Consider the following 72,089-nt stretch of genomic DNA (forward strand, 5'->3'; position numbering starts at 1 on the left):
TTTCTAAAATAAGTAAATTTTAACAAAAAATGTCGTCATTTTTGTCAAATTGTAAACTAATTTTGGTTTTGGTGCGTTAGAAATTCTTTAACCAAAACTTGCTGATTCAGTTTTAAGAAAACTATCATTTGTTTATGATTATGTATACACTAAGATTTATTTTACGCGGTTTGATTTTGCTCAGTTTTCCTAACACGGCTTCTTTTTACCCGATTTTTAGCCATGGGCACGATTCTTCTACTTAACAGACTGTAAGAAAGGCTACAATCCACTGTTTGGTCATCAGTTTTAACAAGGTTTGTTGCAATGTTCTGATTGATTTTTCATTGCAAAAATAACTATTTTTCAAGTGTGTATTCATTGTTCGATCACACTTTTAAAAATCATTTTAGCAGCTTTGTACTGCCCAAATTTGCTACCCACATATAAAATTTCAACAAATGCACGGGAAAATCAACCGGAAGTACTCCTAGCACATCAACAGCAAATTCCATCATCATGGTCAATTATGATGGTGAATAGAGAACATTCGACCCATAACGGTTTCCTCCCCTACTTTTTTTTTTGATCCATCTCCCTGTTGGTTCCTTAGCTTTTCTCGTCGGCCGCTGGTGGCGGCGGCGTCAATGAACAAGTTCGTAAAGGCTAACGGCATCGTTGAAAATTACTTTATTCAATTTCCGGAAATTGGAATTATTTGGCCCGTGCCTAGCAATTTCTGGTGATTTCCTGGGTGCTTTGAAAAGTTGCTTCCGCGAGAATCAAGCGATCGATGCGAGCCGCCTTTCTACAGTCTATAGTCGAGTCGAGGTAGAGAAGTAAAAATCTCGCCTGAATGGCCATCATTGAAGCTTGGATGTTTTTCCCGGATTTCCATCAGGTGTGCGGTGGCTGCTGCCGAAATCCGGTACCGGGAATAAATCGGCCAATATGGCAGGAAATCGGATGAAACCGTTGTACAAACTGTTTTGGGAAGATTCCCCTAGTGGTCAATATCTAATTACGCCAGCTGGGGATTAAGTGAGGGCGAGGGCTCTACGAGTCGAAAACAAAGCGATGCAAATTTCCACTGAGCTGTGCAATAAACTGGTTGGGAACTTTGCTGGGCTGGAAATCTGTGGGAGGCTTTGGATTAAAAATACCTGAGAGTTTGGAAATCCAAATTCAGCGAAATTATGCTTATTATTCAAACTCACTTCTCCTGTGTATGTGGAACAGAAATCTTAATCTAATGCTGCAGTGGGTTTACAGATATTTCTTTGCAGGAATGTTGTTATTCATCCTACGCTTTTGATAGACAACATTTTTTGGTTGCTCAATGAAAACCTTCCTGAATTCGCTCGAAAACGAACTTCCTTCGGCTCGACGGCTTCCCATCTGGCTTGATAACCTTCCCTTGTTCAAACTCTGTGGTCTTCCAAAGGCTAGTTGTTGCTTGATGACCTTTCCTTGAAACTTGAATGATTTTCTACGACAATGGTCTACCGTCCTTCCATGATACCGATCAAACAATCTATCATGGCTCCCGGTCCGACGACCTCCAGTTTGTTCCGGTACAACGACCTCTCGATGGCCCCGGCTCGGCGACCTTCCATAGCTCATCGGGCCGAAGACCAATCAGTGGCACCGGCTCGGCGAATTTCTCTAACATCGATACGACTTTTAAGGTAAAACAAAAAAATTTCAATGGCTCCGGTTCGAACACCTCCTAGTGGCTACAACCCGTTGACCTTCCCTGGCTTAAGCCCAACGACACTCCAGTCCCTTCGACGCAACGACCTTCCCAGTGCCTATGTCTCCTGGATCCTTAACCTTCCTTCGCTTCGGGTCACCCGTCGCCAATTTATCGGCTGACTCAAGATCCGGTCTTCTGCCCATCGTGTCCAGGACTTTACTTCATGACTTAGAGGACAAAGACGCCATTCACTGTTTAAAATGACTTTCGCTATGTCGAGAGCCACTTAACTCCGAGGGCATCCCTCGTGAAATACTTCTTCATCTACGATACCCACTGCGTTACAGTACTCCTCGGATACTTCTCGGCGATGGAGCTGTTCGACAAATTCACGCGGGTTCTCACGGTTTCTACAAGGCCGTAGATCTTGCATGAACTTTGTAGCTCCAACACCTGCCGATGCAGCGATGTGGTCAGTCTACTTCAAATGTGGTCCGGTCTTCCTTCTTTTGCTATTGTCCTATACTGACGCAAGTGGATAGTCCGGTGTCGAGAGCTTCTCTAATTTGGAAGTATCCTCCGAAAATACCTATACCTACGAAGTTCGCTGTCTTGCCTTATACCCGCAATTTACCGGTAGAAAACGTCACTACTGGGATATTTCTTGAACGTGGAGTTATCCTACCGCAAGAATGACGTATCCAAAGAATTCACCACAAATCCAGGGCTTTTAATTTTTTTGAGCTTCTACTCTTAGAACGCACTATACTTCGTTTTTGAAATACGGATACCGTTTGTGGTCAGCTGACACAATGAGTACACCTTTCTCTCTCATTACTTTCCCACAAATGTTGCCAGTAGGTCATCTAAGCTTCTTTTGCGTATTTCCTTACTTCTACCTGGTCCTGATTGCTGTAGCTAATAACGACCCCCACAACTACGCCGCCCGCCTCCGAAAGGACAGGTCGATATCCGCTGGTTCATCAGTCGTTGCCGTGATTCCGCTGGTTACACTGCCTGTCCAGAGGTCCATCACCGCATCGAGCTTTTCAGATACCGTAAGACTTTCCAACGTCGATATGTTGCCTTTTTTAACACATTCCAATTGCCACTCTGATATGAAATATGTTATAACATCTCAGTCTTCTAAGTATCCTACCAATTAAAATAACCCTTTTTGTTGAACCCAGGATTGGGCAATTCGCGTTTTAACGATCGTTGGTGGAACTAGCTATCGCTAGTGAAGAGTGTAGCTATGAAACAACTTTATTGAAATAGTGAGTAAACAATGAACTCTATTCCACTGTGAAACCTGCGTTGAATTCTAATTTTCAATATGTTATGAGCCCAGACACGTATGGAAGTGAAAGAAGGTTAAGATCTAGCAAGGTATTCTCTAGAACTTGCAGTAAGCAAGTGTATCAGCTACCAGCGCAGAGGAGTTCACCAGCTCGTGGATCCAAAGAGCGCAGAAACGAGACAAGAAGGTACTGAAGATCCCGGCCGGGAAGGCGGGTTAAAGAAAGGTTTAAGAGTGAGTTTATTCCCGACGGCTCTGTGGAGTGTTTCCGAGATCCGAAACCAGTATTGATCAGCTGTTGGATTTTCCAGGAATGGAGCTTGTATGCACTATGTGCTAGTTACTTGTGTGGTTACTTACTGAGTGCAAGTTTGCTTCGCGATTTTCGTAATTCGAGTTCGTTCTTCCCGAAATTTATCCTAGTGCAATCCGAACCAACGATTATTAGTCCACGGAGTCGTGATCAGTGGAGGATCTCCCGGAAAATGTTCTTCCGTCCTGGTAACACCCGCCAAAGTTTCGGTGCGTCGACCGCATTGTTTTTTTGTTTTGTTATGTTTCTGTTTTGTTTTGCTACGCGCGGTTCCCAGAAGCGGTGAACATTGGACCAGTTTAATCTATTCGCTGTCGTCTAACGTAGAAACAGTACTGGACAATATAAATATTGTGGAGAGTGCCAATTAGCGATCAATGACCTCGAGCCGCTAGGTTGCGGATTCTGTGGAAATTTCTTTCACATCAGCCAGCAATGTTGCGGATTCATCATTCGGCTCAACAGGGAGCTGTTTACACAGGGTAAGGTTATGTTTATCTGTACCCCCTGTCGTACGGAGTTAAACGGCCGAAGTATTCGCTGCTATGTAGATGATTTGATCGACCGCACCGCTCCAAAAACGGATTACCCAGATATTGCTTTGGACAAGCTAACGCATCAGCTCAACCTTTTGTCGAAAAAAGTCGATGATATGGCTTCGAAGCAGTACCCACCGATGGCAGCTTCTTTGTTTCCACCTTTGAAAGGGACTCCACAAGCATATCCGACACCAAATATCAAGCGTCGCCGTGGTAATGATGGACTATCGCTAGTCTCTTCAATAATGACTGGGACTAAGTCTATCGATCTTAGTGATCTTTCAGTCCCGTTTATTGTTCCTTCATCTCCGGCACCTAAGTTCTGGCTGTATCTAGCTGGACTTCAACCGCAAATAACCGATGAAGGTGTCAACAAAATAGTCTCTCGAAAGGTGTAGATGGCTCCACTAGAAGATTTGTTTCTTTTAAAATCGGATTGGATCCTTTGCTCAAAGATGCCGCGCTGAACACAACGACTTGGCCCTCGGGGATGCAGTTCCGTGAATTTGTGGATCAGCCAAAAAACTTCAATCGTCGGCCTCAGACTCCTGCCCCATCGGTACAACTCTTCCAGTCAACTGTCGAAGCTACCACACCGATAGTTTTTGGAACGGGTCGGCCAACAACCGAACCAGTGTCCTTGAGGTAGACCCTCTTAGAGGTTTGAAGGTTGATGGTTGATCACATGGTTCTCATTCCAACTGACAACGATGACGGGACACTAGCTCTCTGCTGTTTATCTCTTGACCGTTTCCTGCTGTGGGAGGATCAGCCAACGCTTCTGGGGTTTCTCCACCGGGACGCAACGAACTTGGCACTTGGGAGGTCTCAAAGCCCCTCGACTCAGCCGCGCTGTTTCCAGCCAGCGTCTTCAGCCGTCCCAGCCCTGAGTTGGAATGCGGCGATGAGGTCCTCCAGCCTACTCATCCAGGCAAGTATTCATTTTTCCCCGGAACATGCTCGTTGTGTGATGAATTTTCACCTACGTCTACCAACACATCTCGTCTACAAGTGCCCCAATTGCTTTTCGGGTTTCGACACCAGGACGCATCGTTCTGAGCCCTCGGGAGACCCCTGAGCCCCTGCTTCCGCCTTCCGACAGATGCATCCAGCTAAACACTCCAGACCTCGGAAATCCGGCGTTTCTTACTGGGCCTCCGGACGCAACGAATTAGGAACCACGGAGACCCCGGAGCCCTTCGACTCATTTTCGTGATCTATTTTAATGATGTACTCTCGCTCCTCGGTGGCAAAAAGCTCGCTTATGCCGATGACCTGAAACTTTTTCACACCATAAACGGCCAAGACGACATCAACTTACTCCAACAGCAATTCACCGGTTTTGCTGACTGGTGCGATATCAATTGCTTGCCCTTGAACCGCAGTAAATGCTCGGTAATATCGTTTACCCGTAAGCGACATCCTCTTCATGCAGAGTACATCCTCGGAGACCAAACCATCATCCGCGTGGACCATATCAACGATCTGGGCGTTATTCTTGACCGACGGCTGGAGTTCAAGACTAATACGAACTATGTTGTTGACAAAGCTTCTCGAAGCCTTGGATTCTTGTTTCGTATAGCCAAAGATTTAAAAGACGTATATTGCCTGAAAAGTCTTTATTGTTGCATAGTTAGTTCTATTCTCGAGTACGCTTTAGCTGTTTGGTGCCTTTTCTACCAGAACGGAGCCGAAAGAATCGAGGCTATCCAGCGGCGTTTCTTGCGGTACGCTCTACGACACTTAAACTGGCAAGATCCGTTTCGTTTACCAAGCTATGAAAACAGCTGCCGTCTCATAGGCTTAGATACGCTTCAAGTACGCCGAAATGCTACACGTGCCCTAGTTGCAGCGGACCTTCTCACATCTAGAATCGACGGCCCCGAACTGTTGGAGGCCATACCACTTAGCGTACGACCCCGAGGATTACGAAACCAGAACCTGCAGCTCTACGTTCCGATTCGCCTGAACAATTACGGGGCTAACAGCGCTTTCATTGGCATTCTAAAAACTTTTAATCGGTTTTCCGAACATTTCGACTTCGACGTCTCAAGGAACGTATTCCGAAGAAAAATTTTAAGTGTATCAAGTATTGTGTAGTTTTATGTTGATATTAATTTTAATTTGTTAGTTAGTTATCATTAGGATCAACATGTGATCCGTTGATGTTTTTAAACAACAATAAACATCACCGAGAGGATTACTTTCGTTGTTTTTGAGACGATTGGTTGCCAACCTTACCTCATTTTCGAGTCCAGAGCTATTGATTTTCGATGGTTCGAAGAAGTTTTGTAATGCAGGGGGAAGCTCCACATTCGGCAGTGCAAATTGATGGGAGGTGTTGAAACCCATGATTTGGCAATTCATGTTTTATCAATTGTTGGTGAAACTAGCAATCGCTAAAGTAAAGTGTAGTGGAATAGTGAATAAATAATCGACTCTATTTCGCTATGAAACCTGCATTGAATACAGAATTTCAATAATTTATAACCTGAAATATATTTTTTGAGAGTGCTAGCTGTGCAAGCTGATGCAAAATTTGTGGAACTCGAACGGACGTATCGGTATACCGACTCAGTCTCTCAGAGTTTGAGCTTCTGCCACAGACATGACGCATCAGTTGGCTAGATGAGGCGCGGCGTTTATTCAGTGACAGAGTATAGTGTGGTGGGTGATATGATCTACGGTTAAAGGCATCCCGAGCAGATTTTTATGGCAAAATTATAGCAAATTTTGCTATCACGCCCTGAGAGCCAAATTTGCTTTCATTTTGCTTGACATAAGGTGGTACACAGCAAAAATGAGAGCACAAATTTTCATACTTGGTTAGCAAAGTGATGCCTAATTTTGCTAAAACTGAGACCCTAACTACAGCTCATTTTTCGAGAGCTTGGAGAGCACAATGATGCCATATCAAGGCATCAACAGAATTTCCTTGACAGCTAAATTTGGCATCAATATGCTCTCGAAACATACGTTTTACTGTGTACCACCTTAATTCAAGCAAAATTAAAGCAAATTTAACGGTCAAAGCGTGATAGCAAAATTTACTGTAACATTGCCATATAGTTATTTTTCTCAGAAACATTTCATAAGGTCAAATAAAATCAAAATTTATTTTGGTTTTGGCTTTATGCCAAAAGGCTTTTATGTCAAATGACCTTTATTCCATATGACCTTTATGCCAAATGTCATACTTCCGAATGCTGATAGATGCTGTTATCCACAAGGCGATGGCATTTTTTTCACCGTAATTTATCTACAAATTAGATTTAAAAAATAAACATTAAAACAAAAATGTAGCGTACTAGCTAGCGGATCTTTGGGGATTAATAAACCTATCTGTTTAAAATCCCAATAAAAAAAATCAAGCTTCCTTTGAAACAAAAAGTCGACATTGCTTAAGTATTCGTGTATGCGCACCGAGAGCAACATTGAATCACCATAATTCGGGAAAGTTATCCCGAATTTTGCAAGCAAAGCAGCATAGCATGTTTCGGTACCTATACATATTTTAACCGTAAAGTATCGTCTAACACATAGAAAAGAATGAAGAAATACCACCCATAACTATGCAACTGCAAATGAAGGCAATTTTATGACACTCTTCAGTGTTAATTCAAATCGCCTACACTTATTCAAAAGTTGCTACATCGGCATATCACGGGCTTTGTTACACTGTTATATGTGCCCAATTTAACTGACTATTCAATGCTTTAATGTAGTAAATGGTTCAAAGGTCGCTAATTATGGACCAGTTATTTTTTTATAAAATTTTTAAAAAAATATCGAAAAGAATAAAAAAATATTTGACGCCCTCAGAGCCAAAGGGGTTTAAGTGCAAAAAAAACGAAATTTTGAGTTAATAATGACAAATGATTCTTCATGTTTCAAACTATATTTTAGGATTTTTGAATTTTTTTCACATATCTACTTTTACGAAATAAAAATACATTTTTTTTAAAAATATAGTGGAAATTGCCAATCACTACAAATTAAAAGCGTGTTTTCTCGAATATAGCTATAAGGCACTTTAACCTCTTTGGCTCAGAAGGCATCAATTATAAAGTGAATGATTAAACGGTGTGATAATAAAATAGAAACTTACAAAATTTAAAAAAAACCTGACTTACCGGTTTTGTGGTACGTCATCCAGCAGCTCGTGCTTTCTTCCAGATTCTTCTTAGGCACCTTCACTAGCTGAAGTCATCATCAGACCGTCATTAGTCATTAGACCACAGGTACTATGGATCGATTGACGAGTTCAATGACTGTGATGGTATCACTTATTGAAAATAGCTGTAAGGAAAATTAATTTGTTTTTAGAATTTGATTAGAATAGTGTTAACTAGATTGAACAGGAGAGATGCGCTTAGAATATTGATTGTGATAAACTTACTTCACACGGTTTCGGTACATTAATTGCCTCAACGAGTCTCCTATTTTTACGAAATTAACGCGAAACATTTTATTTCTTAAACTCTACTACGCGCTAAAATTAGGTTTTGTAAAACATTGGAATCTATGGCTACTGGTATAAAGATAAAATTCCAACCGTACATGTCTAAAATCTCTTAAAACTGTTTGAATTCCGGTTATCCTGCATGACAAAATTTTCGAGGGAAAATCAAATGAATCGAAATGAAACCAATTTTCAGAGTAAAGAAGACGAATAGATATTATACAACGAATCTATTGGAATTTTACATTTCAATCATTCCCCTTCGACTAATCTGTATTAAAAAACCAAATATTGTTATTGATGAAACAAATTCTGCCCTGTTAATTTTCACGCGAGCTATATTTTTTTCCTATTTTGCGAGCCTGTTAACGTCACTATAAATAAAAAAAAACAAATTAACAATTTTTCAAACTGCAACTAAGTAACATGTATGAAGGTCTTGTCGGATTTAGATAAACCCCCTAGATTCTAAAAAGGCCAAAAAATCTACAAACAACACTTCCGGATTCAACGGAGGCAAGCCGAGATATTTGGGCACATTTCAAGATAAAAACATGAACAATTGACATACCTGTGAAAAATAGCTGCTTTCCTCCGGAAGTTTCCACTCGGCTCTGCGGTTAGATTAAACTTTAGTCCTAAACCTAAATCAGTCAACTGGAGCTCCTCGTTCGGACATTGCCAGCGGCCGAATCGAGTCGTTTCGGTGCTCTTTCACAGATCGGTTTACACGGGCTAACTTGTCGAATCGGTTCGCGTTGCGTTCGGTCCGAGCCAGATGGATGGTAAGCAGTCGGAGCGTTTTCGCCGTTTGGGTGCTTGGGATGTGTATGCTGCGTTGTGAAATAGTTCGCATCCCTGGTCATCCGGCCGGTGCCGTGCGATTGGCTCGACCGACCAGTCACTGGCAAAGCAAGTGGAATTTTGCTCCAGATTGGGTCCCGTTGGCAAGCCTTGATTGATCGAAGAAATTGTACACAAAATCAAATCAATTTCAAATGTTTACTAAAATGCTACACTTAACTCACCTCTGGAAACGAAGAAATTCATTTTGACTACCGGGAAACAAAATTTAATGATTCTGGAAAAAATCACTGCAGTCTTGAAAACGGTAAAAACACAACAACAGGTTTGTTTACTTTTTGTCTCTTTTTGCTTGGTTGGACCAGTGGCATTGTATGTATGTCCAACTCATCTTTTTGTATGCGCAATGCGATTGTTCTGTTGTTATGGAAAAAATACATAATAGAGTTGTTTTTGACATTTCTCACGCACATTAACTGGCGTTCCACTGGCGTGTACGGACGAGAACGGGACAATTAACCTCCAAAAATTCCAGTGCAAAAATTGAGCAGCCGGCCTACGAACACGGTCGTTTTTGAGGTTAATGTTCCCAAAACGAAGAAGTGTTAGTGAAACGCCCTGAATTATAACACGAATACTACTAGCAGCAAATAGGACTATACACGATGGATTGATTGTTATAAGTAAAATTACAAGTGTTTATAAATTTTTAGAATTTTTGGTGACAGAAAATCAAATGTTCTGTGCTTTCAATATAAATGACATAAAATCGTATTTTTTCGATGATCAGTTTCCTGAGTTAGATCAATAACTCCTATCACCAAAGTGTCTGCACCTGGACTACATCGGTAAGCACAAATAATATTTGTTTTTATAAGTTCATAAATAATTAGTACATTTGTTATTGCATAAATACTGATCTCAATTTAAAATGAGTTCAGTATTTAAGCAATTACATATTATTTGTGCTTACTGATGTAGTCCAGGTGATAGGAGTAATTGATCTAACTCAGGAAACTGATCATCGAAAAAATACGATTTTATGTCATTTATATTGAAAGCACAGAACATTTGATTTTCTGTTACCAAAAATTCTAAAAATTTATAAACTTCTGTAATTTCAGTTATAACAATCAATCCATCGTGTATTATGTATTTTTTCCCTAACAACAGAACAATCGCGTACTATAAACGCCCTGAATGATCACCAGAAGCTTATAAAAAAAACTATTTGAAACTCAGAAATCCTAACCTTACGTTATGATTTTTTTTAAGTCAGAAACACAGCCACAAATGTCAATAATTATCAATAATTATTCTATTTTTTTTTAAATATTTCAATTAATGATGTTTATACTCATGTGCGTATTGTTGAACAATTTACAAACATGAACTTCTTTCTAATTTAAGATAACTGTTAGAACAATTGCAACAACAAAAATTGAGTTTTTCACTGGTTTTAATTTTCTCACTACTTTCGTACTAGCTTGGTATTTTGTGAAATTCAAATATGTAAAAGAATTTTTATCCCTTTAATGCATGACTTTTTTTAAATGGAAAAGCAATTATTAATTCTGTGAAATAATAACATTTTAATTTGAATAACACAACTGAACAGTTTTGAAGCAATAACTTTGAGTCTTATGAGAGTTCGGGATACATTTAAAAAAATTGTGATTAGGTGAGGACGTAAGAACTCTTAAATTTAAAGTTGACCATAAGTTTGTAAAAATACGTTGGTATAAACATCAAAACATTGTGATGTCACTGCTTTTCTTTCAAAATGAAAGATACTTTGATTTTTTTTTTTTTCAAAATTAAGTGTTCCTCAATTATGTTAGTTGTACAGCAAATTATGCTGTAATTTTGGTCTCAGGTTTTTATTCATGAAAATATATGAATAGCTTAATTATGCCTAATTTTGCTATCGTATAAAAGTCTACACCAAATTGTGCTCATTGTTTGCTGTTGATACCTAAATGTGGTCTCGATTTGCTGTCAAATAAAATTATATGAAACCTTAATTATGCCTAATTTTGCTCTCGTACAAAATTTTACAGCAAAAAATGCTATCATTTTGCTTTTGACACCTAATTATGATCTCAGTTTGCTATCAATTCGGGCATCAAAGTCTGCTCGGGATATTATAGAGGAGTTAGCAGTTAAGCAGAATTATTCTTATGTGGGTACATATTTAATTGCAAAGAAACTTGCACAGAGATCACCCACCATAGGTAGAAACAAAACAAAATGTTCTAAAACAGAACAGTGGTGATGGTATTAAACGCTGTGAGTGATATAATAGGAAAAGAAAATTTAAATAAATTTTGAAAGGTGCATCGAGAGGACACTCTAGTAATTTCGAGTTGGGATGACAGCGTAGTTTATGCGAGTTGGGAGGTGCAAATAAGAACAGCTTGCAAGAGGAGAGCTGTATAAGTTTTTTTTTGAGTTGATAGTACCGTAAAAAAGACAGCATGTTGAGAGGACAGGTGTCCCAGGAAAAAAGAAAAGTTGAGTGGATAACTAAGTGAGGAGCGGAAATAAAAACAGAGTATTGAGAGCCTTACAATTGTGAGTTGGGAGAGACTGCAGATGAGAATAGCTTGGTGAGAGAAGTTGAGAGGAGTTGAGAGGAAAGCCTCATAATTACGAGTTGAGAGAACCGCAAAGCCAAAAATAGCGTGTAAAGTGACAGTTGTTTCAGGGAAAAAGGCTAATTGAGAGAACAGCCTATAAATGCTAGTTGGGAGGACCACAAATTAGAAGAGCTCGTTGAGAGAAGAGCTGTATTAGGAAAATTCGAGTTGTTCGGACCGCAAAAAGACAGCGTGTTGAGAGGACAGGTGTCTCAGGAAAAATGAAAACTTGAGACGAAAGCTCAGATGATGGTGTGAGGAGCGTAAATAAGAACTGAGTATTGAGAGCCTTATAATTGTGAGCTGGGAGGACTGCACATGTGAACAGCTTGTTAAGAGGACATCTGCATAAGAGAAAAAGGCGAGTTGAGAGGAAAGATTCATAATTGCGAGCTGAGAGGACCGCAAAACAAAAAATAGCATGCTGAGAGGACAGTTGTTACAGGGAAAAGGGCAAGTTGAGAAGAAAGCCTAGTGGATGCGAGTTGGGAGGACCACAAATTAGATCAGCCACCTGTATAAGAAAAAAAGACCTGCTGGGAGGACAGACTTCTAATTACGAGTTAAGAAGACCGCAATAAAAAAGAAAGCTTATGGAGAGGACATCTGTATAAGAAAAAAAAAGCGAATTTAGAGGACAGCGTCATTAACGCTTGTTGGGAGAACCGAAAATAAGAACAGCTCGTTAAGAGGAGAGCTGTATTAGGAAAAATTCAATTTGATCAGACCGCAAAAAAGACAGCGTGTTGAGAGGACAGCTGTCTCAGGAAAAATGAAAGCTTGAAACGACAGCTTAGACGGTACAAGTTATGAGGAGCGCAAATAAGAACAGAGTATGAGAGCCTTGTAATTGTGAGTTGGGAGGACTGCACATGGGAACAGCTTGTTGAGAGAACAATCTGCATAAGAGAAAAGGGCAAGTTGAGAGGAAAGCCTAATAATTACGAGTTTTGAGGACCGCAAATTAGAAAAAAACCATCTTTTTGAGAGGACGGTGGTTACATGGAGAAGGTCGAGTTGAGGGGACAGACTATGGAATGCCAGTTGGGGGGACCACAAATAAGAACAGCCGCTTGTATAAGAAAAAGGCTTGCTGAGAGGAAAAACTTCGATTTGTGAGTTAAGAGGACCACCATAAAAAGAGCGTATTGAGAGGACGTATAAGAAAAAATGCGAGTTGAGAGGACAGCGTTGCTAACGCTTGTTGGAAGAAGAACAGCTTGTTGAGAGGAGAGCAGTATTAGAAATGTTTTGAGTTGATCGGACTGCAAAAACGACAGCGTGTTGAGAGGATAGCTGTCTTTAGAAAAATGAAAACTTGAGAGGAGAGAATATATGATGTACACTGTAAGGAATGCCAATAAGAATAAAGTATTAAGTGCCTTGAAATTGTTTGTTGGGAGGACTGCACATGAGAACAGAGGACATCTGTAAAAAACAAAAAGGCGAGTTGAGAGGAAAGCATCAACATTGCGAGTTGAGAGTACCGCTGATAAGAAAAACAGGGTGTTAATAAGACAGTGATCACATGGAGAAAGTCGAGTTGAGAGAAAAGCCTCTTAATTGCGAGCTAAAAACACCGCAAAACAAAAAAAAAAACAGCGTGATGAGAAGACAGTGGTTACATGAAGCAAAAAAGGCAAGTTAAGAGGACAGCCTTATAAATGCGAGTTGGGAGGACCACCAAGGAAAAAAGACAGCTTATCGAGAGGAAATATGTATAAAAAAGCAAATTGAGAGTACAGCGTAGTTAATGCGAGTTGGAAGACCGCAAATAAAACCAGCTTATTGAGAGCCTTGTAATTGTGAGTTGGGAGGACCACAGCTGTAGGATGCATGTTATGAAAAATAAAGCGATTAAAAGGATAGCCTCATAATTGCGAGTTGGGAGGATCGCAAAAGTATAAAAAGTGTGTTCATAGGACAGTAGTTACAGACAAAAAGCGAGTTGAGAGCAAGGTTGCCGAAATCACAGAAAAATCTTTAATTTCACAGAATTTTGAGCCAAATTTTATCACAGAACACCGAATTTTAAGAAATATTCACAGATTTCAAAGAGTTTTAAAATTTTGTAAGTTTTTTTTTTCGAAATTCAATTTTTTATTTCAATATAAATTTTGGATATTTATCTTTGAATTGAAAAAAATATGATAAAATTGGTAATAATAATTGATTTTTCTTAAGTAAAATGTAAAAAATGACGCAATTTGGCTTGACTTTTGAATTAAGTTAATGGGAAAAGCGTCACAGAAAACCGTCACAGAATTTTTGGGTAAAGTCACAGAAAGTCAGAAATTTTTTCGCCAAAACAAAGATTTTTTTTCAGCAACCTTGGTTGAGAAGACAGTTTAGTGGATAAATGCTAGTCGGGAGGACCATAAATTAGATCAGCCACTTGTGTCAGAAAAAGGTGAGTTGAGAGGACAGCCTTTTAGTTGCGAGTTGGGAGAACCACCAAAAATCACATCGTTCTAAAGGGACAGTTTTAACAGAAAAATGATTCCAATTGAAAGAATAGCTAAGTGAATGAGTTTTGGGAAAACCGCAAGAAAAAAAATGTTGAGAAGGCAGGTTTAATTGTAAAAGACTGAGAGTACAGCCTGGTGATGGCGAGTTTAGAGAACTGCAAAAATGGTAGTACAGTGCTTCTGAAGGACATCCATTAAAAGACAAATGTCGAGTACAGAGAACTGGAAGGTTTAATTTTTTATTTTATTTAATCAGAACATGTTGAGTTTCGCCATCATTGATAAAATAACCACGTAGGAAAAGTGTAATGGGAAATGTCGACATTCTAGGTGTCAGAAACAAAAACGTCGCTTAGTGAAGTTCGTTTGAGCTTTTTGAAAAAAATCCAAGGCATCAATCATTTCCCTTCGATTAGCTTCACTTGTTGGTAGTGTTTTTTTTGCTCAAAATCAATAAACCGATCCTGCTGCATGTTTTCTTTTTTATTTCTGGAAGCGCCAAGTCATACGCGGTACCGGTGCATTGCGTTTCTTGGCATTTCTTGCTGGAGAACTTACTGGACCGGAAAATGGTTGGCCCTGCAACTAAATTGTGTTTGGATTTTTTTCCAGTTCCAAAAACTACTTCCGAAGTAACAGTCGATGGATGCTGAAGCATATAGATGTCTGCGTGTACGTATAGGGAAAATGAATTTTAGATGGGTGGAATTCAACTAGGGTGGATGCACCGAGAAATCGGAAAACGTGTTATTTTAAATTGGAGGCGGCATGGCGAGTTTGCAGATCCGCAGCCAAAATATATGCCTTGACAACTGGCAACCGACTCAGAGCAGGTGCCTTTACTCTTTTTCCAGTCCGTCAAAGCAACTTCAAAAGTCACAGCACTTGTGTTTAATTTCCAGTGTAAAAAAGCGATATAACAGTGCGCGTCATGTAAACTGATGTGATGGGGTAGGGGTTTATTTTTTTTTTGGTAACTTATTCTAAACGGGTGCCAAACCGGATGCAAGGGCCCAGGATGAATGGCGCAAGAGCTTTTCGGCTTTCATTGTTGGCAGCCGAAAGTAACTCTAAACCGGTTCGTTGCATTTCTCTTTTACTTCCCGCTCACCCTCCCGGATCTGTCGGATTGCTTTGAATTATTTAGTGACGCAAATTGGAACGTTCTCACTTTCGTCCCTACATATGTAGAGTGTGTTTGTGTGTGTCTGTATCCTGTGTGTGAATGTTTGTCTTTTATGGGACCATGCGATATGGTGCAGCACATTTTGCACTTGGCGGGGCTAATGAAGTCAGTTTTGGAACGAAGTGGAAATTGTTCTCCCGTGACTGCACACGCTTTGTGCAAGTTCACTGTTCAGGATAACTTTAATATTAAAGCCACACTTTCGTTCCGATTGTTGCTTTTGTTAAACTTTTTCACTCTTAAGCTTTTGGAAATGATTTTTGTTTTAAAAGAGTTTATCTATACACAAAGGGGAAATAAAGTGTGTATACCGAGAAGAAAATCATTATCTTCGCTACTATTTATATGAATCAAATCTATGAAAATGTACTTTTCTTTAGTGGAAACGTCCGAAAAATCACTTGGACATAGTTTGAGACGCCGCACGAGAAGCTAATTTTTGCGTTGCTGCCATAGCGTGTATTTCTCGTTTCCAGTGAAAGCCAGTCACGGTTTCGCAGAGCTCTTTCTGGCGCATAAATATTACAGCGGGAGAGTATCCAAGAACAGTCGATTTCGTTTCTGAGAATTTTCGTCACGAATAGTGATTGACCGATGGAATGGCGATCCGACAGCGTGTGAAGGCCAAGCAGAGCGCAACGTTGTGCATAAGGTGGCAGGTTTCGAGGATTATCCCACGGTAGATCACGTAGAGCATAACGAACGAACTTCCGTTGAACCGCTTCAAAACGCGCTTCCCATGTAGCTTCAAATGGCCATCACACAAGATTTGCTGATTCTAGTATTAAACGGACCAGGCAGCAATACGGAGCTCGTAGGCAAACAGGATCTGTAAATTCATTACTCGGACGTATGACAAATCCCAGCATTCGGTTAGCCTTTTCAAGTGCCGCTTAAATGTCATATGACTATCCAAAACAACGCCAAGGTCCTTTATTTGATCAACACGATGTAGAAATTCGCCCTGGATATTGTAGTCGTTTAAAAATGGAAGTTTCTTGCGTCTAAATGTTATGATACAGCACTTAGAGACGCTTAAGGCCAGTAGGTTAACAGCACACCAATTTACAACCTTATCGAGGAATCGCTGTAATATCTGACAATCTGCCAAGCTGTTAACGACCAAACAAAATTTTCAAATCGTCCGCATACATGAGTACTCCGCATCCAACAAGCAACATGTTAATATCATTACAGAACAGGGTGAACAATAAAGGACCCAAATTACTTCCTTGTGGTACCCCTGAAGTCGGAATGAAATCTGGAGATTCAGAAGATCCAATTTTTACAGCAAGACGACGATCAGTTAAGTAGCTTCTGATCCAGGCGCATAATCGCATAATTATATCATAGCGCGCCTAGTTGTCAGATTTGGAATGTTTTGACAGTACTTTGTTTTGGAATGTTTCCTCTCAGTGCTGAAAATTTCATTACGTATCGTTTTGTTTCGAAATAGTTATACGTGAGAAGGAAAATTTATTTTGGACACCCACGTCAAAAACCCGACGTGGTCGGGTTCAAAAATCGCGAAATTGTTAGAAATAGTCGAATCGACCGTGTGCAGCATTCTCAGACGTTTCCGTGAGATTCATACTATCGGTCGGCAGGTTTATAACTTGTCTTATAGTGGAACTAAGGATCAAAAACTACATTCGAAAGTGTTGAGAACGATCAAGGCAAACCCTGGGCAGTCGGACTATGGCATCGCCAAGAAATTTAATGCCGACCGATGCACCGTCAGAAGGATTCGTCTGCGCGAAGGAACACGATCTTCTCGGGCCAGTGAGTAACCAAACCGGACATTGAAGTAGAATGTAGTAGCCAAAGGAAATGCCCGGAAGTTATACAACAAGATTCCAACGAAGTACGACGGGTGCATCCTCATGGATGACGAAACGGACGTGAAGATGCATTTTGGGCAGCTTCCTGGCTAAAAACTTTATAAAGCCACTGATCGGGGTGATGTCCCCGGCAAGTTCGTGTTTGCCGATAAGTAAGCAAGAAAGTGTTTGATCTGGCAAGGTATTTGCAGCTATGCACGAAAACCCCGTTTTTTTTGGATCCATGCTATAGTGCCTTTTTAACCTCTAATTCCCCAAAATTTTGTAAAAAAATCCTGAAAAACTCTGATTTGGACTACAAAATTTCGAATAAAAATAGACTCATCAGATGTGTTTTTTTTTTCGAGGAATCAAATGAAGGCTGTTTAAAAATGGCTGTTTGTAAAATGGAGCTATGACTGTTTTACTCCCAATTCCCCTACATTTTTCAATTGATCGCATAGGAAAATTTTGGAACAAATGAGAACTAATTGAGTTATGGCTGTTTTACTTTTGATTCCCCTCTTTTTTCAAATATTTCAGAAACATTCATGTTTGGACGTGAAACTTCAATACCCAATGAGACTTATCTTGTGTGTTTTTTTTTTTCGAGGATCGAATGAAGGCTATTTGAGCAACCGCACGCTTCGGAAAATTAAGTCGTGGCTTAACTATTTGAAAAATGTAGAAGAATTAAGGGTAAAATCAGCCATAACTCCAGTTTCCGATGCGTACGGTGGCTCAAACAGCCTTCATTCGACTCCTCGGAAAGTAATTACACGAGGTAAGTTTTATTTGTTTTAAAATCCGAACATGCTTTTCTGAATCTATATAAATATAAAAAGTTATTTTCGTTTGTTTGTTCGTTTGTATGTTTTTTTTTTCAATAGGCTCGGCCGCCTTAAGAGCTAGAGAGTTGAAGTTTGGCATGGGTGCTCATTAAGACCAGGAATGATGAAAAATGTTATTAGATTTTCGGATGACCCCTTTACAACACCAATGTTGTTTTAGCAATATTGACATTATTATACATTGGATTGAGATGCAAATTGGCACATGGGAGATTTGAAGAACGGGCAATGGATTTAAGGTATCAAATTTTGTGTAAGGGTCCGGCAAAAGGGGTCGTCTATTCAACACATATACTGTTTTAGTGATATTGACGATATTTTACATTGGATTGAGATAAAATTCTCAACATGAGTATTTTGAAAGATGGACATTTGATTTCAGTTTTCAGATTTTGTGTAAGGGCTCGGCAAAAGGGGTCGTTCATATTAGTTATTCACTGTTTGTGTGATATTGACATTACATTGGATTGAGATGAAAATTGGCACACGGGAGTTATTAGAGACCAGCAATCGATTCCAATCAAAAAATTTAGAGGCAGGGGTCGGTAAAAGGGGTCGTCCATATTACCTAATCACTGTTTTAGCTATATTGACGTTATTATACACTGGATTGGGATGGAAATTGGCACACGAGAGTTTTTAGGAACAAACAATTGATTCCAATTATCCAATTTTGAGCCAGGGTTCGGAAAAGGGGGTCGTCCATATTATCTAATCACTGTATTTGAGATATTGGCGTTATTATACAATGGATATGGATGAAAATTGGCACAGGGAAGTTTTCAGGGACGGATAATCGATTTCAGGTATCAAATTTGGTGTAAGGGGTCTGCAAAAGGGGTCGTCCATATTACCTCATCACTGTTCATTGTTTTCTTTTTTGCGATATTGACGTTATTATACACTGGATTAAGACGAGGAATTTGCACACGGGAATTTTTAGAATCGAACAATTGATTCCAATTATAAAACTTCGGAGCAGGGATCGTCCATAATATCTGTTTTTGCGAAAATGACGTTATAATAAATTGGATTTTGATGAAAATTGGCACACGGAAGTTTTCAGGGACGGATAATCGATTTTAGGTATCAATTTTGCACATGAGTGTTTTGGAGGATGGACATTCAATTCCAGGTATCAGATTTTGTGTAAAGAGTCGGCAAAAGGGGTCGTCCATATTAAATATTCACTGCTTTTGTGATTCTGACGTTATTTTTCATGCATTTCAATGAAAATTCACGTATATGGGTTTTAAAAGACGGGCAGCCTTATTCAGGTATCAAATTTTTTATATCGAGTCGTTAAAAGGGGTCGTCCATATTACCATATCACTGTTTTTGTGATTTAGAAAATATTATTTACTATTTATATAAAAATTGTCACCCAGGAAGTTTAAGCGACGTGCAATTGATTTCAGGTATCAAATTTGGTGTGAAAGGTCTGCAAAAGGGGTTGTCCAATTTGCCGTTTATGGTTTTAAGATATTGACGTTATTATGCATCGGATTGGGATTAAAAATTTCGCATCAGTATTTCAAGAGACGGGCAAGTAAATGGATGTAAAAATAAGCACACGGGGTTTTTTGAGGTAAGACGAATCGATCCGTATTGTGGAATTATGATTTAGAAGTCAATGCATGGGATTAATAAGAAAAATTTGTTCACAGTTCTTTATTGAGAATTGTGGGTATACAATTTCGGATAGTCATGTACCAAAAAGTGTCATTCTCATGAACCAGCATCAGTTTTCGCGACATTTTTGTGGAAATTAAATGGTAAACCTACGAATTGAAGAACAGGTTTTGGAAAGAAACAGAAACGTTGTGGTTGTGATGGTTTTCTATCTTTTAAATAAGAATGCTCTTACTGAAAAGTTATTGTTTATTCAGTGTAAGGAATATCATACTTTGTTTGAAAAACATAATCTTATTTTATTACGTTTTTATAATTGCTTGCGAAACGAAGTTCGTACGGGATCAGCTGGATAACTATGAAATGTACGGGAAATAAGGGTAGAAATACTCCATTTTGAAATGCGTGCGGTGGCTCAAATAGCCTTCATTACTCTATCATGTGTTGTGAGCCTACTTGGTTGAATAATTCTACTAAATCAAAGGAATCTTTCGATTGCTTTGATTCAGCCTGCATTAGATTTCTTGGAAAAAATCACAAGAGATAAGTCTCATTTGGTTTAAAATTTTCAATTCCAAACATGCGTTTTCAGAAAAATTTGAAAACATTAAGGAAATCGAGGGAAAAACAGCCAGAACTCTATTTTGCGATGCGTACGGTGGCTCAAACAGCCTTCATTCGAGCTCCTACACGCAAAATAATGGAGAAATTTAATATACGGGATTTTTCAAGTAAACTAAGCTTTTGTGGCATCACATCGATTCTACGTGAGCCTTGTAGTAATTACATGACTTACATATGATAGACACACGAATTTCACGTAAAGTTGAAGTGGATGGATTCAAATCCATTTTTTGCATTTTTCTCAAGCTTGCGGTAGAAAATTCTTATTGGAAAATGACTTGTTGTCCATCAGCTTACGTGATTTTATACTGTAAAAACTGCGGCAACTCAAGAGCATTCGGCGTCGGAAGACGAAAAGTAGACCTCACTGGACATCTTTCGGAACCCAAAGAGGAAAGTGTATTGATTTACCAGAAAATTTATCCAATTTAAGTTGGGGTATGTGTTTGTTTCCAGCTTCGTGGACGCATGCTTTGGTGGGACTTCACGGGGCGGATGTCCAACTGACTTATGGCACAAGGAACAAGCTGTCTACGGGCATGGTAAATTGTCTATCATTGAGATATTGAATATTAATAAATTACACTAGTTTACAAAATTTAAAAAAAATCGTGAACTTGATTGACTGACCAACATTATTAATGTAAAATCGGGCGCTGAATCCGAAAATGAAATTCAAAAAAATCTCAGTAGAACCGTTTTTGAGTTATGCTCCAAATATGAAATTTTGGAAAAATAAAAAAAGTTCTTGTACTTCGATGCAAATATCTCGGACGGCATAACAGTAATTTAAAATCCCTCTTTTGCATATTGAAGGTGAATAAGTTTTCTATCGATCATCTGAACACTGTTTTTGCGTTTGAACAACAGTATTGTTGATATTACAGACTTTATGAGAGAAAAAATTATAAAAAAAGCATTTTTTAGAGAAAATTTTGTTTCAACTAAAGTGTTAGACTCGATGGTAGAATGTAAAAAATCTGATTTTCTTTTGCGCTTAAATGTCAATTTAAAACAAATATTTCAAGTGGTTGTTTATCAAAATCGGCTTTAAATTGAAGAAGTTATGGCTACTTTACCATAACTGAAATTTTTGGAGTTTTTAATAGTTTAACGAACCGCAGTAAACTTATCATAGTATAGGAAGAGTGAAACATGATAAATCTCACTCGCTCCAAGCAAAATTATTTATTAGCTTACCAAAAGATCACATGCCAAATTTCAGGAAGATCTGACCATAGGGAGGGGTTGCTTGAGTCTCAAACGTGAATAAAATTTTAAGGTATTTTGCCCGGGAGGAACGAAAAATACTAGTTTTTCATCAATAACTTTTTTCATCACAAACTGATTGTTTTTTATGGTTGATTTTCTTAAAGCCTAAGTTAAGACAAATATTTCATCCGAAGACTGTAACTCGATTGGATTTGAAACAGAATAGTTATTGCGGTTCAAAAGCCGCAAATTTTGTCCAACACGCAATGAGTACTTTTTACGCATTGCGTTTTATACGACAATTTTCGACCAAAATACAATATTTGAACCGCAATAACTTTTCTGTTTCAACTCCAATCGATTTTTAGTCTTCGAGTGAAATATTTGTCTCAACTTAGGCTTTAAGAAAATTAACTATAAAAAACAATCAGCTAGTGATGAAAAAAGTTATTGATGAAAAACCAGTATTTTTCGTTCATTCCGGGCAAAATACCTTAAAATTTTATTCACGTTTGAGCCTCAGGAAACCCTCCCTATGGTCAGATCTTCCTGAAATTTGGCATGTGATCTTTTGGTAAGCTAATAAATAATTTTGACTTGGAGCGAGTGAGATTTATCATGTTTCACTCTTCCTATACTATGATAAGTTTACTGCGGTTCGTTAAACTATTAAAAACTCCAAAAAATCGTATCGGAAATGATAACTTAAGTCGCCTACAATAGTGTTGCAAATTGCAATTCCAACTGAGTAGTAAAAAGATCGTACAAAATGTCGTCTGAAGTCAGTTTAAATCGGATATGATAGAAAGTCCGCCTTTTTTGTAAATTTTGAAATGTTTTTGCTCCCGAGTGGGCTTCAAATGAGAAAATCCTCGACCTGGACCTGGAATCGACAAGAGAGATCAATAGTGGGAAAGATCACATGCGGGATATACATTAGACTGAGTCGATTTTGGGTAATTTTTGAATTGCTCAAACCCTGGGGTCTAAAAAGCTTCGTTTTGGTCCAAAACACATCCATGATTTTTAGCAGAATTTTTAAGAAACGTTTACATGAGTAAATTTGAACTTAAAAGTTTGTATGGAAAAATTGAATATTTTGTACTGAAAAATCAACATTATTTTTATTTTTGCTGTGGAACCAAGCCTGCTTATAGTTTTTGTGCCAATTTAAAATTTCTCTAAAGGAAATTTTCCGCTGAACAACTTTGTACAAAACCGTAGTTTCTGGGATGTTCAAGGACATAAACCATCCCAACTGGCCACGAGAGGGTCTTCTAATAGAAAATGTTTTAATTTTAAACTTGTACGCTTTCTTGACCGACCACTTTTCATCGCAACACCCTTCATTTACAGAACAGAAGACGTCAAGGTTAATTTTGTAATCATGTTTCAAGACAGAGAATGCAGAGAGGGACTTAATTTATAAGGATTTAATTTCTAATTGTACCATTCCTGATGCAGCAAAATGCACCGTTACCAGCATCAGTATAGACTAGTTAAACTTTAATGATATCTCAGCAATTACTTGGCACTTGAATAGCAGCGTTACTGCCGGTAAATCCTCGATTCCGTGTAGATCTCCAAAGCGCTGTAACGGAAGAAAACCAACGGATCCAACGAGCCAATCCCCAACATTTGCAGCTAATTGAGATACTTACCGGTTTCTTTTTCTCTCTCGTTCTTTCGCAGGGGACCCTTCTCGATTGTCCGCCGCTGCATCCACCGGGAGTCGAACCAGCAGTTTGCCGTGAAAATCGTCGACGTCGCTAAATTCACCGCCAGCCCCGGCCTGAGCACATCCGGTAAGTAGCAGTTGTAGCGTTTAATTAAGTTCTAGCTACTTGAGCACAATACACGTAGATTCGTGTGGGTGCGGGCGTTGTGGGTTGTTCTGATAAAAGGATTTGGTGTTTTAGTCGTAAAACTAGAAGCGAATTCCGGGCACGAATGCGGATTTTAGGATGCAACATGTTTATTATAGCGAGAGCGATTTTATTGATATGGAAAAGAAAAGAAACTGAAATATTTTTGAGAGACTCCAAAGATAGGGTCTTTCAAATTTCACATAGAGGGTGACAATTAAGTTCCGGAAGGATTTTTTAAAAACTTCTCAAAATTGTAAACCTGAAGAGTAATTAATCAAATCGAAAAACCTGAATAACAAGCAACATTCTATGAAACCTGGGCAACAACATCAAATGAAAAAATATACAAGATTTGATCGAAATTCTCTCCCACGATCTCAACACATTCCTTCAGTCAGTTGCACACCCGATCAGGAGAGCATATCAAAATAATAACTCAAACGTATCTCACCAAGATATTTACATCTGATTCAGTTATAATTAAGTACTCCAAATTTTCGATTTTAAGTTTCTCTAATCTGAATTATATCTTATTCTGATTGACAAACCTGAGTGGGGTTGAGCTCATATTCAATGATCAAGATTTTTTTGGATTGTCCTAAAATAAAATGATTATATCTTATTTTGATATACGTACAACTTTTTCTGAAACACGGACATCGAAGTCAACGGCTCAAACCTTACATTAACGATTTTCGCTCAACAGATTTATAAAATTGAATCAAATTCTAGGGAAACCAAAAATGGGGCATGGTTTTATCAAATAATGTGGTTTATTGACCTTCCACTAGAAATTTTTTTCGAAGCACTCATATCTTGATAAGTTATAATTTTGATATAATTTGTTCTGTCCAATATCAAACTATGCTATCTGAACGAGATATAATCTTGATAGGAGCATATCAAAAACTGATATAATTTAGCTATGATCGTATAGATTTTTTGATATAATTTGAGATATTTTAACATCCTACGAGTACTGAATTATAACTCATTTAGATAGAAAAAAATAAGTATCAAAATATCTCATTTTGATATAATTTTGTTTTTCCCTCCTGATCGGGCATGCCTCCTGCAATGCTCGTGTGCACTTTTTCTGTAAATATCGTTCTAGACTAAGGTTGCAAGAACTTTTCCAACACGTATCCGGGCTATTTTATCTAAAAACCTGGCAAAATCTGGGCATTTGATTTCAATACTGTCGACCAAAAATCCGGGCAACATCCGAAAAAAAATCATCAACAGTTTTTAAATCGTATGTTAGGCTTAACAAAAATTTCATGATTATTTTTATAAAACTTGCTAAAAGTTTTCGTTTTGGACAATTTTTACAACACAGTTTTTTTTTGGCAAATAAAGTGAATGAATACACCCAAACTAAATCCGGGCAACCAGGCCGAACTGGACTTTTGTCAAATTTTGTTTTAAATATCCGGGTAAACCCGGATAAAACCGAGAAATTTGGCAACCGTAATCTAGACCCTACCAGCACCATTTTTAAGGTCATCTCCGGAAACACATCGTAGAGCTCAGAATTTTTCCTACAAGATGGATTGCATGGAATGATCTTTTAGGATATCACCTGAGGTTACCTGTGAATTTGGCAGGCTGTTGACCCTAAAGCTAAAAAAAACGAAAAAAAAAAACAGATTTTTACAATAACAATGGTCGATTTTGTGGAATTCGCCAAGCTCCAAGTCTGCGGAAGCTGTGAATCAAAGTTAACCAAAATGCTGAGTTGTGCACGAATCCGGCACAAGGATCCTTTTAGGGCGTAGGTCGGCAACCTGCGGCTCGCGAGCCGCATGCGGCTCTTTTGATTTAAAGTTGCGGTTCTTTAGTTCACTGTGCTAATTTTATATACATTTTAAATAAAATATTTTTAAAATGGTGCTCAAGCGATATTCGATTCGTGTGACCTGGCACACGGAATTTTATAGGTGAAAACAGAATTTATAAATTGCATTCGCTGCAGGAATAAGCGGAAAGGACCAAATGGCAAAATATTTTTTTTCTAAGCCTCAGCTTTGAAATCAAGATTCCATTTATCATTAAACGCAAATTCAAAAATAACTGTTGTTCTAAAACAACAGAAAATAAATCAAACTATTTATTCCCAAAACGTGTGTATATATTTGAGCTAATCCAACAAAAACACAGCAAAATCATTGTTTATCATTTACAAAAAAGTTGTTCTTAGACAGCCTCTGTTTTCTTATCAAACAACCTCATCAAATTTTATATTTTAAGCACTGCAATAACGTATCTTTCCTATATGAAAATTAGTCAGTTGAAGTTTCCAAAATCCTAATTCGAAAAATATGTACAACTTTGACGCGTAAAAACTTACAAATATTGGATAAACCACCTCAATCCTATCATATTTATTTGCATTGAAAACGACAACTTTAATGAATCTGAATATTGATACTTCATTTGCATTGTCCGGTTTACCCGGAGCCTGCCCAGATTTTCAAAGAAAGAATTGGAAGATGCCAGGTCTAAAGCTTAGTTCTTTTAGAAATGGGACAGTTACGAATGCCTGTATCTAAAAAACCATTCGTTTGAACGAAATACTTTCTATGAAGAAAAAGAAGGTAATGTTATGATCTTTCATGAAAAATTTTGAAAAAAAATATTTACCGTTTTTTGTTAAAGAAATTTCAACTTTATTCTCGGTATCTCCCATTAGCCAGCGCACACTTTTTTCAGTCATGGTATTGATCAGTTTCTCCAACTTATACTTCGTAAAATCTATATTTTAGGTGGCTTCACCCTCCTTCTTCAATTTCTGAGACTTTTTGGTCCAATACTTCTCTGGAAACTGGAAACTGGAAGCATTTTGGTGGATACAGTTAATTCGAAATGAACAAATTTGATTATTTTTTACCACATTTTTGAACGTTTTTTTTTTCGGTACCGGTTTTAAAGCTTAAGAGCTTTGGAACTATCAAAAAATAGTTGTTTGATGTTGGATTTCAATGAGTCATCACTCGGCAACACTTTCAGCTTAAAGAAGAAAATTGTTTTGGACATTTCAGCGATCTACCCTTAGTTTTTCGTTTATTGAAAATTAAAAATGCTGGTATGAGACTTGACTTCCTTGATGATCTTTAACCGTTGTTGGCGATCATGTGCTTCTCTCCAATGCTTGATTTAAACTTTGTGGACATTATTGAGAGTGTTTGCATACTTATCCACCACAAAAACTCAGTAATTCTTTGAATAATCAACGGTTTTGTCAGCTATCAATTTGATAATGACGTATTTTCAAGGAAACTGTGCAAAATTATTTTTTTCTTTTTCTCTTGCATCGTACATATCTCAAAAACGCGTAAATTTTAAATTTTGAAAAAAATAGGTCGAATAGTACTTTTTACAGGAAACAAAATGCTGTCAAAATTTTCAATATCCAATAACTAGTTAACGAGCTATTAGCAAATGAAAGTGTCCCATTTCTAAAAGAACTAAGCTTTAGTTTCTCTATAATTTGTTAGTGCAAAATCTTTTCATTGCCGAAGCAGTTATAATTATTTTGCTTTTGTAAAAATATTCAAATCTTCATTTTTCTTTGTTATGCAAAGTATACAATTAAACTTTAACTGGATTTAAAGGTTTAAAGAAAAATTCAAGAGTTAGAACTCTAATGGGTTTAAAGTTATTTTCGTAAAACTAATGTTCATTGATTGTTCATATATTTTTATTGAAATACATAAATTTTGAAAATTTGTAGTTTTTGGCTCTTCCGACTCAAAAGGTTGCCGAACACTGTTCTAGGGACACAAGTTCAGTCTTTTTCATGAAAAAAGTCGTAAAATTTTTGAAAAAAAATGCTTTTGCTGACCCTCCTTGGGCAATCGGTGGAAGTAAAGTAGCTCAGTTGTAAAAATCTTGGCCTTGGCGATGAAAAGTGGGGAGCAGCGTTGATAGCATTTTCCACTTAGTGACAAAATGTATAGAAGTCTACAGACGGAATCTGAATTCTCATAAAAAAGCCTGGATTTCGGTCAGATTTGCGAATTCTTGTCTCGATAGCAACCACGTCATGTAGTCTGAAAATGTTAAGATGCTAAAGTTATCTTCATATTAATTGAATATTTGAATTGAAATAAAAACAACTGCTTACTTAACAGTCCTTTCCAACAACTGGCTAACGATGAGGTTTAGGTGGTAGTTAAGAATATGCATTCTAGATCTCCTGGATTTTCAATGCAAAATGCTTACTGACTGCTGGAAGAAATCCGAAGATTTTTTCCCACTCGCAGGCAATATTCCTTACTACAAGTAACTGCTCACATCTCCATCGAGAGGGCAAGCGTTCGAAATAATGTGTAAATTTGACCCGACTTCAAAAGAAAAGCCTATGTACCCTATAAAGGGCACAAGAGCTGATCACGAAAAAGGAGTTTACCCAGTCTTATCCGATAACGGATCAAAATTACACTATTAGGGGTTGCGCCAAATGAGTGTGAAGTCTCAATCTGCTGTTACTGTTTTAGAGGGTTTTCGCAATTCACGTCACGTTTCAATACTTTTCCAAACCTGCAGAAGACTTATTAAATTATGACTTAAACTTCATCAGTGCTTAAACCCATAAACAGTTTTCTTCGCTACCGGTAGCTTCAATCCATTTTAAAATTTCACCATAAGCAATTAACTATCACTTTCTAACCAGATCAAGTCTAAACCAGTGTTACTGTTTATCTTATCCAGAGATGGTGTTTGGTAGATTGCATAATTTTAACGAAATATAGATACTTAAAACGCCTTCATTTATACAATTGAGGCGAGAAGAATCTAGGCTGGCCTACAGTAGAGGCTGCTTTTTTTTGTTATTGCCAACCTCAATCGGAAATGTCAATCCACTGCTGAAGGATTAGAAAATTAAATAAACTAACCATAAACAGATGACTCAGCCTTCTGTATCTGTCCTTCGTAAGCGAGTGCTCTCAATCCGCTTACTCTGTGCAAATCCAAAGAAGTCTCAATCTTCTTCAACACTTTCAACAGTAAAGGATACGAAAATAAATATGGTAAAGAAAATTAATGTAAAATTGAAGAGCCAATTATTTGATGATTTTTATCAGTATAAAAGATCTTTGATGAGAATATAGCGCTGATGTGGTCTAGTGGATAGGCTGGCGCGAGTCTGGTAACCCAGGCGTACTGGGTTCGATTCCCGGTATCGGCAAGAAAAACTTTTGGGTTCGAATCCCTCAAATTGCCGACAGGTAAGATGTGTTTCATTTAATAAATAATAAGGTATACCTATATTTCAGAGGGAATGCATCTGGGGTTAATCTGAAGAGCAATTGCAAGCGGAGTGGATTGCCAACCATTGTAGGTCTCTGAAGGTTGGATGTCTTCCCTCGACGAATCATCGGCCGTGGAAGCCTGAGAAGCAATCCGATAGGGGAACCATACATACACACATACATAAAAGATCTTTGATGAGAATCCAACTCCACATTAGCACATTAAGAGAGAAATAAAGTAGACAGCTTAGACCGTGAAAGTGTAGAAATGAGAAAGAGAACATGTTGAAATGCGACATGCAAAATTTGGTTAAAGAAATCAGTTTGAACGAAGATATAATGGAGAATGGAAGTTGACGAATTGTCGTACGTAACCCAAAGTCACATATTTACTTGAATGAAGGCTTTGAAAGTTACATATAGGCTGACAAAGAGAATCAACTGCCCAATTCCTTTGAGATAGCTTTATGTACTCATTAATGAACTGGAAAGTTGCAAAAGTGATTATTAGTACGTTTTATGTGACTTATTTTGCGCAATTCCCATGAGTGAACTATATGTAATTTATAATTTGTAATTTATTAACTTAAACGTAGCCTATTGGTAACAATGAACTATTAATTCAGGTTAAGGAAAACATGTACTCATTTATGAACTTGAAAGTTGCAAAAGTGATTCATTTGTACGTTGTAATGGACTTAAGTTACATAAAGGGCACAAAAGTGCTCAAAATGGTACTTATCTTGCCCAGTTCCCATGAGTGAACTAAATGTACTCATTGACGAACTTGAAAGTTGCAAAAGTGCTTAAATTGTACGTACGACTTAAGTCACATTAAGGGTACAATACAAATCAAACGGGATATCCTAAGTCACAAAAAGTGCATTGAGGTGCTTTCAAAATCACATCACCACTTCGAGTTTTAGTTTCAGTTAGAACCACATCTAGGCGTGATCTCGTGGTAGCGTGTTCGATTCCAAGTAGCGTGTTCGATTCCAAGCGATTCCGAGCACGAAGGTCGGGGTTTAATTCCCAAGCCATGCACGTTTTTTTTTGCAATATGTAATTTGGTTGAGTGACTTGAGTGACCATTCTGATGCTATATATGTAGGAAATGTAGGAAAGAAGCAATTGAGCAATTTGTCGAGTTTGGAATCCGGAGCGTGGCATCATGGCGGCACCATGTACTGAACATCTATATCTATATATATAAAAATGAATTTCTGTCTGTCTGTCTGTCTGTCTGTCTGTCTGTTCCCTATAGACTCAGAAACTACTGAACCGATTTGCGTGAAACTTGGCAGGTGGGGATATTGGAGGCCGGGGAAGGTTCTTATTATGGTTTGAGACCCCTCCCCCTAACAAGAAGGGGGGGAGGGGCCTCCCAAACAATAGACTATATTTTGCATAACTCGAGAACCAATCAAGCAATTTTATTATTTATTTACATAGTATTCCGTCTCACGACATAACTTGACGAACATAATTTCTAAAATTCACTCGGTTCATAGCAACCGTTCTCCAATTTCTCGGGCACCCTACGTTCGCCAGATCACGCTCCACTTGGTCTAACCACCTCGCTCGTTGCGCCCCCGCTCGTCTTGTTCCTACCGGATTCGTAGCGAACACCTGTTTTGCAGGACAGTCGTCCGGCATTCTCGCAACATGTCCAGCCCAGCGTATCCGGCCAGCTTTCACCACCTTCTGGATACTGGGTTCGCCGTAGAGTCGCGCGAGCTCGTGGTTCATCCTTCGCCTCCACACTCCGTTCTCCTGAACGCCGCCAAAGATGGTTCTTAACACTCGTCGCTCGAATACTCCGAGTGTACGCAGGTCCTCCTCGAGCAATATCCATGTCTCGTGCCCGTAGAGAACAACCGGTCTAATAAGCGTCATATACAGGTTACACTTCGTACGAGGGCAAAGTCTTCTCGACCGCAGTTGCTTGTGGAGTCCATAGTAGGCACGACTTCCGCTGATAATTCGCCTCCGGATCTCACGGCTGGTGTCATTGTCTGCGATCACCAGTGAGCCGAGATAGACAAAGTCTTCGACTATCTCCAGCTCGTCGCCGTCGATCATGACCTTGTTATTACTGGACAAGCGGGTTCGGTCGGTCTCGGATCCGCAGGCCAGCATGTACTTCGTCTTGGACGTATTAATCATCAACCCAATCCTTCCTGCTTCGCGTTTCAGTTTGCGGTAGATCTCCTCCACCGCCGCAGATGATCTGCCGACTATATCAATGTCATCGGCAAAGCAGATAAATTGACTGGATCTGTTGAAAATCGTGCCCCGCATTTCGCCCACCGCTCGTCGAATAACACCTTCTAGCGCCCCGTTGAACATCATGCAGGATAGACCATCACCTTGTCGAAGCCCCCTGCGCGATTCGAATGAACTCGACAATTCACCCGAAATCCGCACACAGCACTGCGTTCCATCCATCGTCGCCTTGATCAGTCTGATTAGCTTCCCGGAAAAGCCGTTCTCGTCCATGATTTTCCATAGCTCGTTACGGTCGATCGTGTCGTATGCGGCTTTGAAGTCGATGAATAGATGATGCGTAGGGACTTGGTGTTCACGGCATTTTTGGAGGATTTGCCGTAATGTGAATATCTGGTCCGTCGTAGACCGTCCCTCCATGAAGCCGGCCTGATGACTTCCCACGAATCTGTTTGCTTGTGGCGTGAGGCGGCGGAGTAGGATTCGGGACAACACAACCAATCAAGCAAATAGTATCTAATTTGGCGTGGGGTGGTATTTGGGGACGGGGAATATTTCTATAAATATAAGGTACCCCTCTCTCCTCTCAGTGGGGTGATAGGAAGGGAGGAGGGGGGCTACCTTACAATTTTTCATACAACTCGAAAACTAATCAAGATATTGGAACCAAATTTGGCATGGCAAGGTATTTTGATACGAAAAATATGTTAATGATTATTTGAAACCCCTCCCTTTTTCCAGTAGAAAAGGGGAGGGGCCCCTTTCATATTTTTATACATAACTCAAAAACTAATAAAGCAAATGGAACCAAATTTGGCATGGGAGGGCATTTGGATACGAAAAATATTTCTATGATTATCTGGGACCCCTCTCTCTTTCCAGTAGGGAGATATAAAGGGGAGACTCTTTAATAATTTTTACATAATTCAATAACTAATTAAGCAAATGGAACCAAATTTGACATGGACGGGTATTAGGGAACGTGACATATTCTTATGATTGTTTGAGACCCCTTCCTTTTTTCCAGCGGGGAGAAAAGAAAGAGGGAGGGAAGTTTCATACAGTTATTACTGCATATCTCAAGAACTACAACAGAAAATGGAACCAAATTTTTGGCATGGAACGATATTTGGGTACGAGAAATGCTTCTATGAATATTTGGCATCCCTCACTCCTTCAAAGAGGTGGATGAAAAGGGGGAGTAGAGGTCTCCCTTACAATTTTTAGTATAACTGGAGAGTTGATCGATCAAATTGAACCATATTTGGCATGTGAGGGTATTTGGATTCGAGAAATGTTTCTATTATAAATTAGGCTCCATCTTTTTAAGCGGAAAGATATAAAGGGGGAAAGGGGGGCTTCCATACATTTTTTTTGCCTAACTCGAGAATTAATCTAGCAAATGCATCCAATTTTGGCATCAAAAAGCATTCGAGTACGAAAAATAATTTTTCCATGAGAAACAATTCCTTTCTTGCAGTAGGATGATAGAATTGGGAATATAGGAAGGGAAGAAGAGGCTTACATTCAACTTTATTTTTTACAAAATCCGAGAAATGGACAAATTTTAAACGTGGAAAATCATTTTGGTATGATTCTACGATTATCTGACACACCATCGTAAGTACATAGGAGGAGAGAGGTGAGTCCAATACAATTTTTTAGCATAAGTTCTCAATTTATGCTAACGAAGCCAAATATGGCATGGAAAGGTACTTGGCTACGAGATATGTTTCTACGTTTGTTATAGACCCTTACGCTTTACAGTATAGAGAGGGGAAGAAAGGAGGAGGCTCCATATACATTTTGTTGTAAAGCTTAAAAACTTATCAACCAATGGAACAATATTTGATATAGGAGAATTTTTGGGAATGAAATGGTGATTATTATTAAAAATCACGACCTCCATTCAGCAGGGGGTGAAGGAAAGGACAGAGAAGGCGGCTCTCTTACCAGTTTTTTTAGCTTAAAACCAGAACATATCAAGCAAAAACAACCGTACTTTATAAGTTAGATTGTATGCGTACGATTAATTTGAGACCCTCCAGACAGATTAAATTTAACTTTGTGTTACAATTCGAAACTCCAGCTGCAGCTCTTTTTTTAGCGATAGCTTATGAATTATGTTATAAATTGATTTAAAATAATGTCAAGAAATCAATAAAAATCTGAATAATTTTTGAAAGTATCATTTGATTTTGAAAGGTGTAGCAAAGCACACCGGGTCAGCTAGTATATATATAAAAATGAATGTTTGTCTGTCTGTCTGTTCCCTATAGACTCGGAAACTACTGAACCGATCAAGGCAAGGGCAAACGTCGAACTTATAAGAAATTCTAGTCTGAAAAAACTCAATTTTGGATGGGCAGTTCGAACTCTTATCTCGATAGTAAACACAAAAACATACAGGATCTTAATGAAACTTGATGTTTCCTCGAAGAGATTGCTTTTTACTTAACTCTAAGCGTACATCTTTCGAGGATATGATGGCTAGCATTTTACAAATGCTAAAACCACCAACCTATGGAAAGTGTACTATGAATGCCGTGACCGGGATTCGATCTCATGCCCGCTGGTTTAGAAGACTTGAAGGCTATCCTCTACGCTACGGGTTTTGCGTCATCTAGTCCGTAAATGCTAAAAACCTAAAAAAAATCTTAATATTTATTGAGTACTAGCTGACTCGGTGTGCTTTGCTACATCCTCCAAAACTCGATTTTTCAAAAAAGTTGTATGGACATCCGCCTTTCCCATTAACAACTGCCGGAAAATGGTAGGGATCCTATTTTTCGCAATTAAAAATCCTCCCATATTAAATTAGGTTCCATTAGTTCCATAAGTTCTTACAATACAGCCAGATTTAAATGGAACCCCCTTCGTCTTTCTCCCTTTTCACACTGCAAGGCAGAAGGGTCTGTAAATTTGATTTTATTTGCTTGATAACTTCTCCAGTTATACCAATAAAATTGTATTGAGGCCATCTCCCCACTTCTTATGTACTTCCTGGGAGACGGATGGTGTTTCAAATAGTTGTAAAACCATTTCTCGTACCTAAATAATTTCTAATGTAATTGTTGGTTCTATTTGTTAGATAAGTTCTTGATTTATGCTTCATAATTGTATGGGAGCTCCCCTCTTTCCTAACTTTGTCTCCAATTGAAGGAGAAAGGAGTCTCAAATAAGCATATAATCATTTGTCGTGTCCAAAAGCCTCCCATGCCAAATTTTGTTCCATTTGCTCGATTAGTTCTTGAGTTATGCGAAAAATTGTAAAGCAGCCCCCCCCTCGCTCTCTCTTTTCTTCCTATCAGCCCATTGAAAGGAGCGGTAGTACCAAATATTCATAGAAACCTTCCTAGTACTCCAATGCCCTTCCATTTCAAATTTGGTTCCAGTGGCTGGATAAGTTCCTGAATAGTGTAAAAAATTGTATTAGAGACCTTCCCCCCTAGAAAATTTTCCACTGGAAGAACAGAGGGTTCTCAAATTATCATAGAAACATTTCTCATACTCCAATATCTTCTAATGTCGATTATGGTGCCATTTGCTTCATTAGTTTCCGGTTATGCTGAAAACTGTTAAGGAGACCCCTCCCCCTTTCTATCTCTCCACTGGAAGAAGGGAAATGTATCAAATATTCATAGAACCATTTCTCGTAACCAAATATCCTTCTAAGCAAAATTTGGTTCAATTTGGTCGTATAGTTCTCAAGCTTTGCAATGAAAACGGTATGGAAGTCCCCCTCCTTTCTTCCACATTCCCAACTGGAAAAAGAGAGGGGTCTGAAATATTCATAGAAACATTCCTCGTATTCCAATACCCTATCATGCCAAATTTGGTTCCATTAGCTTGATTAGTTCTCAAGTTTAGTAAAAAAATTGTAGGGTAGACACTCTCCCCCTTCCTATCTCCTCACTGAAAGGAGGGAGGAGTACCAAATATTCATAAAAATATTCCTCCTCCCCAAAAACCTCCTCATGTCAAATTTGGTTTAATTGGCTTAATCAGTTCTCGAGCTATGCAAACTTTTCTCATTTCTTTCGAGAGACTCCTTTCCCCTTCCAGTAAGAGGGAGGGGTCTCAAACTATAATAGGAACCTTCCCCAGCCTCAGAAACATCCACCTGCCAAGTTTGTTACATGCCGCTGTCAATGTGTATCATAAGCAGAAGTTTAGATCAGTTTGCCCGGTTTAAATCAGTAGAAGTCTCAATCTGCTTAGCCAGTAATCGGAAGTAGAAGTCTCAATCTGTTTCCACTTTTGCAACATTGGAAGTCTTAATCTGCGGCTACTGTGTATCTGACAGGATTGTTTACATCCGCTGTAATTTTCATTTGATATTATTATAAAAATCTTTAGCCGTTGTAGTTAGCTTAAGGTTGCCAGATTGCCCGGTTTTATCCGGGTTTGCCCGGATATTTGATACAAAATTTTAAAAGAGTCCGGCCCGAAACGGTTGCCTGGATTTCATTTAAAAATGCCCGGATTTTGCCCGAATTTTTTCATTTTATTTGGCAAATCAAACAGAAAAAATTCAACTGTGTTGCAATTTTTTTTTCCACCAAAACATGCGCAAAGTTTTGAGCAGATTTTGCAAAAATAATCATGAAATGATTTTTCGAAGACTAAAATACGATTTCAAATTTGTTTTTGCATTTTGATGAAAAACATATTTTTTTCAATTCTTCTATCTTTATTTTTGTTGAATTATTTCTGGGTTTTAACATTTAGAAACATTTAGGGTCTCGATTTAGAAATGAAAAGCCCGGATTATGCCAAGTTTTTTTTTTAAATTGCCCGGATTGTCCGGCCCGGATTCATGCTGAAAAAATTCTGGCAACCTTAAGTCAGCTAGACTAGATTGAAACTTTACATGATTTATGAACATTGAGACTTGCGATGGTCTTCGGATGAACTTTCTTCACCAATAGTTTCAATTCGCTATAACTGATGTTCAATCTCAATCTATTCTAGCTGCCCAGTCAACCAGAAGCCGTATTTTATTTTACTGATTATATCGTATAGAATGTTATTTAAACTCATTTTCGTATATCTGCCCCTACAATGTACAGCCCATGCATATTCTTCATCTTATTTAAATGCATTGTATGATTTAATTACGACAAGAAGAGAGACTCGTATTTATGTACATATGAACTCGACCTTTGTGTACGACAATTAGAAAAAAAATCCGTGAAACGACCGATATACGATGATCAGCCGTGATTGACAGATTTTGTCGTGCTATGCATTAAATCATTTGAAATTAAGATTTTTTAACATGAAATACGATTTATATTATCATAACAACCAGGTGTTAGATCTAAGCAGAAAGTACATTTTTCTATCAAACAAGATAGCTAAAATCAGAGATTATATTTTAAATAGAAAAAAAAAATAAAATGTCGGAAAAGTGTCGGAGACTTAAAGCCGAGAAGTTCTTCCAGAGTGTTCACATTGATCGCGGCGGCGAAACATTTCTACCCAAAATCCACGCCGATGCTGTATCCAATATCGTACCTGTCGATGAAAATAAAAAGTCACAGGAAATTTCCGATAGGAATCAGGAAACTTCCGAAAACTGTAAGATACTGTTGTTATACACCTATATGCTTAAATTTTAGGCTTATTTTTTTAGCTGGCAGCACAAGACAAGTTGATAAAATTCGAAACTGGTCTGCCGAATTCCATATTACTCACGCTGCTTTGAACTCCCTTGTAGGAATTCTGAACTGTTGGTCAATTTTTAGATCATCGATGACGTGTTTTACGATTTAATAGATTTTTGTTATAGAAATATACGATTTGCCGTTGGTTTAATGCCTTTGAAGCAAATCCCCTTGAATTTATACATTCCAGGTAGTGACGAGGAACGTTGAAAAAATTCAGCAATCAGCAAATTGTACGATTGTACGAACGCGTTTCTTCGAAATAATCTTATTTTTACTGACGGAAAATGAGAGCCCGGCACTCAAGTCGCAGAAGACGACCAAATAAGTCGTCAAACTTTTAATAATGTTACGAAAAATGTCGTAGATAAAGATATTCCCAATCGCATATTGAGCGAAGACCTACAAGACTACAACCTCAATCATCTATATGATGATGATGTAAATTTTCATAGTATATTCCAAAAAGAATCAGGGTAGTCGTAAATGATTCGCATGACAAATCGTGAAAATCGTAATTCAATACTATCCAAATCAAGAGTATGTGTGCTAATGTACCCATATGGCCTCCAAAATGATACGTATGTACTGGTTTTGCTGCATAACATACGATATGTTTACACGTATATTTGTGTTGCACCAAATGGTTGTCTGGGTGACGATCAAAAGAAGTGGACTAATATTGTTTAACTTACTCAGCATTTTAAGTCCTACCATTTAACATTTTAAGCAATCTCAGCAGAAGTCACAATCTTTCGCTTCTTTCAAAATCAGTAGAAAGATATTTCAATCCTAAATATCGCCGTTTCTGAGGAGCAGAAGTCTCAATCATCTGTAGCTCATAAACAGATAAAGAGTTCTCAATTTTTTCTTCAACCCAAAAGGGTTTCCACACCTCTATAAACGACAATTTTACTGCGGATAAGAAGTCTATCCATTTAGACTTTCGACTCAACAGCAACTTTTATCAGAAGTCTCAACTCGCAGGTACTGTTTTTCTGCTTACACTGTTGAAAGCTGCGGAAGTTTCTCTCAATTTGCTTTAGCCTCTGCAACAGCAGAAGTCTCAATCCGCTAAAGCTATCGATCACGTACAGAAATCTGAATCTGGTTTTATCTAGCAACAGCAGAAGTCTCAACCTATTGAAATTTTTCGTTACTGGAAGGAATTCCAATCGGCTTACGTTTTCACATGGGCAGAGATGTCATTCTACTGTAAGTGTCCAACATAAGCAGAAGTCTCAATCATTTTCCATGGTTTCTGACATTGATGGAATGTTTAAATTTGCCGGAACTGTTTATCTACGAGATTTTCAAATTTTACAAACTCACACAGCGACACATCATTCGACAATATCTTTGCTGGCTGACTATTCCATCCTGCTTTGTCTTGTGATAGGATATGTTTTATTTGGAGGAAAATGACAGCGATGAGAAAGCTTGTTAGAGTCAGTCCGGCATAGAGTTGTGTGCCAACAATGCCACCTCCAAGGAAGGTCATTATTGGAGTAAAGTCTGATTTGTGGGTGTAGTAATCGGTGACAGAAGTCCTAATCTGGTTCCAATTTTGCAACATCGGAAGTCTCAATCTGCTGCAAATTTGTATCTTTATGAGTTATTCAAATCCATTTTGATTTTGTTATTGTTATAAAAGTCTTTAGCCATTATTGAAGTTAGCTAGAGTAGATTGAGACTTTACATCAGTTTTGTAATTTTGAGACTTCTGATGGTCTTCGGGTGAACTTCCTTCATCAATATTCTCAATTCGCTTTAACTGATGTGAAAAAAGTGAACTAATATTGTTTTACTTACCCAGCATCTCAAGTCTTCATTGAATGTTACTGTCAACCATTTTAAGATATCTCAATAGATTTTAATTGTTAATTATCTACAGAAGTCACAATCTTTAGCTTTTTACAAAATAAGTGAAAACATATTTTATTCCTATCGCCGTTTCTGAGGAACAGAAGTCTCAATCATCTGTAGCTCAAAAACAGATAAAGAGTTCCAAACTCAATTGTTGCTTCAACTCAAAAGGGTACACACCTCTATAAACGACCATTTTACTGCGGATAAGAAGTCTATCCATTTTGAATTTTCACTCAACAGCAGCTTCCATCAGAAGTCTCAACTCGCAGGAACCGTTTTTCTGCTTACACTGTTGAAAGCTGCGGAAGTCTCTCTCTCTCTCCAGAAAAAAAAAGTCTCGATTTTTTTAACCTCTGCAACAGCAGAAGTCTCAACCCGCTAAAGCTATCGATCACGAATAAAAATCTTAATCTGGTTTTATCTAGCAAAAGTCAAACATAAGTAGAAGTCTCAATCCTTTGCCATAGTTTCTTATATTGATGAAATGAGCAGAAGTTTCATCCTGCTGGAACTGGAATTTTACATTCTCACACAGCGACACATCATTCGACAATATCCCTGCTGACTGACTGTTTCTATCCTGCTTTGACTTGTGATGGGATATGTTTTATTCGGAGGAAAATGTCAGAAGTCTCAATCTGCTAAAGCTATCGATCACGGACAGAAATGTGAATCTGGTTTTATTTAGCAATAGCAGAAGTCTCAATCTTTTTAAATTTCTCGTTACTGAAAGCAATTTCAATCGGCTTACGTTTTCACTTACGTCCAACATAAGCAGAAGTCTCATTCCATTTCCATTGTTTCTGACATTGATGAAATCAGCAGAAGTTTCAATCTGCCGAAACTGTTTATCACCGTGATTTTAAATTTATCTCAATTTTTCCTATAGCAGAAGTTTTTTTTATTTATTATTTATTTTTTCAATCTTTTGCAACCGTAAATGACAAGCAGATGTCTCAATCTAGTTTCAATTTCTTCAGCCAGCAGAAGTCTCAATCCACTGTTATTGTTGACTATTTTCTGAAATATTTCTATCATTTCAAACCAGCAGAAGTCTCAAGCTGTAGTTTTGATTTTTTTTAATTAACTGTTTTTCGTTTGTTAGGTGACATAGATGACGAACTTTCAAAATTTAAATTTAATTAGGTTTCACTTCACCTTTTTTAAATTTTCCAAGATTATTCGACCGGTTGAAGTTGTGCCTTAAAAACGACTCCAGTGTAGATAGAAAAAGGTCCTTCTTCTGTTCAGTCAAAAGGTTGGCGCAAATTTTCTCATTTTAATATTTGAACTAGAGGGTTCTTTTTTCTCGCCACTCCAATTCTACCGAAAACCTTAAAAATTATGTTGTCCACCCACACAATTTGAAGAGGGAAAAAAAAAATACAAAATGGTTCACTCTGTAATTGCAAACCATGCGTGATTGATCCTTCTCTGCGTTGCACCGGAACAACATTGCGGTTGAATTATTTGGTGGAACGTGACGAAGGTCCAATCACGTTCTAGCAGCAAACCTTTTTAAGAATGTTGTTGGGTTTTTTTTTTCTAATCCCTTACCTCGAAACGGTTTTTACTGCTGAGTTGCTGTTTTTGATAAGTATTTCCTCTCATCTGTTAAATCAATTTAATGATTGGAAAAAAAAAGTTTCATTTATGTCTACGGAATATTTACACAATTTAATGTTGATATCTTAAAAAACACGAAGAGGAAAGATAGTTCCGAGATGCTCAGTTTTTTCCAAATAATATCATGCCCCAGGGAAAGTAAAGTTCATCAGTATCAATCAGCATTTCGTTTAGTTCACCCTGACATGATTTTTTCGCATGCTTTACTTTCACAAGCCGAAGAGACCGGGTTGAAAATTTTCCCGGAAAACCCGTTTGATGTTGCCTTTGCAACTTGTGGAGGAAAAATAACAACATCACATCCCTCGAACTAATGGGGTATCGATGATGTATGGGAGATGCTATCGGGCGAAAGCGATAAATTTTCCGCATTGGTCTGTTTCCCCGGCAAGACGGAAGCGAAATTTAATATTCCACTCACGAATTGATGTGGTTTTCTGGAGAAATCGATTGAGCAATACTTCCAAGCAATCGGAAAATGTGGTTTTTTTTCGATGGTTGCGATGGTTTTTTTACTTACATTTACTTGAAAGTATTAATTTTAAATTTTTCATTTGATTTGTCTGTGTTTCACTCGAGTTCGCTTTACCACTTTGAATGCCGGCTGTGAACCTTATTGGAATCGGCAATAAAATGCTTTTCAACCCAAATGTTTCAATATTTCGTTATCTCCAGCAAATTTTGGTTGAAAGTCAACGTGTTCAAAATCCTTAGCTGACAACTCAAGCTGGAAACTCAAGGAGCGATATTTTCCTTCTTACGAATGTTGCGACACAATCGAATCGTTTTCACGTATGATTCGAAAATATTTTGCCCTCGAAGATACGCGTAAGTGAATTTCATTTGGAAAATTTCATGCAAATAATGGTAAGTCCACCCTGCAAGAAAAAAACCAAGACATAAATAAGAGGTCCCAGGTGTTCGCATTTCAAGTGAATTCCACCGGCTGTGCTTCTCACCCAGAACCTTGGGATGAAGATATGCTTTTTGGTGCGAATAAAAAAAAGTGCGAGTAAAAAAGCCAAATGGCACGTGATGGTCCTCACTCGTACTGTTCCTCGGGAAATGTGAGCTGAATCAAATATGACTGACTTTTGGATCTTGGTTTGCTGTCAAATTTCTGTTTCGACGCTAGCGGCTAATGATGTTGTCTCAATTTTAAACTAAGAACTGTTGCTTTAAGGAGAATCTCTGTTATTGTTTATCCAAACCTAAATATTTCAGTAGAGCCAATAACTGAAAGCTAGAATGAACAAAGTTCAGTGGAAGTGTGTTAAAAATTTAAGGACAACAACAACAACAAAATAAAGCCGTATTCCAGATATATTATCATGATGAGTAGTATTCTTTATTGTATGGCGACCAACAAAATAACTTTTTTTTACTTTCAAACTTATTTAAAATACATTTCAGTTGCGCTGGGAGGTTAATGCCAGTTGTCTGAAATCGAATAATCGATGGCGACTTTAACGCGTGGGCCAATGAATGGGGTAGCCACCTTACAAACCCGAGAGGTCAAATTCTCGTAGGGAACACTAGTACCTACCAGTGTTGGAACGGGAGCGAGTCAACCATAGATGTCAGCTTCGGTAGCCCAGGGTTGGTATGCGATTGGATGGTGAGCAAGGCCTACACGAATAGCGATCATTTCACGATCCGCTATCGGCTAGGCTCAACTACGCGGACAGGTAGACGTGAGTCTTGGACAGAGAAACGCCTCTGGAAGACAACACAGTTTGACCAGAACGTCTTTGTTGACGAGGGTTCTAGCTCGCGCTTGCAATGCTGCGATGACGAGAAAGGCCAAGCGTAAAAACACTAGGCCACCCGTCAGTAGACAGAGGACCGATTGCCATAGGGCAAGGTGCAGGATGCAGAACGCAAGGACCCAAGAAGAGAGAACGGAGCGAAGGCCATTCTTCACAAGCGCGAGATCGGCCCTCCGCAGGCCAACCGAGGAAGACCCCCGGACCGGACGGCATTCCGAACGTCGCAGTGAAGGCCGCAATCAGGGAGTTCCCCAATTTGTTCCGGACATCGTTCCAACGATACGTGACGGAACGGGTGTTCCCTGACACGTGGAAACGGCAGAAACTCGTCCTTCTGCCAAAACCGGGTAAGCCTCCAGGAGACCCATCGGCGTATCGGCCGATATGTCTACTGGATACAGCGGGTAAGGTCCTGGAGAAGGTGATTCAGAACCGACTTCAGAGATACACTGAAAGCGAGGGCGGACTCTCGGAAAAACAGTTTGGTTTCCGTCGAGGTCGCAGCACTGTAGATGCCATCCGCTCGGTCATCGAGGTAGCCAAGAGGAGAGAGCTCCGCTTTTGCGCGGTGGTCACTCTGGATGTGAAGAACGCCTTCAACAGTGTCAGTTGGACAGTGATTGCGTTGTCGCTCATCCAAATGAGGATCCCGGCATATGTGTATAGGCTTCTGGAAAGTTACTTACAACCCGCCAACAGCAGTATATGACCGGGGAGGGTTTGCGAACACAAGAGGCGGATGTTCCACAGGGGTCAATACTCGGCCCGGTTCTGTGGAACATCACTTACGATTAACTCCTACGAATGAGCCTTAACAGCGGAGGCTGAGCTACTGGCCACGATAGCTATCTAGGCAGTGGAAATCTGGATGCACTCCAAGTGCCTACGTCTAGTCCACTACAAAACCGAGATGGTGCTAATCACCAACCTGATCTCACCTCAAACAGGTACAATTGCAGTTGGACCGTGCAATATCGTGTCGCAATCAAGTACCTAGGGGCGATGATAGATGACAGGCTCAGCTTTACGAGCCATGTCGACTACGTGTGCAAGAGGGCGGCAATGGTCACGGCCGCACTCACACGGATGATGCCGAACTCCTCGGCAATCCGAAGTATTAAAAGGAGGATCCTGGCAAGTGTGATCACATCAATCTTGCGGTACGGAGCAGCGGCTTGGAGGCAGGCCCTGGGAAGAAACTGTAACCTGCAGCGACTTAGCAGCGTTCAGCGACTGATGAACCTGCGGGTTATAAGCGGATACCGGACCATTGCTTGAGGAGGATGTCTATTGCTAAGACAATAAAGACACGCTTAACGTACGAGATCTCAACGAGAGGAAGGTGCACTCATCGTCTGATCCGGCACCTCGGGAGCTGGATCGGAAGAAGGCTCACCGAAGGAACACCCGATCATGTGGTGTTCTTCTGTCCGAGGTTTGCGGCGGTACGTGCTTCCATATTTGTCGCCTGTGGGCTCGACACGACAGCAGACAACTTTGTTCAGAGGATGTGTGCGGATTCCAACACTTGGCATGCGGTCAGCGATGGGTTCACCCGGATCATGACTGCCTTGCAGAGGAGCTGGAACCAACGTCAGTCCGCGAACGGTGTAGGATGACTCCATCGACGGGGAGCATCTGAGGAGTGTGCGTCCGATCCTTTGATCGAAGCTACAAAGATAAGGCATCATCTTCTGCATAGCCGAGGTCAGAGGTTCGCCGCGAACGTGTGTAGGATACCCCAATATGTCAAGAGGTATCCGAGTAGTGCCTAAGGGAGAAACTGCGGGGATAAGACTTTACATTCTTCGTAACGGACCTCGAAGGAAGAGGGTAAACCACTGTCGGTGGATACCCACGGGTAGAGAGGCTCTCGATGCCGGGCGAGCCTCTCGAGTCGGAGTAGGATGTCGTCACCGTCGGGAAATATCCTAGTCGTAGCGTTCAAAGTCCCGAACGTGAGCCGTAACAGGCGCAAATCCAGGACAGGCTTCTCTCGATCTGGCACACAACGGGCAGAAAAATTCTAGGGTTCCAGCCAAGGGGAATAAAGAAGACCGGACAACGGTCGGAGTAGACTGACCCCATAGACAGGGGGCTGTCGAGTAGAGTACGTCCGACCCCACGGTTTGAAGCTACAAAGATAAGGCAACATCTTCTGCGTAGTGGATGTCGTGGGTTCGCCGCGTTCGTGCGTAGGATGCTTCACCTTCGGGGAGTATCCGAGTTGGGCGGTTTCCAACGACAGAAGCTGCGGGGATAAGACTTGACCTTCTTCGCAGTGGAAATCGTTGGGAAAGGGTTTTTCCACGATCGGGGAATACCCACGAGTAGAGTGGCTTTCGACGCCGGGTGAGCCATTCGAGTCGAAGTAGGATGACGTCTTCGTCGGGAATCATCCGAGTAGTTGCGTTAAGTACCGCGCGTGTGCTGTGACAGGCGTGAATCTAGGATAAGCTTCTCTCGATCTGGCACACGACGGGCAAGGTGGCGAACCTCGAATCCTGGAGATAAGAGGTCGGGTTTCGAGTCGTTAGAGGAGAAAACAGGCCTCGAACCTCCAGGCGAAGAGGTTTGTGTTGGTCAACCCCGAGTCTTTATAATAACGGGTCGGGTCTCGAGTCGTAAGAGGAGGGATCAGGCCCTAAATCAACAAGCGGAGGGGTACAAGTGGTCACCTCGAGTCAATACGAGAAGAGGTTAGATCTCAAGTCGTTAAAGGAGAGATCGGGCCTTGAATCGTGCAGAGGAGAGGAAAACCTCGAGTCGATGCGAGGAGGGGTCGGATCTCGAGTCGTTAAAGGAGAGAACAGGCCTCAAGTCGCAAAGAGGAGAGGTTTGTGTGGGAATCGCGAGTCATTGCGAGGACATGTCGGTTCTCAAGTCGTTAGAGAAGAGTTCAGGCATCGAGTCGTAAAGATGAGAGGTTTTGCTGAAAGTGGTCTCGTTAATGAGTATTGCCTTGGAGCGCACTAGCGCGAATAGACCTCCCACTATTGAAGTATTCTGTGTCAAACAGTTTGAGGTGGGAACCAGGTCTGCGGCTCCAGGTGGAGTTTAGGGAGTAGGGGGTATACACGAAGTATATCATGAGTCTTCCCATTGTACCCATGGACCCAGAGTAGCAAAATGGGGCGACGCGGTGGCTCGCCGTGCCTTGGAATACAATCAGTAAACCGGGATTTTCCACCTGTGGTTACCAACTTAAAAAAAAACAAAAAACAGGGTAACTTGGTACGTCCCAACAATCGGAACATCAGTTCTGATGGGGACTTTCCTGTTGTTGGGTGTATCGCAGAATGATAAGTTAACAAAAATTTACGAAGCTCCTTCCGCCAATTTTTCCCAAGCTCTTGCGCAATACGTAGCCGTTTGAGAATAGAGCGATTCTGACGCTCTACCTCCCCATTCTTTTGGGGCCAGTACGGAATAGTACTCTCAAGCCAAATCCCTTGTTCTTCACAAAAATGGCGGAATTCCTCAGAAATGAATTGAGGTCCATTATCTGCTCTCAAGACCACTGGCAGTCCATATCGAGAAAATATAATAAGCAACTGTTCAATTGTGGAGGTTGCTGTGAGGTCTTGCATTTCTACTACTGCTTGATATCTACTATAGAAGTCAACACAAACAAACAGATTCTCACCGTCTGAGAGCGGTCCAAAAAAATCCACAGCGATGTTTTCCCATGGTCGCAATGGGAGCTCCTTTCGGACCATTGGTTCGTGCAACCGCGGCAGGATTTTACGAATTTCTGAATGTTTTGATCCATGTTTGGTCACCACACGTTTGCGCGTGAATGTCCTTTTATCATGCGCACATTCGTGAGCCAGATGCAAGACACGTTGATGAAGTCTTCTAGGGATTACAATCCAATCTCCACTCAGCAATACATTAATCACGCAACAAAGTTCGGAAAATATCGTCTTATAGCTTAAGAGTAACTCATCTACGGTTTCCGAATTCAATGCGCCTATAACTTGTTGTATATCTTCATCTTCTTTACTAGCCGGCTCAATCTCCTGCCATTTCAAGGCGATTGTCTGAGCAACAGTAGAAGCAATCTCTCGAACCACTAACTCTTCTGCTTAGTCGCGACATCACGTCAGCAATGTTAGAGTGGCCCAGAATATGGATGAAGTTATACGTAAAACTTTAAGGCGCAACACCCATCTCTCAATTCGGGCACAGGAGCGAGATGCTGGAGCAAATAAGAAAGTAAAGGCTTTGCAATGGGTGAATAAGTTAAACTCCCTACCAACTAGGTAGAACTGAAATTTTTTTACACTCTATACCGAGGATAAAGCTTCTTTCTTGGTTTATCAATATCTCATTTCTGTGTTGGTGAGAGATTTGGAAGCGTAACATACAACCCTTGAATCTCGTTGCTCATTCGTTTGAATCAGGACTGCGCCCAAAGCAACCGGACCGGCATCCGCAAACAACGTGTTCTGAAAAATCCCAAGCAAACAATTTCTGAAGGACCTGAAACCATGGTAAGTGATGAAGATAAAGTTAAATAATGAGTTTATTACAATGTCAATTTGAGTTATTCTTTAAGCGCCAGTCAGCGCCTTTATAGTCCGCTAGTATTTGATCCATGGTCCTTTGAAATATTTCCGGTGCAGAGACAAGACCGAAAGAAAGGCGCTTAAATCGATAAAGCCCACGATTAGTAATAAACGTCATCTTATTTCTTCTTTCTTCATCTAGCTTCAGTAGAAAAAACGCATCCAATGAACATCCAATACACTCCAGATCTTCCCTCTTCCAATCCTGGCAAGAACATCTTCGATAACTGGCATGGGGCGTTCGCTTATTTTCTTAAAGCGACAACAAATATTCGGTGAAAGTGGCGACTGGCGACTCTTCTGTGGGAAGGACTTTCCGTCATGCAACGCTGCTGACGCTCGAATGACCAATTAAGCATGCGTGGACACCGTACATCCTTGCTGACGGTCAGATCGCTCCAACCAGGTCACTAGGAACCGGATCTCCGGAGTTTTCTGATGATGACTTGTCACGAGGAGTGAATCAACACTCACCTGCAGCTGCTGGGATAAAGGAGCAGAGAGAACAAAAAGAGAGAAACAAAAAAGCCCCAATACGGGGCTGTTATTCACAACTCTCCGGCTTCTTGCGCCGTGTTGTTTACTCCGAAGAAGTGGCGTTTTCTTACTGTTCCTCGTCCTCGTCTGGTGCCGATTTCCGCTGTTTAGCGCCCACCGATGGTATCTGATGCTGGCTGTCCTCCGGGGTCCAGGAATCACCTGAATCCGTTTTGTTCTCCGACGAACCGCCACCAATTCACGTCACGACTTTTTTGATTTTTTTTCTTTTTTCGTACACCGTGACAAAAATCGTTTTCATTCTCTATATTTTTCTTGTGACATTTCTCCTAAACCAGGGGTATCCCGAACTGGCATAAAGTGTTTACACTGAGGGGATTTTTATGATGTGTTTTTGGTTTTGAGTTTATGATCTGATAACGAATACATGACTAATCCAAAATAACTTTTATAGGGGTTCCAATCACGAATGATAGCCTGGTTGACACGTCGCAAATCCACGCACAATCTTGTTGATCCGTTAGCTTTGTTTGCGACCACAAGCGGCGGAACCCATGTTGCCCGACCTTCCTTAATTTCGATCATGTCTCGCCTTAGAAGTTCGTCTAGCTTTTCGGTCACTGCTGCTGCTTCAAGATGAATCGGTACTCGTCTCAATGGCTGGAAGATTGGAACTGCCTAGGGATCCATCTGAACACAAACTTGAACGCCTGAAATCTTAGAAAACGAAGAACGCTTCGCGTCTGCTCCATCCATCATCTGGTTCACTTCCAATCCTATTCTCAATATTCCCAAGTTTTTAAAGGTCTCATCTCCCAACGGGTTTTTTTGTCCACCTTCAACAACAAAGAATTTACATTTTGAGGCGCGTTTCCCAATCTCAACGACGGCTTCGAATGTTTTCAAAATAGGATGTGATTCAATATTAGCGTAGGCTTTGAGGATTTGTCACTTCCTTTTTCACACCTGTCTACGTTAACATGTTGAGCTTTCAGTTTTTCCCATGTCTCAGAAGTTATTATATTGACGTCTGAATCCGAATCGATAAACACTTCAGTTGCAACACCTCCAATTGTACACTGGAACACGTTAGTTTTACATCCCGTGTAGAACGCATAACACATCTTCTTTTCGGATTCAGTTGACGTCTCACAAGATTCAATTTCACGGCTTCGGCATGTTTTCATCTACCTAAATTGCATCAACTTTTTTTTAGATAAATCAGGTTTTCGCGATCAAAAACGTGTTTTCGGCAGACTTTCTAAAATGCTCAATCCTCTGACATCTCCGACAAGGCTGATCTCTTGCTTGACATACATACTTGTGATGTAGAAATGTGACCTTGACGTCCACAACCGTAGCAACTAATTTCGGGTCCATTACCGACAATTTAACGTTGGCCAGCGTTCATTCATTTCAGAATTCGTCCTTGCTGGCGTTTTGCTTTTGGTTTCCATGTCCCGACTTCACAAACCGATATATGTATGTCCACCATCATTATTGATTCCAGCTTTGAACTCCATTTCCTGATTTCGTACACTCTCCAGCCAAGTTTCCATGGCCTCAATATATGACAAGGACTGATCCTTATCAAGAATCTTCCGTCGAAGCTCCTTTAAGTTACATCCTTCCACAATAACATCGATGAGCATGATCTCCTCCAAAACAACGCGAACCTCTTTCGGATACTTTTCGAATCCGCAGTCCTTCAGTTGCTGGCATAGACGCAGAACATAATGAGCAAAACTCTCTTTCGTACCAAGTTGATTTGCAATGTTAGAAAAAATGCCGCTGGGAAACGTGAAACGAACTTTCAAAACAATTTTTATACCGTCTTGCCAACCCGACATCTTAACCAGTGTGCTACTTGAGTCGGATAAAGGACGAGGGACAGTTTTCATAAGCTTCCTTTTTGCGATCATTCACCAAAAAAACGCACAACGGTTCATCGGATTTGTTGATACTTACAATTTATCCCGAAGAAATTCCAGGACCCGTTTCCTCGCGGCCACGTTCGAACAAAACCCAAACCGATTGTTCTGGTTTCGTTCTCTTTAGTCAATTCGCATATTGAGAATAATAGTCGTTGATAGTTAATGATGGTCAATGATGATGACAACAATATAAATGTTGTCATCATGCACGCTAAACTCAGCCAACACAGCTTGTGGTCATGAGTTACCCCGCAGTGTTGGGTGGTTAGCCCAGAATATGATAGTATTTAAGGAATGATTCAGAATTGAGATTCACCTAGGTTAAGCGACAAGATTGTTATCGCTATTGGTCTAAGTTAGCTTGTAAGGACTTGAGGAACAGAATTGAATAAATGGTTTCTCATTTAATTTGTAATTTCAATGAATGATGGCATTCCCTCGTCTGAGTTAGAGCTTCCAATCTAAACACTGTTCACCTATTTCGGTTCGCATCAGATCAACCACAATTGCATTAGTTCCATGCTAAGTTGTGCCATATTCAACCTAGAAAACACTCACTCGTGAACGATGAACGAAAAATGTGGCTGCTTTTACAGCCAAAATAATTTCCCGGAAATCTATTATCGGGATGGTGGTTTAATCTTTAGACTTTGTAAACTCCCCCCTCCCTTTTTCACACTAACAAGAGCAATGATATTGCAGCAATAACAACAACAATGACAGCTTACATCAAAAGTAGCAGCTTGACACGCGTAAAACTTCCAAATGCCCATGTGTATGTGTGTGCCCAATCGTGGAATTTTTTGACATGTGGGAAACATAACATGTCCCGTCAAATTGATGTTTCTGGCTGTCACTCACAAAACTTAAAGTTGTGTCATTTGTTTTGATTTTTTTTTCGGTCTTTAAGGAAATAACACAAAATCAACTTTTTTTGACTAATTCGGTCGATGTTTTATCAGAATTTCCCGAATATGGTTCAAACCCGTTAATACGCCATCAGTTTCCAGAGCAGGAATAGACATTGTTATACAAAAGTCACAGAGGTATTTTATAAAATATAAATAAACCTACGAATTTGCTTACAGGTTTTTATTTTGAAAAAGCACAGATCCCTATTAGGGTATCTTCAAATAACTTGAATGTAAATTTATTATTTCATTACAAGAAAAAGAAAAGACCCAGTCTAATGTGCGCATGATGGCGGTTTTAAGGTCGAAATCTTATTGCTTAAGTTTTTATCTCCCGGTGATTGATGACACATCGGAGGTAATTTATCTTGCTGGGCTCCCGATTACCTTTTGTAGGCGACAAATGATTTCACAGGGAAATTAGTAACAGTGTTACATATTACATCAAACATGATGGCTTCAAATTAGGTGTAGGCTTCACAAAAAATACCTTGAACAAAATTCTCATTGAAATTCTAACTCTACATTGGAAATCGTCCTGAACAAGCTGAAATCCGAAACCATAATTAAAAAAGAATGATATTCTTTATATTATGGAAGTTGTTGTATCGAGAAATTGTAAACAGAAAAAAATTGTAAAAAATGATAGGGAAAAAGTTAAATTAAAAAAAATATGTAAAAACAAGAATTGAATATCTTATCCATATTTGATCATACCCATATTTGAAACTACAAGTGTATTTCAAGTGTGATTTTGGGTTCAGTGTAGTCGATAAGGCAGTTCCGTCTCGTGTCAAAAATAGCATCAGCGAAGAAGAAGAAGGATTAGGTTTTGGATCGCATCCCGATTCTGATCAGGAATTGTATTTCTGATCCTATACGCAATTTTGTCTCTTAAGCGAATCTAGATCATGATCCAGTTCAAAATTTCGTGCTCTTAAATTATTTTCCTACAGTAATATCTAATTTTGGAAACGCACTTAGAAAAATTGCAACTTTTTTAATTCGATTTTTAATGATAATATTTTCCAAAAATTTCAAATTCTACATTTTAAGCTCAAATATATTGAGATTCTTCAAAAAAAAAACATCAAATGAGATAAATGTTGGAGAAAATTATTTTTTCCTGGTGTTATTGCGAACTATGAAGTAAAAATCAAAATGAACAGAAAAATTTAACTAGAAACCTCCATCAAATTATCTTGCAATAAGGTAGTTTCTCTGTGTTAATTTGTGTTAAAATCAGAATGCTGTTTAGAGCTCAACTTATTTGAGAATTTAAGAACCCTAGAAGTCTAAAAGTCGGAGAATCTTGGATTCCGAGAATATGAAAATCTGAAAACCTTAAAAATCAGCCTTAAAATCCCCTGAGCCTGATTATTCAAGAATCTGAAATTTTTGAATCTGATAAACCGAGAATCTGAAAATCAGAGAATATGAGATTATGAGCATCTGATAATCTTGGAATTATTATTACTGAGAATATGAAAATCTGAGAATCTGGGAATGTTAAAATCTGATAATTTGAAAATCTAAGAATCTAAACATCTCAGAATCTGTAAATATGCGAATCTAAGAAACTGAGAATCAGATAATCTTAGAATTTGTGAGTCGGAGAATCTGATAATCTGTCAGTCTGCGATTCTGAAAGTCTGTGAATCTGAGAATTTACCCAAATTCGGATACCCTTCCGAGTAAGCTGAAACTCTATTGATCCTTAAATTTACGATTTCTAAATATGCTCGATTTTGTGCATTTTAGTTCCTAACAATCTGATAATCTGAGAATCTGAAAACTTTATAATCCATCGGAGAATAAGAGAATTGGAAAACCTCTGAAACTCTCAATCTGAGTAATCTGAGTAAATTGAGGATCGAAGAATTCAAGAATTTGAAGAAGTATTTGAAGTTTTGAGAATCTCAAAACCAGAGAATTTAGGAATTTAAAAAGCTGTAAATCTGAGAATTTTAGAAGCTGAGAATCTGCAAATTCGAAAATCTGAGAATCTAAAAATCTAAGAATTTGACACATCTGCGAATCTGAAAATCTTAGAATTTTGGTTTTTTTAGAATAAGATATTCGGAGAATGTGAGGATTTGAGAATCTGAGAATATAAAAATCTAAAATCTTACAATAATCTAAGAAACTGAATAATCTAAGAATCTAGAAATCTGATGTTTTGAAAATTTGAAAGTCTTGGAATCTGAAAATCTGAGAATCTTTGAATCTTAAAACCTTAGATTCTGAGGATCTGAAAATCTAGGCATCTGTGAATACGCGAATCCAAAAATCTGAGAACCTCAAAATCTGAGAATCTGTGAGTCTGAGAATCTGAGAATCTGTCAGTTTGCGATTCTGAGAATCTGCCAATCTGAGAATCTAAGAAACTAAGAACCTGAGACTATGAAAATATAAAAATCTAAGTATCAGACAATCTAAGAATCTGTGTCATTTGAGAGTCTGGAAATCTGATGATATGACAATTTGAGAATCTTAGAATCTGATAGTATGAAAATCTGAGAATCTATAAATCTAAAACTCTTAGAATCTGAGAACCTAAAATTCTCAGAATCTGTGATTATGTGAATCTAAGCATCTGAGAATCTGAGTAATCTGAAAATCTATTAACCCTCAAATCTGAGAATCCAAGTATACTCAATTTTGAGCATATTATATTCCAACAATCTGAGAATCTGGAAACTTGAAAATCCATCTGAGAATATGAAAATTGGAAAACCCCTGAAACTCTAAATATAAATAATCTAAGAATCTGAGTACAATGAGGATCTGAGAATTCAAGAATCTGAAGATATGAGTATTTGAAGATTTGGGAATCTCAATACCGGAGAAATTAGGAATCTGAGAATCTGATTATTTGAAAATCTGAAAATCCGAAAATCTGAGAATCTTAAATGTTGAGAATCTTAAAATTTGAGATTAAGATAAGAAGAAGATCTGAAGATCTGAGATTCGGTGAATTCCAAAATCGGAGCAAAATGAATATCTTGAATCAGTAAATCGGAGAATCTGGAAATTTGAAAGTTTGATAGTTTAAGTATATTCAAATTTGAAAATTTAAGACTCAGAGAATCTGAAAATTAGCGAATCTGAGAGTCAGAAAATCTATGCTCTGAATTCGCAGCATCCGAGTATTATGGCATCTGAGAATCTGAGTAATCTGAGTCATTTGAGAATTCGAGTAATCTGAGATTTTGGGAATCTGAAAATCTGGGAACTTTACAATATGGGATTGGTAAAATTCGAGTTTCGAATAATCTAACAATCCGTTAAAATTGGAGGGATTTGGCCGGTCTTAGAGATAGAAATCTGATAATCTGTGCATTTGTGAATGGAATAGTCTGAAAATCTGAACGACTTAGAATTCAAGAATCTTAGAATCTGTGAAGTAAAGAATCTGATAATTGGAGCATCTAAGCGTTTCAAATTATGAAAGTATGAAAAACTTGGAGAATCGGTTCATTCGATAATTTGATATTAAATATAAGAATCTGAATATTTGAGTAATCTGAAAATCTATTTTCTAATCCTAAAGAAGATTTAGCTATCATAGCCTTCAAAATGTTGCCAGCGACAATATTTGCCAGTTCTCTCATTAATCAATATAACTTAATCTGATCTTTTGCCACCTGGATGCACTGTTTGTTGCAAAGAGAATATGACGATGATATTTTGACTTGATGCCCGCGCGGTAGCAAAATCATTTAAAAATTTTCAAACATGGTGGATTTTCTATCAAATCCGATTTAAACTGACTTCAGACGACATTTTATACGATTTTTTCAGTATGCAATTGAAACTGCGATTCGCAACACCTTTGTAAACGACTTAAGTTATCATCTCTGATGTCTGAAAATGCTCACACTGGGCATTTAGGATTCTAACAATCTATGGATCTGATAATCCCAGAATAAGAAAATTTGAAAATCCATTTGAGAATTAAAAGAATTGGAAACCCTCTGAAACTCCCAATCTGAGTAATCTGAGAATCTGAGTAAATTAAAAATCAGAGAATTCAAGAACCTGAAGATGTGAGAATTTGTTGATTTGAGAATCTCAAAACCGGAGAATTTAGCAATCAGAGAATCTGATTATCTGAAAATCAGAGAAGCTGAGAATCTGAGAATCTGAGAATCTGAAAATCAGAGAATCAAAAGTTCCAAGAATCTAAAAACCTAAGAATATGAAAATTTGAGATTCGATGAATTTAAAAATCGGAGCAAAATGGAGATTTGCGAACCTGAAAATCAGATTATCTGGAAATCTGAGAATTAGAAAATTCGAGAATCTAGAAATCTGAAAATTTAGGAATCGGAGACTCTGAGAATCTGAGAACCCGCGGATCTGAGAGTCAGAAAATCTATGATGTGGGATCCCGGAAAACATTTTTGTAGCTATATTCTTATGCTGTTTTATCGAATGAACGTATAAAAGCTGAAAAAAAAAAACCGCATTTATCTACCCAAGTGGAGGCAATAAACATACATAAATTTAATTCCTTTCTAAAGCGACGAAAACTACACCAATTGGGCGTTATCCGACACCTTATTCGTATCTATCGAAAGAAAGCAGCCTGCGACAATTTTTTCAGTTCTCTCATTGGTTAACATTACTCAATTCCCTTCTGATTTTCAGCCATCTGGATGCTCTGCTGGTTGTACAGTTGATGATTTTCTCACTTGAAGTCCGCGTGGGAGCAAAATCATTTCAAAATTCACAAACATGGCGGACTTTCTGTCGTATCCGATTTAAACTGACTTCAGACGACATTTTATACGATCTTTTCACTAGTAATTTGGAATTGCGATTCGCAACACCATTATAAACGACTTAAGCTATCATTTCTGATACTATTTCATGTTTGCTGGGTAAGAATCTGAACATTTTAGAATCGGATAATCCGATAATCTGAGGATCTGCGCTTCGGTGATTTTAAGAATCGGATGTGAGTCTGAAAATCAGAGAATCTAGAAATTTGAGAATTCGGAAATTCGAGGATCTACAAATCTGAGAATTTAGGAATCGGAGAGTCTGCGAATCTGAGAATCATCTGTGCTGAGCCCAGTGGTTTGAGAGCGTGGTTTTACACAGACTTCACTCGCTACACATAGGAATTCTCTTTCTGAGTTTCTCATGTATAGTTAGCTAGTGTAGAGCAAAGGCGGGACAATTCATGGGAGCTTTTCATCAACATGCCCTGTAGCCTAAAATTTCAACACCTATCAAGCTTTTTCCTTTTGGCTCACTAATGCCTGTCTATCTACCATCTACCATCTACCATATAACAATTTTTAAAGTCTGAGGTTCTTAAAGAAACTGTTCATTCGAACATTTGATAATCTGAGAATCATGAAGACGTAGGACAAATCGTGATCTTAAGAATCGCTGAATGTGAAAATTACAAAAAAACTTAGAATTGTTCAAACTGAGAATTTGAGAATCTAAAAATTTTGGAACTTGAGAATCTTGCTCAGATCTAAAATATCTAGATAAGGACGATGTACTTCTTTTTCTAGTTGGGGGCTAGTCAGTACTTTTAGGCAGAATTTTGTTGCCGTAGTTCCAATTCGCTTAATCGAGTAATCGAATAAGCTTGAAAATTGCTCATGTTAAAGTCCGACATATTTAACTACAAAGTCGAAACTGATTCCAACGAAGATAACCACACGCACAAACGATAAATCAGCACTTACGGCAATTGATTCCGAGAGCTTAAGTGGATGATGAAATTTCCAGAAACAATACCGAAAACCGCAGCTCCCTGTAGCCGGAAGCAATAAACCGAACATTTCAGCCCGAATACTAGCATAAAAATTCTATTGAACTATCCAGCAAAAATTGTCCCTTTTTGAGGAGAACAGGGCAAGGTGGGATAAACATTTCAATACGATTTCTGATCTTTATCGGTCGACTTATTGCCCATAAATGTTGAGATTGTGATTTATGACCCACTTTAGGCGAAACGCGAATGGAACGGAGGGGGAGATGAAATCGTACCCCTCCAACGTGTCACTAAAGGAGCATCAAGTCACCAGACGACCTCCAACTGAACCAACAGCCTCCGGCAGGCAGGGCTGTCGACAATGACTTTTCGGGTATCGAGGCCGAGGAAAGGGTTCACGAATGTGTCGGCGGAAAGTCATTCATCAAATTTTATGCTCCCACGCAGAATTAAGAGCACATTGATGCTGTTGCTGTTATTTTAGCCTCGTTGTGTTTGAGGCTGAGCTGTTCTCACCCACCACTGAATGACGTCAACGATGCGACACCGGTAGAAACTGATTCCAGACTCAGTAGAACCTTTTTTTTTTGACTGCCCACATTTTCCCGAGTGATTTTACCGCAAGAAAGCTACCAGCACCAGGTTGCAGCTTCAAGTACCAGGAAAACCATTTTCGAGGATAACAAGCTTTGTTTTTGTTTGCTTAATTTTTTTCCTCCCTGGCATCCCTGGGTTTTTCACCCACATCCCTGGGTGATCTTTCCAGTCAGACACGACACAGACAGCTGAGAACGGAAATGAGAAAGCCATGCTTTATTCCTTTCGCTGCAAAACGGCATAATCCAGGATGGGTTTTGAGCCTAATTGAAATGTATTATGATGATTCCATTCCGGAGGCTTTTTTAAGGTATACCGTCAAATAGGACATCATGCAACAGCAGGTATACCACAACTTATTCAATTTTTTTTAACAAAATGTTATGAAGTTATCATTTAATGATAACAAAATGATGATGACATAGTTTCTCACATTACGAAGTAGTTTTTTAAAGTTTTTGATTCTCATACAAAATTTAAAAAAATCGAGCAAAAGATGTATGTACAAACTCTTATATTTTTCGATGCCGTAAAACACTTTATCCAGTATGATGGATTGGATTAATGATATCACCTAACTTTATATTGCTTTTATTATTCTCTTCCAACACTGTTGGTGTAAAAATATTTTTCGGACAATCATCATTTTTTTTAAATAAATATTGTTATAGTTGAGTTACCAGTCTGGGGGGTAAAATGCATCAAAATGCAAATCAAAGATCATTTTTCAAATCTCATTTCCATATGCTGGAATATGATTTTTATGCATCACGCGTTAGGTACCTTCTAAATTTCATCCACCCAAACATTAATTTTTATGATTTTTGTTTTTTATAAATTTTTGTTGTATTTTTTACCCCTGAATGTATGCAAAACCCGTATGCTTTTTCTTTAAAAACATTTTTGACAGAAAAAATATCTCGCTGCCGTCCCGCTTTTTCCTCAAAATGTCCCGCTTTTTTTCTTCGAAGGAAAACTTTCACAAAAATCACTAACATTCCCTGGAGAAAAAATCAAATTTTCCCTTTTATTAATATCCATAGATCATATAACACAATACGTACTTAATAAGTCTAAGCAAGGCCATATCAAGGGGGGGCAATGGGGGCATTTGCTGCGGGCTCACGACTTAGGGAGCTCCCTGAGTAAAAATAATAACGTATCTAGTACCGTAATCCGGGGTAATATTGATCACTTTTTTCAATATTTTTCGATTATATTTTCTGTTAAGGGGAATGTGGCATGTTTCATATTTTTTAAACCAGCACTGGACTCCTATGAACGTAAAACATGGTTGCAGAAATTTATTAGACTACTTTAAATTTGATTTAAAAATCGATTTCGTCTCTGTTTTGAATCTGATGCTTTGGGGTAACATTGGTCAGTCTCTATTTTCGGAGTTTTTAACGAGTTTTCATGATCATAAAGGATACAAAACACTTTTATAATATTTACAAATGGTAGTTTATGAATTTTAACTTGCTTTTAACGTTTTGTTTTAAAAACATTTATAATCGAAAAAAGAACAATAATGGTGCATACATTTAGGGGCAAAAATTAAATTAAGTGCTAAATTGTTTCCCACTATTTCCATTTTCATTTATTCTTCAAATTTTACCATTTGATAGGGTTTCTACCCATTTTTCCAATACGGGCTTACTCTTGGAAAATGTCCTTATTTTTTAAATATAAAAAAATTATCACTAAATGACTATAAAAATAGGACTATAAATACACATATACAAAGAAAAAAAGTTGTTCTTTAACATTCAACAATCCGTTTGCATCTAAATGCTTTTGAGTATCATCAGGAGAGCTGTTTATTTTCGAGCCTTAAAAAACAGATATCTTAGAATTTTGAAATTGAATAATAGAAATTTGAATAATAGAAAAAAAAAAATCATATACAAACAAAATTTTGCCTATATGATACTCAATAAAAAGACTTTCAAATGTAGATAACAGTTAATAGATAACAGAGTTATTGATGATAATGTGCAAAAATTTATTGTTGGTCAAAACTTCTCCGGTGATCAAAGTTACCCCGTTTTACGGTACTAAAAATCTCGGAAAGGAAATATAAACTAAAAAGTCGGAACTGAAACGTAGAATATAGTATCTCGAATAGTTTCACTTGAATCTAAGCTAAGTCCCCCCCCCCCCTATCCCCTCCTAGAATGGGTATAGCAGAATTTTTCCCGCATTTATGAGGGCTGAGCAAATCAGGACCATTTTTTCCAAAACTTGGTAAAAATCTGAGCATATGATTAGATTTTTTTTTCAATTTCGACACCTAACATTAAAACGTTTTTTTTTGTTTATGAATACGAAACTGAATCAAAATAAACCTTATGCATACAAATAAAACTAATATTTATATATCCATGAGAGTTGAAAGATTGTCGTTTCTAATGCATATATTTTTGTTTCGGTATGTTTCCAACTTTTTAAGATATTGAACAATGAAAACATGCAAATTTAAAGGAAAAAAGTACCGGGGGGACAAGGAAGGAATGTTAGTGTTATACTCTTTCGGTTCAACTAGCAATCTCTTGCTCCTGCATACTCCAAAATAATTTTGAAATAAACAGAAGAAGAGATAAGTTAGTATCACCAACTATGGAAACCGTCTGTACGTCTGCAAATCTATATTCAAGTATCCAAGGAAGGGGTTGTGTTAGTTTTTGAAAGGTAGAGGTCAGGATCTATTTTGGTTAATGATGCGATCATGTTTTTCCTACATCTCCTATACTTCTAGACATTTTCTAAGGAAACTCCTATTTGTGGCATTCGAGAAACGTCTTATAAAAATGGATCGGGTTAAGTATTGAAGGCAAATAATTACCATCTTTATTCCTTCCTTCTCTTTCCTAACCGTGATCTGCCAAAAATATCAGCTCGCTTCAAATTGTAATTCAATGCTGGGGATGTCCTCTCAACTCGCCTTTTAGTTTCAAGCGATCTTCTCAACTCGCTTAAAATTCACGTCAGTATGCTCAGGCAGCCCTCTCAACTCGCTCAAAATTTCTATCGATACGTTTAGGCTTTCCTCGCAACTCGCCTGTCAATTTCAAGCTGTCCTCTCAACTCGCTAGAAATTTATATCGATACTGTCAGGCGGTCCTCTCCACTCGCCTTTTAATTTCAAGCTGTCCTCTCAAGTTGCTTAAAATTCCTATCGATACTTTCAGGCTGTTCTCACAACTCGCTTAAAACTTCTATCGATACTTTCAGGCTGTCCTCTCAACTCGCCTTTCAATTTCAAGCTGTCCTCTCAACTCGCTTGAAATTTCTATCGATACGTTTAGGCTGTCCTCTCAACTCGCCTTCTAATTTCAAGCTGTCCTCACGACCCACTTGGAATTTCATTTTTATATCATGTTGTCTTCTCAACTTCAATTCTGAATTCATCCCGATCAGGAAGAAAAAACAAAATTATATCAAGATGAGATATTTTGATACTAATTTTTTTTCTATCCAAATGAGTTATTATTCAGTACTCGTAGGATGTTAAAATATCTCAAATTATATCAAAAAATCTATGCGATCATAGCTGAATTATATCAATTTTAGATATGCTCCTTTCAAGATTATATCTCGTTCAGATAGCATAGTTTGTTATTGGGTCGAACAAAACCTATCAAAATTATAACTTATCAAGATATGAGTGCTTCGAGAAAAATTTCTAGTGGAATGTCAATAATCCATATTATTTGCTAAAACCATGTTCCAGTTTTGGTTTCCCAAAAACTGGATCCAATTTTAAGGATCTGTTGAGCGAAACTCATTAATGCACGGGTTGGGCCGTTGACTTCGATGTCCGTGTTTCAGAAAAAGTTGTACATATATCAAAATAAGATATAATCATTTCATTTTGGGACAGCCCGAAAAAATTCTTTATCATTGAAAATTATCTCAACCCCATTCAAGTCTGTCAATCAGAATAAGATATAATTCAGATTGGAGAAACTTAAAATCTAAATTTTTCAGTACTCAATTATAACTGAATCAGATGTAAATATCTTGGTGAGATACGTTTGAGTTATTATTTTGATATGCTCTCCTGATCGGGATCAATTGCAGTTTCGGCATTATTTCACAACCCGCTAACTTGCCAAAAAAGATATTTACTAAATGGTTCGTTTTCTCTTTTTTCTCACTTCAATCTTGACAGCCCTCGGAAATCATCTAACAGCGTTGCTTTTTGTTTCAACTTTCGAATAGCTAATTTTATCACTGTGTTTTTCACTATGGGTAATTCACAAACTTATTGATTATCAAGCAAGTTTGATGAAAATACATTAACCGTGAATCGATGACCACGTTTGTTTACAGTTTAGGTTCGAATTTTTCAAAATAATGTTCTCGTTTTTAATGTTAAAGAGACATTACTTGCCACGGTCGCCAAATGTGCAGACCTGTCCGGAGGTCTGCGCCCCGGAGGAAACACCGGTGAGCCACTCGATCTCAAACTACCGAGGGAACGACGCGCTACCTGGCTAGCTGGCTTGCTAGCCGATCCGAGGTATTAACCAAACAGTAGCGCTCCAAAGTGCTCCATACAAGAGTTTAGAGAATTTGGGAAGCTTTTAGGAACATGCATATAATTAAAAGGAAATTAGCTCCTAATGTTATTTTTCAATATTTATTGGGCAAAATTTTGCCATGAAATGGTAATTGCAAGATACGCCGACAGAAATACATTCGATTTTTTTTACAAAATTGTTGAAAATGTGCAAACAGCTCTCACATAAGAGCAGACATTCCAGAAGTGCATTTTTCATAAATGAAATACCACTCTTAAATAAATCTATAAAAAATCTTAAACATTTTAAATCTTCCTCCAGTACAACAAAAAACTCAAACACTCCATTCATTCCAGAAAAAACCATTAAATTTGTTACTTTGGTTAACAGAAAACAGGATAAAATTCCAGTATTTTCAACCAGGTTTTATCCTTGTTAGAATACTTTCCAAAACAGAACTTTCGTAAATTTAGCTTACTTATATCTCTAAAAAATTTTTTGAATGAATGTTTTTTGTGAAAATATCACTTTTTCATTCAAAAACTTTTAAAATACTTATGTAGGTGTGTTTTCAATCGCAAGAAAAACACCAGTTTTTGAAACTCTATTTATCGCTTAGTAGCTATCAATATTTTTTCAAAAAAATATTTAAAACAATAGAAGAAGACCTAAACGTTGACTCTACTTACTTTTTAAGAGATCTCTGAAGTAAAAAGCCGTAGTAAAATGAGTTCTAAACTCATCAAAAAATTACACCCTTTTGTTTATCTTTTTTCCTAACTACAAAACGTCAAACATTTACCTGGCATCGCGGATTGACTGGCCGATTGGCTCGCTGCACGCTTGTGACGAATGACGCGATATTGGTTTAATCCATTCACACACTGATCAAATTCCTAGATTCTTAAATTTTAAATAGGGATGAAAGCCTCCAATGAAGTTAAAATCCATTACAAAAAAAGGAAATGTTCAACCCTCACGTAAAAAAAATATAGTCTCTAGACTCTAGATTTAAAGCACTGATTGTTATCCATCTCTACGGAAATTCTTGTGCTAAACTGCTTTTAAATCAACAAGGCACAGCCAGTTTCTTCCATAATGCATTCTGTAATCTAAAATTTCACTAATGAAACATTTGAAACATTAATGAAATCATTTTCTCACGACAGTTACTGGATTTTTATTGTTTGTCTCTTTCTAAATTGATACTGCTATATAGCAATCATTAGAGCAAGTTCACTGGTGTTGAGAAAAAGTTGTAGAAATTTCGAAACTTACGGCACATTTTGAAAATTTTCCCATGCATAACCATTTTCAAGATCCGTGGACTTCTAGTTTTTTTACATCACGTGTTGTATTTTCGCATGCTGTGATGCAAAAATAGCAATATTTCTATCACATACGGCTCAAATAGAAACAGTGTTGTAAAAAAAAATACAACGCCCCAAGATCTAGAAAACATTTTTGCATGGTAAAATTTTTAAAACGTCAAAATTTCTACCACTTTTTCCCAACACCAGTGAACTTGCTCTTAGAAGTTGTTTTTTAGAATTATTCTCAATATCACCGAACTGCAAACAAAAACGATAAGACTAAACTGAACACTTAGCTGAAAAATTCTTAGCTCCTTAGCTGTTATAGAAAGCAAGAGTTATAAGTTTCGCTTCCCAGAACTAATCTCTTTTCGATCCAAGCTTAGAGCAAGTTCACTGGTGTTGGGAAAAGTGGTAGAAATTTTGACATTTTGAAAATTTTACCATGCAAAAATATTTTCAAGATCTTTGAGCGTTGTATTTTTTTACAGCACTGTTTCTATTTCAGCCGTATGTGATAGAAATATTGCTATTTTTGCATCACAGCATGCGAAACTATAACACGTGTTGTTAAAAAACTTGAAGGCCACAGATCTTGAAAATGTTTTTGCATGGCAAAATTTTCAAAATGTGCAAAAAGTGATAAAAATTCTACCACTTTTTCCTATTACCAGTGAACTTGCTCTTAACTGTCCGCATAAAATCGTCTTCGGATCTATTTTTCTGAATTCCCCTACACGTTTGGTATTTATTACTCGAACACATTTTCTAGAAAGATTTGAGATATCTACGTTCTTTCAGTGCAAAATGTCGCATGGGAAATTATTCATTTTGTGATATCAAATAATATAGAATACTATGAAAATATTGTGAAAATATTTTCACATTTATTCTCGCAACTCATGTATAAAGGTCAGGTTGAAATAGTGATTGATATATGCTTCGATTATTCATCCGTCGTATTGGCAGCGTGGTATTATGGCAACAATTCCAGTGAATCAAACCAAGGGGAATTCTTTCTTCGTCGATTCAAGAACAATAGGTCGATTCACGCACTGCCTGACCTCACTGTTTTGATCAAAGGACTGAAGCAACTGTCAAATCCCATACAAACGGACCGTACTGACTTTTTGGAACCACAACGTCAGTACCCCCAAGGTCATTACATTACTAGGTTCTCTGACTTCTACAGTAAGTAGGCGTGGAGAGCGCGGTGAAGAGGGGTGATGCTCGTTATCTTTGTTTACAAATTAGCGGTGTGCTGAAAAGAGAAGGCAAGCTTAGGTCTCAACAATTCTATGGATTAAAAGTAAACAAACGCAACGAAGCAATCAACATGGCTGATGCTGAAATTTGAGAGATCGTATCACCTTCTATGTACCCCCCTTGAGTACCCCTTTGATTTCAATGGCATTTTGGTACCAAAACGTCAGTGCAGTACTGAAATGTCAGTTCGGAAATTTCATTCTTTTTCAGCCCCTTGGTTTTGATTCCTTATTTTCTAATTCACACACTGAGGAAGCAAAGCGAACATATGGATGTTCATTTAATTCTTATTCCCTCGTTTTTAGCAATAGTTTTCGGCTCAATTTTAATATGGATATATTAATATGGATATTAGTAGTTTAGAAATTAGATGTTTTTAGTATCAAATAATGAAAAATCAATCATTTTGTTTGTTAATTCTGGTGAAATCAGACATATTGGAATAAATTGATTTTAACTTAAAAGTTATACTATCCGGCGTTATTTTTATTCCTTGAAAATATCATATCGTGAAAATTTAGAATGGTTCAACCTTTTCTTTCAGTATGTTTACCGGAGAGTTTTTCAATATTAAACGCATCTTTTCCCGATTTGTGTTGTTGTACAAGTATGTGCATATGTTTTTAGCTTCCGGTCAAAATAACTCAAGAAGCTTCCGGACTATCGATTCGGCGCATTCGAATTCCGTAGAAGCTTCCAAATTTGGATATTCGATGGGATTTTTTTACTTAAGTAGAAGCGCTGCCCTAGAATATTCAATGCACAGTGGGTTACTCCAGAAGAAATGTGTTTTCAGGGTTAATCAACGTTTTAATAAACAAACCTGCTTTTTTTTAATTTTAAGGAACTTTCAACTTTCTGTTCATTCCCTTAGAGATAACCGTTAAAAAAATACGCGATATTTCGTTCTCAAAATTTTGGTTTTTTTTTTGCTATCCTTAAACTGAGTTTTGAGTTAAACTTCTTGACCGTGCTGCTACACGAAAAATTTCACCGCACCCCAATTCTCGTTAGTAAAAATTTGTAAACAGAACGTGCGAACTGTCATCACAAAAGGGAATTACGTCATCGTGGCTCGACCCATTAGTGGTCCTCTTAAAAAAAATATGTCGTTGACTGTATGTTTTCATCAGCATTAAAGCTTAGCACGCTTTTTTTGAGTGTTTTTCGTAAATGATAGGTACTATTTGAATTGTTGAAAAACGTTGAATCAATTATCGCTAATCCGAAAAATATGTCTTAATCTATTAGCATCGCAAATTTCGAATCGACTCGTAGCGTCCTGGAAATAAAAAAAAAATCAAGCACCACATGCTCTCGACTTTGAATGAGCGTTTCACTTACTCTTAATATCCCTAAGTATATCTCTCTTAAGATAAATTCGTCGTGACATTAGGAACAGGTAGATTCGTCATCTCGCGGCTCCGGAGGGATTCATAAAACATTCAGCTACTGTCTTTGGATATGGCAAGGTACAGCTTAGCTCGTTATTAGCAACAAAAAAAACGAGATAGATGTTTCGACTTTTATTTTGTTACTTCCTTCGCACGTGTTTCAGACATTGTTTATTGTTTATTGTTTATAAAAAAAAACCATCTGACGTAAATGTCTTAATGGTTTACTTAATCTAGTAGAGAATTCGTTTTCAAGTGGTGGTGCACCGGTGCACTACCGGTAGTGCACTTTTTATCGTTTTCATGCTCGTTTTCACGATAAGTAGTGCACTGGTAGTGCACCATAAAGTGGACGGTGGAACACTCTGAAAATATTTGGTGTTGCTTGCGCTCTCACCAATACTATCATGAATTTTGAAAACACGTGCTTCCCGATGTAAACAAATATCAGCTGGTTGGTTTATTTCTATACCGCAAAAATTGCGTTCGAGATGTTTTTTTCTCTTTTTATCCCTAAGAACGGAAACTTGTTCCGGATTCAATACCAGTGTCGTTTCCAACAGAGGCAGAGAATTTCACCTGGATGGCACGTTCCAAAGCAAACAACGCTCCCAAGAAGAAATGTGTCCAGAAGGCTTGCTGCAATCGGTTCCAGGCGATGCCGAAAAAGAGCAGCAAATCAGAGTGCAAAAAGGCCAACCCAAAGATCTGGTGGAATCGCCCAAACCGAAAAGTATTTTTGTTCGGGAGGGTTCTATAAGTTGGTCTTCACAGCAAGAAGCGTTCAGCTGCATCGAAGCTACTCTACTAGCAGCAAGCTTCGAGCTGTGCCTTAGAGTGACGATGCTCGGTTGCGCCAATTCCCGGATTCCCACCCGTTGCCCTCCAAAAACGGTAGTTCGATACTACACCCGCACCCAAGATTTTTTTTTTGTAATCTTAAATGGAAATAGGTACTCGAACGAAGGATTTGCGAGAAATAAACGTTCAAAATACCGGAACCTTCAAGCTGGGGTAACTGCAGTCTAGCAGCAGCAAACATAGACCGCCCAGAATCAGCCGGTATTGCAGTTCATCAGAGCCAGAGGCGAATCTACTAAGCAAAATAAATCTGAAATCTTAACAATTCAACATAATACATAAATTCATGCTAAAATTTTCATATTGTTTAAAAGACAATGATCAACTAAAGTAAATTTCATTTCAATTTTCGAAGTAAAACGAAAACAAAATACCAGCTGTAATGGATTTTTGACAGCTTGATGTTTTTTGTTGACACTGCCGATTTCACGCACACCTACAAAGGAGAGTGCAAAACTCGATTCATGCTCGTTTTCAGCGTGGATGGTGCAAAACTTTCGGGTGGTGAAAACGAATACGGTATAGGTCTATCTTGACATACATTCAAAATTTTCTTATTAATTAGTTCTTAATTGGTCACTTATGCTGGATTTGATCAAGCGTTTAAAGGTTGCAGTTGAGACATTAAAGTCAAAGAGAGCATAATTGCGTAAGAAGCTTACTTTTGCAGAACGCAGAGGGTCATTGCTACCATAGCGCGTATTTCTTGATTCCAGTGATAGCCAGTCACGATTTCGCAGGGTTCTTTCTGGAGCATAAATATGACAGCGCGAAAGTATCCAAGAGCAATCGATTTCGTTTTTGAGAATTTTCGCCACAAACAGTGATTGGCTAATATCATGGCGATTCGACAGCGTGTGGAGGCCAAGTAAAGCGCAGCGTTGTGCATAAGGTGGCAGATTTCGAGGATTATCCCACGGTAGATCACGCAGAGCATAACGTACGAATTTTCGTTGAACCGCTTCAAAACGCGCCACCCATGTAGTTTCGAATGGCCACCACACCAGATTTGCAGATTCTAATATTGAACGAACCAGGCAGCAATACAGAGCTCGTAGACAAACAGGATCTGTAAATTCTTTACTCAGACGTATGACAAACCCCAGCATTCGATTGGCCTTTTCAAGTGTAGCACAGTAGTGTTCCTTGAATGTCATATGACTATCCAAAACAACGCCAAGGTCCTTAATTTGATTAACACGATGTAGAAGTTCGCCCTGGATATAATAGTCGTACAAAAATGGAAGTTTCTTGCGTCCAAATGTTATGATACAGCACTTAGAAACGCTTAAGGCCAGTAGGTTGACAGCACACCAGTTCACTACTGTATCGAGGAATTGCTGAAGTATCTGACAATCTGCCAAACTGTTAACGTTCAGAAAAAATTTCAAATCATCCGCGTACATAAGTACTCCGCATCCAAAAAGCAGCATATTAATATCATTGCAGAACAGGGTGAACAATAAAGGGCCCAAATTACTTCCTTGTGGTACTCCTGAAGTCGGAATGAAATCTGAAGATTCAGATGTTCCGATTTTAACAGCAAGACGACGATTTGTTAAATAGCTTCTGATCCACGCACAAAATCTCTCAGATAATCCCAGGCGTTCTAGCTTTAAAAGTAAAATTAAGTGATTAACTGAGTCAAACGCCGCAGTGATGTCCGTGTAAATTGCGTCGACTTGTTTGCCACAATCCATGTTAGATATGCAAAATGATGTGAACACTGCCAGGTTAGATGTTACCGAACGTTTCGGGAAAAAACCGTGTTGATTGTCCGAAATCCAGTTCCTGCAGGCTGCAAACATAACATCGTTGACAATCCTCTCTAGGACCTTCGAGCAGGCAGCTAGTGATGTGACACCACGATAATTGCGAACCTCTTGCTTATCACCCTTTTTGAAGACTGGGCTCATGAAAGATCTTTTCCAGGTGGCAGGGAACCGATGTTGTTGTAAGGACTGATTAAAAATATAAGTCAGGGGCTTAACAAGTATAGTGCAACACTTTTTCAATACGCACGCAGGTATTCCATCCTGCCCGGCTGAGGTAGAGTACTTTAAGTTTTTGATAGCCTCGAAAACCATATCCTCTCTAACAGCAAACACGTCGAGATTCAGCACATCGGTGGGCAATCGTGTCACGGCTGCGCTAATTTGTTCTTCTGTTGGCGATTGACTTGAAAATATACTGGAGAAATGCTTTGCAAAAAGGTTACATTTGTCAGCAGATGATTTTGCAATTCTGTTATCTAAATGTACCTCCGCAGGTAGGCCAGATTCCTTCCTTTTGGATTTAACAAAATTCCAAAACTTTTTAGGGTTCCGACGAAGCTCACTTTGAGTCCGATTCACATAACGGCGATAGCATAATCGATTGTAGATTCGATATTTTCTGGTAGCATCATTAAGTTTAGATTTCATGAATGGGCATCTAGAATTAGTAAATGCTCGAAGCAATTTCGAGCGCAGCTGTTTCAGTCGTTTTAAGCGAGAATTAGTCCAAGGAGGTCTAAGCGGAGGTCGAACCATGGGCACAGATTTGTCAAAAACGTCGTCCATACTTGCGCAGAATGAACTAACAGCTACGTCTACACTTGTATATCTTTGGAGATTTGTCCAATCCACTTCAGATAGACACAGGTTCATGAGATCGAAATCAGCACGACGGAAGTCGCGTGCAGATGGGTCGAAAGCCTCAACAAAAGCGACCGGACTCGGGAATGCAATGTTGAACTCAAGCGCAGGATGGTATACGTCTATAAGTACCACGGTATAACTTGCTTCAATTACGGGGCTGTTCAAGATTGAGTCATCCGTAAAAACCAAATCCAACGTCCGATTTTGAAAATTTTTTACGCCGTTTCTTTGATGAAGTCCGTTCAATACAGTTCCGTCCAAAAAAGTAGCACTCGCCATATTTAGTACTGAAGCAGAATCGACCACCAAGTTGTTGCTACCGCTAGGAACCCACGATAACTGTGATTGATTAAAATCACCGAGCAAAATAATACCGGACAATGGCTGTTTCAATCTTGCTTCTGATAATGTCTCAACATGCAACTCTAATACTGAGGTATCCTGACTTCTTTCAGGAGGGATGTACGATAAACCGATCAAAAGTGAACTTTGCTCATAGGACACTTTTACCCACAAATTTTCAATGCTACCGGAATTACAAATTGTGAATATCGATGAGCTAAACTTACGTGCAACGGCTATTAGCACTCCTCCACCCCGACTACGACAGCTGTTAGAGCCATTCCTGTCGCATCGAAACACGTTGTAATCCGGGCTGAATAGTTGGCTGGATGGTACTGTTGCATCAAGCCAGGTTTCGGTGAAAGCGTAGATGTCGTAATCGAGCTCTGATGTGGAAACGAAACATTCCGAAATTTTCGATTTCAAGCCACGAACGTTCTGGTAGTATATGCGTACACCGTCAGCAAAGTTTCCATCATCAGGGCGGACTCTGCAAGGCGAGGAGTGATCACTAAACGCATCAGAATTTAAAAATTGGTACTTGCCTGAGAGCACCGGCTGGAGAGCCCCGTTGCCTTCTTCGAACACAGGGCCGGGACGACTGTTGACGCTGGCTGGAAACTGCGCGACTGTGACGAAGGGCTCGGGGGCTTCCAATGTGCTAATTTCGGTGCGTCCCGGGATTCCAACAGGCAAATGATTAGCGACAGCTTCGATTGAGCGATAATCACATAATGCATTTCCGTTTCCATTCAGTCGACAGTTCACAGAAAAACTGACGATATCGTTAGCAGCAGGCTGTAGCTTTAAGCTTGAATCCGTGTTCATCCGTGCATCGTGCTGGCCAAAATAAATCTGACTCGATGCACATGGTGCGGGGCTAGAAGGCAGAGCTGTGTGACTAGATGAAAAGCACGAAACTGAAGGATACTTGCCATGAAATGGCAATTGGAAGCCTCCCCCAGAACCACCTGACCGATAAACGGGACGACTTGAAGCTGGAACAGTCGGTCGTTGGTGGTCCGGGAAAAGAACTTCCAAATTGCTTTGATTGGTGCGTCCCGACTTCCGGTTGAGGTTCGCAGGAAAATGGTCAATATCAGGGGCAACGTTCGCTACAGACATACATACATAAGTATGTACATTTGGCAAAGAATGAGGTTTTTAATATCTCGCACAGCAGTTCGTTGTTAGTACAAACTCAGAGCCCGATTCTTCGTTCTAACAAAATGAAAATAAAAATAATAATAAAAAAATGATCTTCACTTTTTTGACTGACATTTTTCACGACTTACAGCAGTGGTTTTCAAAGTTGCCCCTACCGCCACCTTGGGGGCGTTGAGGGCTTCCAGGGGGTCGGTGAGCTGTCATTTTTGTCATTTTTGTCATTTTTGTTATTTTTGTAGTTTTTGTCATTTTTTATCATATTTGTCATTTTTTATCATATTTGTCATTTTTGTCATTTTTGTCATTTTTGTCGTTTTTGACATTTTTGTCATTTTTGTCATTTTTGTCATTTTTGTAATTTTTGTAATTTTTGTCATTTTTGTCATTTTTATCATTTTTGTCATTTTTGTCATTTTTGTCATTTTTATCATTTTTGTCATTTTTGTCATTTTTGCCATTTTTGTCATTTTTGCCATTTTTGTCATTTTTGTCATTTTTGTTATTATTTGTAATTTTTGTCATTTTTGTCATTTTTGTCATTTTTGTCATTTTTTGTCATTTTTGTCATTTTTGTTATTTTTGTCATTTTTGTCATTTTTGTCATTTTTGTCATTTTTGTCATTTTTGTCATTTTTGTCATTTTTGTCATTTTTGTCATTTTTGTCATTTTTGTCATTTTTGTCATTTTTGTCATTTTTGTCATTTTTGTCATCATTCTTAATCTCAATTTTTTTTTATCGCAAGATAAAAACGTTTACAGTTTGTAATAAAAATTCGCACAATGCGCCCGTTTCATTCAACAATGATGGTTCTGAAAACCGGCACAGATTTAACTGGATTTTCCTGTTCTTTTCTTTCGCAGATCTGAAACGAGAAGCAACAATATGCCACATGCTGAAACACCCACACATCGTCGAGCTGCTGGAAACGTACAGTTCCGAGGGGATGCTCTACATGGTGTTCGAATTGTAAGTACCATCAACATATCGTATAGTAACTGTTGCTGCTGGCATGGTATTTATTCTCTTTTCTCCTCGGGCCAGGTTCATCTAGTATATGTACTTAATAATGGCGGGTGTTTTCACTGTAAAAATGTACCACTAGAGTGATTCATCCCTTTTCTTCTGTGAGGAGGGAATAATTTTCCTTTTAATGTTCACCGGAAAAATTAATCTATTCAAAACAGTTTCCGGTATTGATTCGAATCGAACATTTGTGGATTCATTCGGTTGTTCCCGTGAATCTCATCTGGTACCCAATTTGATGAAGGTTTCTGATTACATTCGTAGAATCTTGGAAAATTTTGAATCGTCTAGTTAAATCAATCAAAAATAGTCCGGTGATGGTACTTTGCAGCAGAGCTGTGTAGCCTTCCCGGAATCGTTCCAATTGGCTGCTTCCCCGAAGTTTTATTATGCCAATTTGGAACGATCCCGACGTTGTAAAATGCCATCACCGGAATATTTTTGATTCTATGATGTGCATCCGGATCTTATCATTTCGCAGGAAAACCTCAGAAAATGCTAGGGCCTGAGCATTTCGACTTCGTTCAAACAGTTAGAACCGATATCATAAATAATTGAATCATTTTCAAAATTGCCACAATCAAACCGATTTCGTTTTTGATAAATTTGCCGGAAACAAGCATCATTAAAATGCTTCACCTAATTAGCAATATTTTCGTTAGTGTGAAATCGTGCTTGATTGGATTTTACCCGTGAAAATTAGACTGTGGCTCGTCAAAATTCCCGGATGTCCAATTTAGACACATATGATAAAAAATGTCAGTCGCTTTTAAACCGATTGAAACAGATATCCCCTTTCATATTCTGCACCAATTTGGAAACAGGAGGTGTTTTCTTTAGTAAGATAAACGGGTGTCAAACTTGACAATTTTGACAATTTTGACAATTTTGTCAATTTTGTCAATTTTGACAATTTTGACAATTTTGACAATTTTGACAATTTTGACAATTTTGATAATTTTGATAATTTTGACAATTTTGACAATTTTGACAATTTGGATAATTTTGATAATTTTTTTCAGTTTTGACTATTTTGACAATTTTGACAATTTTGACAATTTTGACAATTTTGACAATTTTGACAATTTTGACAATTTTGACAATTTTGACAATTTTGACAATTTTGACAATTTTGACAATTTTGAAAATTTTGACAATTTTGAAAATTTTGACAATTTTGATAATTATGACAATTTTGACAATTTTGACAATTTTGACTGTTTTGACAATTTTGACCATTTTTACAATTTTGACCATTATGACAATTTTGACAACTTTCACTATTTTGATAATTTTGACAATTTTGATAATTTTGACAATTTTGACAATTTTGATAATTTTGACAATTTTGACAATTTCGACAATTTCGACAATTTTGACAAAGAACATAAATCGGGTAGTTTTTCTGAAAGTTTTACAAAATTCAAGTGGGCGTGTTCAAGTAAGCATGGGCAAGTTCAAATTACTCCACGCAAAATGTGTTCCAACAAGTTCCACA

Source organism: Uranotaenia lowii, chromosome 1 (genome assembly GCF_029784155.1).
Source record: "Uranotaenia lowii strain MFRU-FL chromosome 1, ASM2978415v1, whole genome shotgun sequence".
Taxonomy (NCBI): Eukaryota; Metazoa; Arthropoda; class Insecta; order Diptera; family Culicidae; genus Uranotaenia; species Uranotaenia lowii.